This window comes from Humulus lupulus, chromosome 6, assembly GCF_963169125.1.
Source record: "Humulus lupulus chromosome 6, drHumLupu1.1, whole genome shotgun sequence".
Taxonomy (NCBI): Eukaryota; Viridiplantae; Streptophyta; class Magnoliopsida; order Rosales; family Cannabaceae; genus Humulus; species Humulus lupulus.
In genome coordinates this window covers 11211612-11283700 of record NC_084798.1, presented here as the reverse complement: position 1 = coordinate 11283700, position 72089 = coordinate 11211612, and the positions used below count along the sequence as shown (strand labels likewise).

Sequence of the window (72089 nt, the reverse complement as noted above, 5' to 3'; positions counted from 1 at the left end):
ATTGGCCTTGAATTGTGAGATATATGACACTTGTTTTGTTAAAAATGATGTTTAAATGCATGCTCATTTTATCTATGTCGTTATCATAGCCAATACGAAAGAAGAAGAAAAAATGGTAGCACATTTTAGTATAATTCTCATTTTCCATAAGAAACAGGGGCTGATATGATTAGTATAACAGAAACATTACCACTGTAAAAGGTGACAATGGAAATAAATTTAATTATAAAATTCAGAATAATATAAAAAAAACATAGAAAAATTAAAAAAAAAAACTATCATCAAAACAATGTTTTAGTAATCCATACCTGTTTTGAAGCTCAAAAACACCTTGCAATGACAAAAATCCGGTCAAAATCCGGCAAGAAACACCAAGAAACCATGAGAAATAATACCCACGACCAAATGTATTTTTTTATTAACAAAAAAAAAGATTTTGGGGCTATATTTCGGTTTATAATCAAGGAAAATGGTAAGAAATAAAGAAAAAAACAAAAAAAAATGGTAAGAAATATAAAAATGGTGTTGGCTCACGATTCATTAATGGAGGTTTTGGGGTATTTTCTACAGAAGAGAGAGAGGGTATATGACCATTCACGTTGGGGAAGAGGGTTATCAGTGGCATCCCTCGTGCACCTTCTACTTTGGTTTTTACCTAAAAATCGAAGTAGAAGGTGCACAAGGGACGCCATGGGACGCGTTTGGCTTGGCCCTTTTTTCAGATTTTTATTCTCTCTAAACAGAAGACACGGGCCTGTGCAACCAAACATGACCCTCTTTCAATTGAATTTTTAACTTCGCTTTTTTAAAAAAGCGAAGTAGTATGTAATTTTTTTGAAGCGCTAAATTTAAAAGCGAAGTAAAAGAGTTTAAAAAGGCTTTTACTTCATTTTTTTTGTATGCTCAGTATAAAAACCGAAGTAAAAGCCTATATTTCTAGTAGTGTTTGGATTTTGCAGGTAGCTGGGGAGAACACTTGTCATTGGTGGAATTCACTTATAATAATAGCTACCAAGCCAATATAGGCATGGCTCCTAATGAGGCCTTATATGGGAGACCATGCAGATCACCATTGTGTTGGGCAGAACCAGATGAGCATGTCACAATTGTACCTCAAATTATCGCTAGTACCACTGAGAAGATCAAAGACATCCAAGTGAGACTTAAGGTTGTTCAAAGTCATCAGAAGAGTTATGCTGATCTCCACCAACAAGAATTTGAGTTTGAGGTTGGTGACTATGTCTTCTTGAAAGTTACTCCTATGTGTGGTATGATAAGACTTGGAGTGAAGGGTAAGCTAGCCCCGAGGTATATTGAACCTTTCGAGGTTATCGAGAGGGTTGGGGAGGTCTCTTATCGATTGAACTTACCAGCGCAGTTGGGGCATGTTCACAATGTGTTCCATGTATCGATGCAGAGGAAGTATACTCCAGACCCATCACACATCATTGATTTAGAGGCTATCTCTCTTCAAGAGAACGTGACATATGAAGAACAACCTATCAGAATCCTGGTGAGAGAGTTAAAGGTGCTAAGGAATAGAGAAATTTCAGTATTCAAGGTCTTATAGCGGAACTATAGAGAAGACAAGGCTACTTGGGAGTTAGAGTCAGAGAGGTATGAGAAGTATCCTCATTTGTTTAATTTTCAGCTTGAGGTTGTACTTTGAAAATTTCGGGACGAAATTTTTTTAAGGTAGGAAGAATATAAAGACTCGGATAAAATAAAAAGAAAAAACAAATTTAATTTAAATAATATTTTTTAATGGGTGGGACCCACTTTAAGTCAAAAGAGTCAAATGGCCCTTCTCTTTTTTTTTCTTTCTCTTTCCCCGAATGCTCTCTCTCTCTCTATCTCTCTTCCCTCTCTCTTTCTATTCTCCTCTTTCTCTCTTCTCTCAACAGCAACACACCACCACCACAAAGACCCAACCTCCGGAAACCACAATTTTTGACACGCGGCGGCTCATTGGATTTGCCTTGCTCTATCGACCTCAACCACCAAGCGGTGCTGCCCAACTCATCGTCAATTGTTCGGAATAGTCCGTCAAAGTTTTGGTCCGTCAACTTTGACTGTGTTTTCCGGCCAACTCCGACCACCCCTCGAAGAGTGGGTGGTACCTTTAGAACCAGCTTGGAAAGAGGAACAAAACCCACTAAATCATTCCATTCAACTTGTTTTTTTTCTCCAGCGAGATTTTGGGTATCTCCGCCCCTTTGGAAGAGTTTTCTGGTGACACCGGCGGGTGTTTGGGCTAATGAGTTGCATATTTTTGATGTACTCATTGAGGGGATCATTTTGATATATGCCATGGATATATTCGTCGACGTTTCCGGTACACCGCTCACTGCCGCCACCAACCGCTACTGTGCACCGCTTGGGTGAGGTTTCAGAACTTGAAATTTTAAATATGGTCATATTATCTGTCGTTGGACATGATTTTAAATAGGGAATGAAATGATGGTAATCATTTGCTCATTTGGTGCACGTAGGAAAAGCGTGATATTAAAATTGGACTAAATCACTCTAGGATCATCGTTAAGCTTAGGAGCGTCGCTTTGGGCTCGGATTGAAAATTCTAAGGAGGTAGGGACTCAACTTGACTATTGAACTTATTTTACTTGTATTTAATTGCATTAAATATATTCTAATTTTTATATTTATAAAATGTTTGAAAAATTGAAAGCTTAATCTGCATGTTTTCTGATCTGTTCTGAGGGAACTGAGTGCCAAATATAGTTTTGTTCACTAATTTATGCAGGTTATGATTTTTGGGTTTTATTCAAATGCAGCTGTTATGTTGCCCAATTTTCTAAAATATAAAGGGAATATGTTTATTTCTTTTCATTTTTACCTGCATTTGGTTATACCGATATATAAGAGCCATAGTGATCATGATTTGTGCATATTGTTGTTTCACGACCTAGTCCCTGTGCCATCATAGGTTGATCAGGTGTCCACTCACCTATAGGTGTAAAGACCTAGCATCTATATACAGGAAATGTTCTGAGCCTCCCCCTTGTGGTGGTTATTAGGTCCGGCTACCTGATTTAGGATGTCGATTTTTCTATGGTGGGTAACGGGAACTAGGGATCAGGTGGACGGTGTGATGTGCACTTGTAGCTATGCTCTTATGATTATTTGAAGTTTATCTCTATTTTGGTTTATACATGACGATATATCTTTTGTTTTCAAAGCTAACCATGTAAAGGTTTTTATCAAACTTTTTGGGTCCTATGATATTAGTTGCTTTCCTACTGGGCTTTATAAGCTCACCCCTATATATCTCCTATTCCAGGAGCCTAGTGACGTGATTGTGGATAAGGTGAATTAATGATGGAGCCAATGTGTTTAGCCTAGTTCTATTTAGTTCCATTGTCTTATCTTTTGAACATTTCATATGTATTTGATTTGGAACCCAATGATCGGTATATCTGATTTAACTATGTAATAGTTAGGAATGAGGAATGGTGGATGCTAAGTATTATTTTGGGTGATGATGACTTATTAAATTTAACTGTTTGGTCACTACATAACAATAGGGATATTATTGTTCTATATATATTGATAAATGATCATGTTTTTATTACTAATATTTTTATATATAATTATAGGAGTTATTCTATTATTTTAACTTGTAATTATAGTACTATTTAATATAAACTAAATAATCATTTATAAAGAATATTTTCTTACAAGGATCAAAGTTTGACCTTTAACCACCCAAAATATGAATATTACAAATCTGCCACGGCCTAGTACTCGGATAGTTAGAATACTAAACTGGCCTTAATACATTTTCTTTCATTCCTGATACACAACAATTCACTTAATTACTTCAGAATAAACAAATTCTTACAAATACTAGCTAAATTCATAAATACGTCCTAACTTCTTTGGTATACATGCATACTCTTACTTTTAATAATAATAAAAAAAATCAAAAGGTTGCACCAAACCTTATTCAAGAACTCTCCAAAATTCATAATATGCGACAAATGGTTCATAGGTGGCCCCACCTCTTGTGGGATGATAGCCCAATATAAGTAGTTAATAATAATAATAATAATGTAATAGGGAATTTAACATCCATTGGATTAAAGCTTTTTTTTAATCCAATGGCTACCATTTCTACAAACAAAATGAGGAGTAACTGGCTGGTATTTTATTGCTTTTGTGCCATTATATATTGAAATAATATGGAAACCTTACTGCAAAAAAAAAAAATAATAATAAAATATGGAAACGTTGGTAAAAGTATATGTTCAGCATTTTTGCTTTTATATATGCTTTACCAGTTCATTGTTCTTCTTTTATCTGGGTTTTTTATTTATTTATATAATTTCATATCGAATTCCTCACATTGTCTGGGTTGATCTTTGCCCATTTTCTAAATATGCTAATGATTTTGTATTAAGTTAATTGAAAATGTTTTAGGATAATCTGAGCGCACAAAAAAGTATGGAAACTCCCATATCAGTATTCATTTGGGTTTTGTTTCCTTTCATTTTCTACCATTTTTTTTTCAAATAAAAAAAGTTGGGAAAAATTATGAATTGCAGCTGCTATGAACTTCGGCAACAAAAGAAAAAGGGCTCTGATCAGGCTAACCATGCACATTGATGTAGATGGTATGGACTTAAAGTTATCCAATCCATAAATCATAATCGCTTACCAGTTTTCAGTTTGTCTTATATGAGGATGTCACAGCTCATTTCATGGTCCCATGTACATGCCTTGCTGTAACTTTTGTGCAGTACATATATTCCCATCTATATAGCCCCATCACTCATTGAGTTTAACAAATCATAATAACAAAAGAGAGAAGAGAATTAATGGATAGGAAAATGAAGAAAGGAGAGCTAGTTTTCATTCCTTTTCCAGATATAGGCCACATCGTCCCATTATTGGAGATGGCAAAGATTCTTGTTGCTCGAGATCAGCGTCTCTCCATCTCAATCCTCATCATGAAATTCCCAGGATCCGAGCCCACCAGCCAATCCTACGTGCAATCTCTCATAGCCTCCATCTCCGTCGAACGCATCAAGTTCATCAAACTATCGGAAGCTCAGAACGTTGACCGCACCAGTTCTGATCCCATACAGTTGATCACTTCATTCTTTGAAAATATCAAACCCCACGTTCGAAACGCCGTCAAGATCCTCACTGAGTCTTTCCCGGGCCAACCCGACTCGCCAACGCTGGCCGGTATCGTCGTCGACATGTTCTGCACCACATTGGTTGACGTTATCTGCGAGTTTGGGATCCCAACCTACATGTTTTTCACGTGTGGGGCCGGCTATCTCCGACTCGTTTCTCATCTCGAAAACCTAAGTACCGACCAAAACAAAGATATTACCGAATATAAAGATGAGCCTGATGCAGAGCTTGTCGTTAAGGGTTTCCTAAACACGGTTCCGGTCAAGGTCTTCCCCGATGTGTTACTGGACAAGGTGTTGTGCCCCTTCGCTTTCAGTCAACACAGAAATGCGACAAAACTCAACGGTATTTTGGTAAATACGTTTATGGAGTTAGAGTACACCATCATTGATTCCTTAACTAAAGATAACTCGATCCCACCAATCTACCCAGTGGGACCCATAATAAGCCCTAACCCTAGCCAAGGCCAGAAAGAAACCGAAATCGTGACGTGGTTAGATATGCAACCTCCATCGTCAGTAGTGTTCCTGTGCTTCGGGAGCAGGGGAAACTTCAATGGGGAGCAAGTGAAAGAGATAGCCATGGGATTAGAGCTATGTGGGGTTCGGTTTCTGTGGTCCTTAAGGAAGCAAGGTGGTCAGTCAACTGAGCCAGAAGAGTACACGGATTTCAATGAAGCTCTTCCGGAGGGGTTTCTTGATCGAACGGCTGAGATTGGAAAGGTCATAGGGTGGGCTCCACAGATGACTGTGCTGGCTCACTCCTCAGTTGGAGGGTTCGTCTCCCATTGTGGTTGGAACTCAATCCTAGAGAGCTTGTGGTATGGGGTACCAATGGCGACGTGGCCTGTGTATGCCGAGCAACAACTCAACGCTTTCGAGCTAGTGAAGGAATTCAGATTAGCGGTGGAGATTAAATTGGACTACCGGAGTGGTTTGAACGTTTCTGGTGATGTTGTGATGGTGAAAGCTGAAGAAATTGAGGTTGGGATTCGAAAGGTGATGGAGTCTGACAATGATATTAGGAAGAGAGTGAAGGAAATGAGTGAGAAGGGTCGGAAAACCTTAATGGAAGGTGGGTCCTCATACTCTTCGTTGTCTCGTTTTATAGACGATGTGATTCTTAATATATCTTAAATTATTTATTTTTGTACTGTAGCTATTGAATAATAAAACACGACTTTGTATCTTTAATCAAAGTTTTATTTGTAGAAACAATTTATAGTGCAAGTTCTTTTCAATGTATGAGTTTTTGAAGAAAAAATTTTGATACTGTTTTAACATATAAAAAACTTGGCAAATTATTTAGATTTGTAATAATATTTTACTTGTTATGCAATTTTTTTAAAAGAAATATATGTGATGTGATTGATATTGGTTATATCAACATAATAAATATCAAAAAGAATACTCACTTATATCATCTCCATTCCAGCTGCACCGACAATTGTGTAGTCCCATCATCATAATAAATGATCAAAGTATATCATCTTCATCATCTCCGGCCAGTTGATACTATATATAAATATAGGAAAATTCTTTAGTCCCTCACGGGACTTAGTCCAACAAGTGGGACCCAAAATTTTTTGTCAAGTGTCATGCTATGAACAATTTTGATGTTTTTCTTTTTTAAACTTTATACCTGTTGAATCAGTTATGTAAACCGAATGTGAAAATTGTGCTGGTCTGACTGTGAAAAGTAAGGGATATAACTGTAAATGTCAGTCCCAAAAAATAATGAGTTGGGGTTGTATGGTCATTTTAGTATGAAGTTGAAACTTATTTACAATATTAGCTACGTAAATTTTTATCTGCAGCTATGTAATTAAAATGATATATTACGTAACATGAAATGAGTAAAATGTAACAAAAAATGAGTCATATGCCACGTTCGTGAAAGAGGAAGCTATCACAATGGCCGGACCGGCTGCAATTAAGGCTCCAACAACATTCCCACCAACCACCTGACCTTGTCCACCGGCCAAAAATACAGTGAGGCTGGTGGCGCCCGGTGGCGCAGGCGAGGGCAAGAACGATCCTGAAAGGGAAATTATCTCGAACCTTCCGTGGAGGGTCACCACGACTCCAGCTGCGGCGAGCTGCCGAAACGTGATGTTGGTGACGGTGCCGCTTCCGCTGAGGAGACAAATCCCACGCTGCCGCTTCCAGGCATAGGTGGCGACAAAGTCAAAGACGTTGCAGCAGCTTCCGACCTCCAAGATGTGGGCCTGGAGAGTGTTTGCGCTCTCTCGTGTGATGATCATCGATGACTTTGGCTTGTTCATCGAGCTAGGTGGTCGGCCTCTGGGGCAGCGTGAGGTCATATCATCGGAGTTTTGATGATGACCCGAGATGAGATCAAAGCCCCCACTTGAGTGGGGTTCAAAGTTGTTGTTGTCGTCGTCATCGTCATTGTCATCGACGTTGAGTGACTGTTGTGGTTGACATGAAATGGAAAACTAATACAAGGATATCAATTTTGAAAATACAATTCGAAAAAAGGGAAAAAAAAAAAAGCACGTATCTTAACCATCATTTTCTAAACAAATGGCTTCATGATAAAGCTTTGTAATGCATCAGTTATTATTTATATATATATAAAAATATATATATATAGGGACCATACAAGCTACAGCCGGAGTCAGTAACGTGGGTTACGAGCTCAGGTGCATGTTGTTTCCAACATCATTGGCAGGTCCTGCCAAAAGTTGGTTCGAAAAGTACAAGAGACACTCGATAACCTCATGGGAGCAGTTGTCCAAAGACTTTAAGAAGCAGTTCAGAGCAATGGTAGGGGTCAGACCAGAAGCGTCCACCTTAACTAACGTCCGGCAGCAACCGGGTGAAACATTGAAGAGTTACTTGACAAGATTTAATCTGGAAGTAGCCCGAGCTCAGGATGTGGATGACAGTGGACACCTCATGGCTATCCGAGCTGGCGTATTACCGGGAAGTGCCCTTTGGGAAGATATGCAAGGGAAACCGGTAAGATCGATAACCGAGTTTAACAGACGAGCGCAAAGGTTTGTCAATGAAGAGGAAGCGAGGTCGACGCTCAAAGCGACCTCCCAGTCCGAAAATAAAACGATAAACATCAACTCTGCCTTAACATCGGCGGACCCAGCGGCATCAAAGCCTGCCTCGGAGAACCCATCCAAGAGGAAAAAGAACGAAGGAAGTAATCCCGAAGCTGAGGGAGGAAAGAAAAAGAAAGGAGAGAGGTATTTCTCCGTGTATAAAGTGCACACCGAGCTCAACGAGTCTCGGGAAAACATATACCTGGCTAATGAAAACCAGGTCCCCTTCAGGCGTCCGGACCCAATGAGAAATCAAAAATCCAAGAGGGATTCCAGTAAGTATTGCCGGCTCCACAGAGAGACCGAGCACACAACTGACGAATGTCGAAAACTAAATGATGAGATCGAAGGGTTGATCTCGAGAGGTTACTTCTGGCAGTATGTCAAAAACCAAAATACTGGTCAGACGGCCGCAAACCAGAGAGTAGCCGCGCCTCTGACGACACAAAATAATAACTCTCGATCTCGGGAAGAGGATAACCCCCCCCCCCCCCCCCCGATAGATGGAGAGGACGTAATAACCATCTCGGGAGGGCCTCATCTCGCAGGAGGAGGTTGACAGGTTAAAGGCAAACCATTTCATTAGGGACACCTTTTACCCTGAATGGGTAGCCAATCCGGTGTTGGTCCCAAAGCCCAATGGGACGTGGAGAACCTGTATTGACTACTCAGATCTCAACAAAGCTTGCCCAAAAGATTGTTTTCCGTTACTAAGGATTGACCAGCTCGTGGATGCCACAGCGGGGCATGGCCTGATGTTGTTCATGGATGTCGATTCTGTATATAACCAGATTCCCATGCACGCCCCAGACCAAGAACATATGAGCTTCATCACGGATAAAGGGCTATATTGTTATAATGTCATGCCATTCGGGCTCAAGAATGCTGGAGCCACATACCAGCGGCTCGTAAACATGATGTTCTCGAAACAAATCGGGAACAACATGGAGGTTTATGTTGATGACATGCTTGTCAAGTCTCAACTTAACAAGAACCATGTTGATGACCTCGAAGAATGCTTCGGCGTGCTCAAGAAGTATAACATGAAGCTAAATCCTCAGAAGTGCACTTTTGGGGTATCTTCGGGAAAGTTTCTGGGCTTTATTGTAAACTCTCGTGGAATCGAGGCTAACCCTGACAAGATCAAGGCCATAATTGATATGCCCTCACCTCGAAGGCATAAGGATGTCCAAAGTCTGACTGGCAGGATGGCGGCCCTAAGCAGATTCATCTCGAAATCTACAGATCGTGGTCTTCCATTTTTCAACTTATTGAGAGGAGGTAAGAAGTTTGAATGGACGGAGGAATGCGAGCTGGCCTTTCAGGAGCTCAAAAAACACCTTGCGGAACCACCCATCCTGTCAAAACCTGAAACGGGAGAAATATTGTACCTATACCTTTCAACTACCGAACACGCAATAAAGCGCAGTGCTCGTCCGAGAAGAAGAGAGGGTGCAGAGACCCATTTACTACATCAGTAAAAGATTACTGGGGGCAGAGTCAAGACATCCATTGATGGAAAAACTCGCGCTCAGTCTAATTCATTCATCTCGAAAGCTCCGCCCCTATTTTCAGGCACATCCCATCCATGTGCTGACTGATCAACCACATAGACAAGTCCTATCTAAACCAGAAGCTTCAGGTCGACTTCTTAAATGGGCTGTTGAGCTCGGACAGTTCGAGATCACCTACCACCCGAGAACGACCATTAAAGCACAGGCATTGGCAGACTTTATAGTGGAATGTACGGGTATAGCCGACGACGAGGTAATAACCACGGCCCACGAGCTGTGGAAACTCTACGTCGACGGCTCGTCAAATGAAAATGGAGCAGGGGCAGGGGTCATTTTGGTTACCCCACAGGAAGCAGATTTCATTCCGCCTTAAGATTTGACTTTAAAGCATCGAATAACGAGGCCGAATACGAGGCTTTACTCGCGGGACTTTGTATAGCTAACGAGCTCAAAGCTAAAGCTATACATTGCTACAGTGATTCCCAGCTCGTGGTTAATCAAATCTTGGGAGAATATCAGGCTCGCGGCACGAGAATGAAAGCTTATTTGGAAAAGGCAAAATCTGCGTTAGAGAGTTTCGAATTCTATACAATCGAACAAGTTCCCTGCGATCAGAACTCGAATGCAGATGCCTTAGCTCGACTCGCCACGTCCCTCGAAAACGAAGAGCTGAATGTTGTGCCCATAGAACATCTATCAGCACCTAGCATTAAAGAGCCAGAAGGGAAAGATGTGTGTATGATCGAAACAGAACCGACGTGGATGACCCCCATAGTTGATTATCTCGAAAACGGAGTTCTTCCAAAAGATCGGAGCCAAGCTCGAAAGTTGATGTATCAACTTCCCCATTACACAATTATGGATGGAAGGCTATACCGAAGGGGATATTCCATGCCGTTACTCAGGTGCGTAACCCCTCTCGAAGCTAAGAAAATCATTAAAGAAATCCATGAAGGATTCTGCGGAGATCACACCGGGGGGCATAGCCTATCCAAGAAGATAATACGCCAGGGATATTTCTGGCCAACCATTAAAACGGATTCTTTCGATTATGTGAAGAAATGCGACAAATGCCAGAGATTCGCCACGATACCCCGAGCCCCACCATCCGAGCTGACCATGTTGACATCCCCATGGCCTTTTGCAGTATGGGGCATCGACCTCATCGGCTCTCTCCCGACTGGCAAAGGCGGAGTAAAATATGTTGTAGTCGCCGTGGATTACTTCACAAAATGGACGGAGGCTGAACCATTGGCGACCATAACTTCGAAAAAGATCCTTGATTTCGTGGTAAAAAACATCGTCTGCCGATACGGAGTACCGAGGAAGATCGTTTCCGATAACGGAACCCAGTTCGATTGCGATTTGTTCACCAACTTTTGTGAAAAGAACGGCATAATAAAGAGCTTTTCATCAGTGGCTCACCCTCAAGCGAATGGTCAGGTCTAAGTTGTTAACAAAACTCTCAAGAGTTCACTAAAGAAAAAGTTGGAGGAAGCAAAGGGACGATGGCCCGAGGAATTGCCTCAAGTCCTTTGGGGGTATAGGACCACAGCTCGGACATCAACAAGACATACCCCGTTCTCTCTAGCATACGGCTGCGAGGCAATGTTGCCTATCGAGGTCGAAATCCCAATGATCCGAACTCAAATTTACGATCAGAATTCAAATTACACTCAGCTTGAAGAAACCCTAGACTTGATCGAAGAAAAAAGAGAAGAGGCTCAGCTGAGAAATGCCGATTACCAGCAACGCACTATCAGATATTTCAACAAGAGGGTTCGAGATCAAAAGTTCGGAATGGGAGATCTGGTGTTGAGGCGCGTATTCTTAGCAACCCGAGATCCCGCAGCTGGAGTGCTCGGGCCGAATTGGCACTACTACAAAAACACCTTTTTAGGACACATTTTTAGGACACTCACATAAATGCGAGTCCTAAAAAAGTCTCCTGGACCTTTTAGGACTCGCATTGCGAGTCCTTATAGAATTTGTTTTAGGACTCGCGGAGCGAGTCCTAAAAACTATGTGTGTCCTAAAAATTTGAGTTTTTTTTTAAACAAACACCTCCTGGACTTTTTTACTAATATACAAGGCCAATGCGAGTCCTAAAAACTTATGTATATCATAAAATTTTGAATTTTAAAAAGCTGGAGATTTTTAGGACTCGCGTTGCGAGTCCTAAAAGAATGTTTTTAGGACTCGCATTCCGAGTCCTAAAAACATTATTCGCGAGTCCTAAAAACTTATGTGTATCATAAAATTTTGAATTTTGAAAATTTTCGAATTCCCACTAATTTTTTGAAGTGTTCTCATTTAATTAATTATTTATTAGGAAATAATTAATAAAAAATAATTATTATGTGTTGGGAAATAATATTTAACAATATATTTTTTTTTTTTACATTTCATTTTTATATTTTAAATGTTTTATCATATACATAATACCTAATCCTAATAACCTAATAGAACTCAGCCGCCTCCTTCTTTCATCTTCTTCTTCTTCAACATAAACAACTCAGCCGCCTCCTTCCTCCTCCTTCTTCTTCAACAGAAAGAACTCAGCCCTTAGCCACTCATCATCAATAGTTGCAGACGACGACCGACGGTGGCGCAAATCTTCGGGCTGGGTGGTTCTCGGCGATGGCGGCGGATTCAAGCGACGCAGGGGCATGAACTTTCGGGCTGGGTGGTTCTCGGCAACAACTACGGCTTCGAGCGACGCAGGGGCGACGACTTCAAGCTTCGGCCGACGCATGCTCGGTCTAGGTGGTTCTTCTCGCCGGCGACTTCGGCCGACGTTGGGGCTCATCGGTGCAAGGCTTCTGGCTGGGGCTCAATGTCGACTGGTGGTTCTCGGCGCCTTCGTCCACCACGGTAGTTGTTTCTGAATGTTATATATATTGATTTAATATATAAATGTTATTTTTGAATTATATATATATATATTGATTTGAATATTATTAGAGTATATATATATTGTTAGAGTATACTGTTATGTTATTAGTTGGTAATGCTGTTCAGTTAGTTACGTAAAGGTCTTAGTCTTGTATAAATACATTTTCAGTGTAACAGAGTAAGGCAATAATACAGAATAATCATTGTCATTCAACTTCTTCTTTGGACTTTACACCTACACCAACATCAAATGATAAATCAGAAGAAGAAGAAGAAGATACAGTACAGAGGGGAAGAGGTCCATAATTCAGATAGTGAGGAGATGAGGGAGAAAGATACAACTGAGGTGAGGAGGTCAAGAAAAAGGGTAAATCTGTGGAGACGTGTTGTTTCAAAAGTTTGAGCGAACATACTGTACAGACATGTTGTTTCTTTGACCGCTACAATTAGATTGACTATTATATGTACTCTAAAGTTCTAAACAACTCAATTTGATTGTTTATGTAGATTTAATTATATAAAATTGTTGTTTATCTTTAGAATTAATTAGAATGGCTGTTAATTGTTGTGTCTATTTTGTTATTTTAATTTATAAGTTTTCATAATTGTATATAAATGTTTAATTTAAAAAGTTATTTTTAATTTAAAATAAAAATAAATTATTTTTAAAAAACTAAAAATAAAATTTTTCAGGACTAGCAATGCGAGTCCTAAAAACATTAATTTAGGACTCGCAATGAGAGTCCTAAAAAATTACTTAAAGGCACTCAACCAGATTTTTTAGGACTTGCATTGTGAGTCTTAAAAGAATGTTTTTAGGACTCGCATATTCTTTTAGGACTCGCATTGCGAGTCCTAAAAATATTCTTTTAGGACTCGCAATGCAAGTCCTAAAAAACCTTAGTTTTTAAGGCTCTCAAATAGAGGACTCGCGGGGCGCGAGTCCTAAAAAACCTTTTTTGTAGTAGTGTGGGAAGGACCATACCAGATGGAGTCAGTAATCCGACCTGGCGTATACAAACTTGTGAGATTGGACGGGAGCCTAGTACCGCGAGCATGGAACGACGAACACCTTAGACCTTACTATCAGTAGTATAGGAAGTGTGCTGCCTGTAACCATGATTTTCTATATGTATTAGCTTGTCTGTTTTTGAATTCCATCAAATAAAGGATCTATTTTGTTCAATATGTAATCTCTTTTTATTTTATTTTTTATTTTTGCAATCTCTCTTAATTTAATAACCTATGGTCACACTCATAGGATATTAAGGGGGCATCATTGGTATACATACCATCAGCTTAAAAAATAAAAAATATATACAAAAGTATTTGGATATAACTAAGTACGCGAAGCTTAGATAGTTCGGACATAACATAATTATCAAAAAGTATTTGGATGAAACTAAATACGCGAGCTTAGATAGTTCGGACATAACTGAATTATTAAGAAGTATTTGCATATAACCAAGTACGCGAGCTTAGATAGTTCGGACATAACCGAATTATAAAAAAGTATTTGGATGTAACTAAATACGCGAGCTTAGATAGTTCGGACATAACCGAATTATAAAAAAGTATTTGGATGTAACTAAATACGCGAGCTTAGATAGTTCGGACATAACCGAATTATAAAAAAGTATTTGGATATAACCAAGTACGCGAGCTTAGATAGTTCGGACATAACCGAATTATCAAAAACATAAAGTATTTGGATGTAACCAAGAACGCAAGTTTAGATAGTTCGGACATAACCGAATTATCAAAAAGTATTTGGATATAACCGAGTACGCGAGCTTAGATAGTTCGGACATAACCAAATCATCAAAAACCTAAAACATTTGGAGTTAACCAGATGTGCAAACTTAACACGTTTGGAACAAACCGGCCAAAAAATTGATCGATGATAACACTACAAGAAAAAATGCTTTTAATAACACCAAAAATGTATTATCAAAACCTACGATAACACTTTCTGATGTGTTAAGACAGACTATGTTATCGTAGGTCAGGGTACTTTACATAACACTTTATCAGTGTTATTGTAACTCCCATTTTCTTTTTACAAATTATAACAATTATGAAAGATAAGAGAAGATATTTTTATTCATTTTTGAGTGCATTACAATGCTAACCGAATGTTAGAGCTATTAAGTAAAGTGGAAGAATAACTAATGAATATGCAACTATAACATTCATGGGCATTTCATTAGTATAATACCCATAGAATGATGCTAAATACAAGCAAACAATCACTAAAGTTATGAAAAATAAAGAGAAATTCATGTTTTGATGATGAATTTTATCTAGAAGGTTAAGAGATGAAGAAGTTGTGCAAATAAATGGTTGAAGGAACAAGTATTTATAGGGCAAAAACTAGCCGTCTATGACCGTTGGTGAATAGTGTTCATGACCGTTGGGGGTGTAGTTGTTTTCTATTATGGGATTTTAACAATTCTAAGTTGTTGAAGTAACCAATAGGTGGGAATAATTAATTTATGGGTGTTAGAGAAACTTTTTCAGAAAAGTTTGCGAGTCAAAAATGCTAGACTAAGTAATATAAGAAGATTGGGAAATTTTCATTTTTTACTATTCACCAGGTACTATTCATAGTGGGTCCCACAGTGGGGTCCGCAAGGGTCCCACAGTAGGGTCCACATGGGTCCCACAGCGTGGTCCACCCCATGGGTTCCACATGTTGATGCAGTAGTGACACATTGATGACTTAAGCAAATTACTATGCTTGATATTTTGAATATGTTATTATTCCACTATGCTTATTATTTTTAATATTTTATTAGAATAGTATCCCAAGTTTTTCCTATAAATAGCCCTTCCAAAACTCATCTTGAAATCACAAAAACCTCATTTCCTTTCTCTTACTCTACCCAAAAATATTCTTAACATCCTTCTAAAGTTCTAAACCTCGGAGATCTAGGCGAAGTTCTGTCCATAACGCTAGCCTTTTAGGTAAGCTCTTCCCGAGCCTTTCTTTTCAGTTATTTAGTTATTATATATGTATAGATTATTTTACTATGCCGTTATAATGCAAAAATTTATATATAGATTAATTTACTATGCCGTTATAATGCCAAAATTTATATATAGATTATTTTACTATGCCGTTATAATGCAAAAATTTATATATAGATTAATTTACTATGCCGTTATAATTTATATATAGATTATTTTACTATGCCGTTATAATGCCAAAATTTATATATAGAGTATTTTACTATGACGTTATAATGCCAAAAGTTATATGTAGATTATTTTACTATGCCGTTATAATACCAAAAATTTATATATAGATTATTTTACTATAATGCCAAATTTATATATGGATTATGTTACCATGCCATTATAATGCCAAAATTTATATAGATTACTTTACTATGCCATTAAAATGCTAAAATTTATATATGGATTATTTTACCATGTCGTCATATTTTACAAATGCCAAAATTGAAATATGAACTATTTTTTTATGTATCCTCATAATAGTAAACTTATATAGGCTATGGTCATACTTTGGACTATTATTATGGACTCTTATGACCTTATTCCCTATTATTATGGACAAGTATTATGACCTGGACTTTTCAGTATGACCATGACCACGACTTTTAGATCAGGACCTTGTCATGGACAACTATAGTATGACCATACGCCTGGACATAAAATAAGCACTAAAACAGGAAAAATGGGATAATAACAATATTAAGCTAACATTTCATAATGTAGATTTTATGTAATTTAATAGTTTGTGTTTTTATCAGGAAGCTAACAATTTCGATTGTTTTATCAAGACGCAAGGTAAGTAGAATCCTCATCTACAATACAAGTCTTTTATGTGTCTTATGTGCATTTATATGCTTTATATGTTATCCTGCCATGTTCTTATGCATAAGTTATTTTCAAGAATGTTATAATTATTATGCATAAGCATGCTTAATGTTCACAGACAAGTTACTGAAAGCGTTAAAGTAGAGGTGCTGCTTGGGAGACCTAAGTCCCAAATAAGTAAGGAGGGAGATGTACGTCCCTATATAATGAATGTTTATGAGGGAGAAATTCCCTATTATCATGTTATGTTCAGGTGGGAATGTGATTCCCTATGTAATGCCGGCAGCAGCATCCTCTAGGGCCCAAAAGAAAGGAAAGTGAAAGAAAGAAAATACATAGCATGTTGCATGTTTATTTTAATGCATATGAGGTAGTTATTCTACTTACTGAGCCTTAGCTCATCAGATAATGTTTTGTATTGTAGGTAAGAGACCCCAAATATAAATTTTTGATGAGTATACGTGGGGCCAACATGACTGTACATATGGGGCTGACCTGAAGGGAGTGGAGTTCTGCTATGCTATTTTATAAATAAACAAGAAACTTGGTTTTATTATATTTCATTAAAAGTATTTTGTGAACTTTATCATTTACTTAAAGCTTTAAAAAGTATTTCATGAACTTTGTAATTTACATAAAGCTTTTCAATTTATCAGTTGGATACATTTTCATTTCTACGTTAAGGTGTAGTAACGCCACGAAAATGATTTATAAAAGTATTAAGATTTGTATGTAAGATAAAGTTTTTATCTAGTTGTGAGTATTGTGTGGTTAAGGTTATAAACATTATTTATGTATTGTTTAATAAAGTTTTTTGTAAATTCAGAATTTCAGTATTGTCATATTTAGGTTAAAATTTGTTTTTACTCTATATATATGTATGTTAAGAAAGGAGGTCGTTACAGAGTGGTATCAGAGCGGTTCGGTTTTGAAGACAATCCCATATGTACAAGCATGATGGTAAGCGTGGTACTCATCTAGTAAGTCCTTATAAATATATATTTGCGTTAAAATTTAATCCCTTAGCAAAGTTATATCTAGCGCTACTTGACATGTAAACAAGTGATATGGTGATTTACTTTCAAGAAAGTTTTATTCATGGTAATCATCCCAACTCATGACCTTTTAGAATTGAAGAATGGAAGGACATGCAGCTGGAGAGCCTACTGCAGAGCAAACTATTCCAAATGTTGCTGAGCTAATGCGGAGATTTCAGGAAGAAAGGGAGAAAAACCAACGGTTAGAAGAGTTACTAGAACAATTCCTAAGGCAACAAAGAAATGAAGGACGACCACAGGGTAATGAAGAATCACCACATGAGAGCGCAGACCACCCACCAACAAATGGAGCACAACAACACGCACCACCTCCGACTCCTTCAATAGAAGTCAGAAATGCGACAGCCAATTACTCTCCGGAGACCTTTATGAAATTCCACCCCCCGGAATTTTATGGAAGCATTGATTCAAAAGTAACAGAGAATTGGATTCGCACGATGGAAAGACTTTTTGATCTAGCTCGAGTCCCCCAAGTTGACAAAGTACGGCTAGCAATATACTTGTTGAGGGAGGATGCTAGCTATTGGTGGGATACTATGGCGGCCATCCATGGAGTAGACACAATGACTTGGGAACATTTTCGAAACTTGTTGGAAGAAAGATACCTTACAACTGCCTTAAAAGATGAAAAAGCAAGAGAATTCACCTACCTAAGGCAGAAAAAGATGCTGATGGAAGAGTTTATTCGAAAATTTAATGAACTCTCAAGATACGCCCCCCACATGGTCTGTACGGATGAATTAAAAATCAAGCATTTCAAAAATGCTATTCATCCTGACATCCGTAAAGATCTCGAAGTAGCAGACTTGGAGGGAGCTTCTTTTTCCAAAGTAGCTGACAAAGCCTTGAAGATCGAAAGGGCAATACTGATGCAAGAACGGGAGAAAGAAGCTGAATTCAGAAGACAGGGCGCAAGGAACTTCCGAAATCGGCAAAATAACCATTTCATAAAAGGTGGTCCAAGTCAGAGAAATAGTGACAAGAAGCGGCCTAACCAGTGGAGTTTCAACAACAACAACAACAAGAGAGGAAAGGAGCAGTCCCAAGAAAAGCCAAGATTTCCTCAATGCCTCAAATGTAACAGATATCATCCTGGTGAATGTCGGGTTGGTACTAACACTTGCTACATATGCGGGAAGCCGGGACACTTTGCAAGGGAATGTTCCAACCGTAATGAACAATATAAAGGAGGAGAGGAAAAGAAAACAAATGGCAGAGTCTTTGCCTTGACTCGAGAAGAAGCGGAAGCAAGTCCATCCATAGTAATCTCAGGTCAGCTCCTTTTCAATAATGTCCCTGCATCAGTATTAGTTGATTCTGGAGCTACACACTCATTCGCATCAGTGCATTTAGTTGGTAGACTAAATGGATTACCTGTTGAGATGGATACAATTTTTAGTGTAGCACTACCCTCCGGGGAAGTGCTATACTCAACTCATTGGTATAAGACTATACCAATTACAATCAATGACAGGGAACTATATGTTAACCTGATCATTATCGACATGAAGGACTATGACGTCATTTTAGGAATGGATTTCCTAACAACGTATAACGCTAGAATCGACTGTAGTAAGAAAGAAGTCGTTTTTGCACCGGTTGGAGAAGAAGAAGTTCATTTTCAAGGGAAAGAGAAGCGAACCCCTTCACCAATGATTTCTGCAGCAAAGGCCAGGAAATTATTAGCAAACGGATGCACCGGATATCTAGCAATGATTTGTGACGTCTCGAAAGAGAAGCTTGCGCGACCTGAAGACGTTCATATTGTACGCGAATTCATGGAAGTATTTCCAGAAGATCTTCCTGGAATTCCTCCCGATCGTGAAATTGAGTTTGAGATCGAGTTGTTACCTGGTACAACTCCGATTTCAAAGGCCCCTTACCGCATGGCACCTGCCGAACTGAAGGAACTAAAGACTCAACTGGAGGAACTTTTGGAAAAGAAGTTTATAAGACCCAGTCATTCACCGTGGGGAGCCCCAGTACTATTCGTGAAGAAGAAGGATGGCACAATGAGAATGTGCATTGATTACAGGGAGCTCAACAAAGTGACGATTAAAAATAAGTACCCGCTACCAAGGATTGATGATTTATTCGACCAACTACAAGGAGCGGCAGTATTTTCAAAGATAGACCTTCGTTCGGGATACCACCAGCTCAAGGTGAAGGAACATGATATTCCCAAAACGGCGTTTCGAACTCGTTACGGACATTACGAATTTCTGGTGATGCCATTTGGACTAACCAATGCTCCTGCAGCTTTCATGGACCTCATGAATAGAGTATTTAAGGATTTCTTGGATAAATTTGTCGTTGTGTTTATCGATGATATCCTTATATACTCAAAGTCAGAAAAAGAACATGAGGAACATCTAAGACGTACGCTGGAAACTCTCAAAAAGGAACAACTGTATGCCAAATTCAAGAAGTGTGAATTTTGGCTCGACAAGATTAACTTTTTGGGACATGTTGTATCAAAAAGTGGAATTTTGGTGGATCCAGCTAAGGTGGAAGCAGTAAAAGAATGGTCCCAGCCAAGGAATGCAACTAAAATAAGAAGTTTTCTGGGCTTAGCTGGATATTATCGACGATTCATAGAAGGGTCTTCCAAAATCGCAACCCCACTTACGGCACTCACTAGAATGAATAGTCGATTCATATGGACGGAAGCTTGTGAGAAGAGTTTTATGGAATTAAAGAATCGACTAACTAATGCCCCAGTCCTCACCATCCCGAATAGTACAGACGAGTTTGAAATTTTCTGTGACGCTTCAAAGATGGGATTAGGAGCGGTGTTGATGCAAGAAGAAAGAGTAGTAGCTTACGCCTCCAGACAATTAAAGGATTACGAGCAGAACTACCCCACACATGATCTAGAGTTAGCTGCGGTAGTTTTTGCCTTGAAAATTTGGAGACATTATCTCTATGGAGTAAGATGTAAAATTTTTACCGATCACAAAAGTCTGAAGTACTTCTTTACCCAGAAAGAACTTAATATGAGACAAAGAAGGTGGTTGGAATTAGTCAAAGACTACGACTGTGAAATTTTATACCACCCTGGGAAAGCCAACAAAGTAGCGGATGCATTGAGTAGAAAGACGTCGACAAGCTTGATGTTCCTTCAAGCCTTGTCCAAACCGCTACAAGAAGAAGTAGTAAGATCGGGCATAGAAGTAGTAATCGGAGGATTGTCCAATCTGACGTTGCAGTCGACTCTGCTGGAGGAAATAAAAGAAGGTCAAGAATCAGATCCTCACCTGACCGAGGTCAAAGCAGAAGTCAAAGAAGAAAAAGTGAAGAATTTTAATGTTTCTGACGCAGGAATATTAAAATTTAATGAAAGAATTTGCGTACCTGCAAGAGAGGACATTAAGAAAAAGATTATGAATGAAGCCCATAATACTCCATACACAGTACACCCAGGCTCAACAAAGATGTACAGAAGTTTGAAGGAACACTTTTGGTGGCCTGGCATGAAGAAAGACGTAGCCCAATATGTAGCTCGATGCCTTACTTGCCAGAGGATTAAGGCAGAACATCAACGACCTGGAGGAGAACTGCAACCCTTGGAAATACCAGAATGGAAATGGGAGCAGATTGCAATGGACTTTGTTATTGGACTTCCACGAACAAGCAAAGGATATGATTCAATATGGGTCATCATCGACCGATTAACAAAGTCTGCTCATTTCCTTCCGGTAAAGGTGACGTACACAAGGGACCAGTTAGCGGAAGCTTATGTGCAAGAGATAGTACGATTGCATGGAATTCCAATTTCCATAGTGTCAGATAGAGACTCAAAATTTACCTCGAAGTTCTGGCAAAGCTTGCACAAGGCTATGGGGACAAGATTGAAATTTAGTACAGCTTTCCACCCACAAACAGATGGTCAAACAGAAAGGACTATACAGACTCTTGAAGATATGCTAAGAGCGTGTGCCCTGGACTTTGAAGGATCGTGGAGTAAATATTTACCGCTGATTGAATTTGCCTATAACAATAGTTATCAGGAAACCATAGGGATGGCACCCTATGAAGCGTTATATGGGCGGAAGTGTCGATCTCCTATCCATTGGCATGAAGTGGGTGAAAGAAAGTACATAGAGCAACAAACTGGACCAGATATGGTGACGTCGACAACGGAAGCCGTTCGAAAAATTCAACAGAGGATAGCAACAGTCCAAAGTCGACAAAAGTGCTATGCAGACAAACGAAGAAGACCATTAGAGTTCCAAGTCGGAGAAAAAGTATTTCTGCGGATAACGCCAATGAAAGGTGTTATGAGATTTGGACAAAAAGGGAAATTGAACCCAAGGTTCATTGGACCTTTTGAAATACTAGACCGAATTGGAAAAGTGGCCTATAAATTGGCACTGCCACCAGAGTTGTCGGATGTACATGATGTATTCCATGTGTCTATGTTGAAGAAATACATTCCTGATTCCAGTCACGTGTTGAAACATGAAGTTATCCAGGTGGACAAAGACCTTACTTATGAGGAAAAGCCTGTCCAAATTTTGGATCGAAAGAATAAGGTCTTAAGAAATAAAGAAATACCTTTGGTCAAAGTATTGTGGAGAAGCCAGGCAATAGAAGAGGCTACGTGGGAGCGTGAGGATGAGATGAAAGCTAAACATCCCGATTTATTCTAGATTTTCGAGGACGAAAATTTATAAGGAGGGTAGATTGTAACTCCCATTTTCTTTTTACAAATTATAACAATTATGAAAGATAAGAGAAGATATTTTTATTCATTTTTGAGTGCATTACAATGCTAACCGAATGTTAGAGCTATTAAGTAAAGTGGAAGAATAACTAATGAATATGCAACTATAACATTCATGGGCATTTCATTAGTATAATACCCATAGAATGATGCTAAATACAAGCAAACAATCACTAAAGTTATGAAAAATAAAGAGAAATTCATGTTTTGATGATGAATTTTATCTAGAAGGATAAGAGATGAAGAAGTTGTGCAAATAAATGGTTGAAGGAACAAGTATTTATAGGGCAAAAACTAGCCGTCTATGACCGTTGGTGAATAGTGTTCATGACCGTTGGGGGTGTAGTTGTTTTCTATTATGGGATTTTAACAATTCTAAGTTGTTGAAGTAACCAATAGGTGGGAATAATTAATTTATGGGTGTTAGAGAAACTTTTTCAGAAAAGTTTGCGAGTCAAAAATGCTAGACTAAGTAATATAAGAAGATTGGGAAATTTTCATTTTTTACTATTCACCAGGTACTATTCATAGTGGGTCCCACAGTGGGGTCCGCAAGGGTCTCACAGTAGGGTCCACATGGGTCCCACAGCGGGGTCCACCCCATGGGTTCCACATGTTGATGCAGTAGTGACACATTGATGACTTAAGCAAATTACTATGCTTGATATTTTGAATATGTTATTATTCCACTATGCTTATTATTTTTAATATTTTATTAGAATAGTATCCCAAGTTTTTCCTATAAATAGCCCTTCCAAAACTCATCTTGAAATCACAAAAACCTCATTTCCTTTCTCTTACTCTACCCAAAAATATTCTTAACATCCTTCTAAAGTTCTAAACCTCGGAGATCTAGGCGAAGTTCTGTCCATAACGCTAGCCTTTTAGGTAAGCTCTTCCCGAGCCTTTCTTTTCAGTTATTTAGTTATTATATATGTATAGATTATTTTACTATGCCGTTATAATGCAAAAATTTATATATAGATTAATTTACTATGCCGTTATAATGCCAAAATTTATATATAGATTATTTTACTATGCCGTTATAATGCAAAAATTTATATATAGATTAATTTACTATGCCGTTATAATTTATATATAGATTATTTTACTATGCCGTTATAATGCCAAAATTTATATATAGACTATTTTACTATGACGTTATAATGCCAAAAGTTATATGTAGATTATTTTACTATGCCGTTATAATACCAAAAATTTATATATAGATTATTTTACTATAATGCCAAATTTATATATGGATTATGTTACCATGCCATTATAATGCCAAAATTTATATAGATTACTTTACTATGCCATTAAAATGCTAAAATTTATATATGGATTATTTTACCATGTCGTCATATTTTACAAATGCCAAAATTGAAATATGAACTATTTTTTTATGTATCCTCATAATAGTAAACTTATATAGGCTATGGTCATACTTTGGACTATTATTATGGACTCTTATGACCTTATTCCCTATTATTATGGACAAGTATTATGACCTGGACTTTTCAGTATGACCATGACCACGACTTTTAGATCAGGACCTTGTCATGGACAACTATAGTATGACCATACGCCTGGACATAAAATAAGCACTAAAACAGGAAAAATGGGATAATAACAATATTAAGCTAACATTTCATAATGTAGATTTTATGTAATTTAATAGTTTGTGTTTTTATCAGGAAGCTAACAATTTCGATTGTTTTATCAAGACGCAAGGTAAGTAGAATCCTCATCTACAATACAAGTCTTTTATGTGTCTTATGTGCATTTATATGCTTTATATGTTATCCTGCCATGTTCTTATGCATAAGTTATTTTCAAGAATGTTATAATTATTATGCATAAGCATGCTTAATGTTCACAGACAAGTTACTGAAAGCGTTAAAGTAGAGGTGCTGCTTGGGAGACCTAAGTCCCAAATAAGTAAGGAGGGAGATGTACGTCCCTATATAATGAATGTTTATGAGGAAGAAATTCCCTATTATCATGTTATGTTCAGGTGGGAATGTGATTCCCTATGTAATGCCGGCAGCAGCATCCTCTAGGGCCCAAAAGAAAGGAAAGTGAAAGAAAGAAAATACATAGCATGTTGCATGTTTATTTTAATGCATATGAGGTAGTTATTCTACTTACTGAGCCTTAGCTCATCAGATAATGTTTTGTATTGTAGGTAAGAGACCCCAAATATAAATTTTTGATGAGTATACGTGGGGCCAACATGACTGTACATATGGGGCTGACCTGAAGGGAGTGGAGTTCTGCTATGCTATTTTATAAATAAACAAGAAACTTGGTTTTATTATATTTCATTAAAAGTATTTTGTGAACTTTATCATTTACTTAAAACTTTAAAAAGTATTTCATGAACTTTGTAATTTACATAAAGCTTTTCAATTTATCAGTTGGATACATTTTCATTTCTACGTTAAGGTGTAGTAACGCCACGAAAATGATTTATAAAAGTATTAAGATTTGTATGTAAGATAAAGTTTTTATCTAGTTGTGAGTATTGTGTGGTTAAGGTTATAAACATTATTTATGTATTGTTTAATAAAGTGTTTTGTAAATTCAGAATTTCAGTATTGTCATATTTAGGTTAAAATTTTTTTTTACTCTATATATATGTATGTTAAGAAAGGAGGTCGTTACAGTTATACAGATGTGTTATTGTACTGTCAACGATAACACAATTTCTGTGTTATTTTAATATATAGAAAAGTGTTGAATTATGTTATTTATAGTCGATACTATAACACTTTTTTTGTGTTATACTACACTTTAGTATAACACTTTTTTTGTGTTATACTACACTTTAATATAGCACATGTGTTATATTAGCTTAGAGAATCATAATCTTTTTTTACTTACAAAACTAGAAAAACAAATATGAAAGTTGAAACCAAATAAGGTAACATAAATAGATTTTTATTAATTACTCAAATATAATTACAATATTTAGTCTATTAGTCTAGACTTAAGAAATCATATTATAACATAATTTATGCCCAATTCAGATTCCTTTATCACTAAATACAAAACAAGAAATGTATACAAAATTTAGTGAAATACATTCTTCCATTCTAAAGGCCTCAACTACAAATGTTGTCAAGAATTGCTCCAAAGAAATCATCTCAATATACCTGCACATTGTAAAAAAAAAAAAGTCTTTATTATTAAGAACATAAGACTTAAGCTAGTTTCAACCTGTAAGCATATAAAGTTTAAATAAGCAACTTAACTCAACTCAAGCAAACATCTCTTTTATCATACATAGAATAAGCATAACAGATCAGTGAAAATAAAAGTTTATATATACATAGAATAAGCATAACAAGCATTTGTGTTAATAGTCACACCCTAATAGAAAAGAAAAAGAAAATTCTTATGTGTCACTATGTTGTAAGTTGGTTATGTACTATATATGGTTCGAAAATAAATTAGCTGGCAGCCATGGAGATGAACCATAACAGTACAACCTGGCATCATAAAGATTACTAAAGGCTCACTGCTAGTTATGAAGTTACAAAGACACCCATAAAATATGTACATTAAATTCCCTGTCAAAGCAAATTCAATAATAAAACCAAAATCAATTGAAAACCAACAGGATAGAATAAATCAAGAAAAGGAGTTCCAGAAGTAAAGAAAGGCAAATGATAGGTCCCAGTACATTAATAGAATATAGATAGTAGAGAGGTTGTTGTGCTACAAAGCAAAGCAAACAAAATGCACTTAGAATTGACAGTAAAAAGATGGAGAGACAAAATAAAACTATATTCATTAATGGTTCAAACTTAACATAAAGAAACATATTCCAACTCAAATGTCCAAAAAAATCATCATTTTCATGTGACTGAAATTAATTGTATAGTTTCATGATTCCATCCTTGAAACAAAGAGTGTAATAAATATAAAATATGTAGACTTCAGTAATTGATGATTTCAGATTTTTATAATTTTTAAGAACAGTAGACTTTTTTCTTTCTTCTTCTTTTCTTAATTGGTCTTATTGAATAAATGTAAAGTATAGACTTGGAAATGTTTATCACATTAAATAGAAATAAAAAAGAGGATTAGAATAGAGGGAATCGAAACCTGCTGGCCATTGTCTCCTTCTCTGTGGATTAGAATTTTCCCAATCTTGATTCCCTTACAACATGCTCTCAGAGCATTCTCCATACTCTCACCGCTGTAATGACAAGAATAAGTGTGCAATGAGAATATATCGAATTAGTACATTGTGAAAAATTACAGCTTTGAATCTTACTTTTTGGCCCAAGAATAGAAATCCTCTAGAGTTTGCTTCCAAATATAAAATTTATATGAAAAACTGACAAAAAAACACATGCCACAATTGCTTTGCGAAATTACCTCCTGATTATAGACACACCACATAATCTCTTACAGAAATCTACACCAATATACACGGACTCTGCGAAAGAAAGGAGATGTAAATTAGCTATCAGCAATTACAGTTTCACGAAATTGGACTCTCTTAGCGAAATCAAAATTAGAAAAAGAAAAAAAAATAATGAAGGTATCATCTATACAGTATAAACTAACTTTAGTCTTTGAACAGCAAACATGCATATGAAGCATGGGTCCTAAACTGTCATATTAGGACAGTTAATATTAGATTTTCCTTTTTAGAGATTTGCAGTACTGACAACATAATGCTTTTCTTTTCTAATATGAGTAGTGGCACTTAATTGTTGAGGCTAAACAGTTAATGCCCTCACATTCAGACAAGAAGCTAATGTTACTCATATGCTAAAAAATTTCCTGTTTAAAAAAAGAAAAAAGGAAAAGTTACAATATGATAAGTAATTTTTCACATATAAGCTAAAGGAACCCATTAAAAATGAAAACAGAAAACTGAAAGGGGCAAAGAACTAAAAAATTCCATTTGACTGTCAGCTTACCAGTTGGAGTGACCACCTGTTTTTCTGTAAATGGCAGATGTTCCAGACCATGCTCAACGACCTGGTAATAATTTCAAGATCATTACTGATTGACTAATCCCATTCTCAAAATGCAAAACCATAAATAAACCATTCTCAAAATATATGATTCCCTCTATGCACATAACAAGGTTTTGCAATCTATCACATAAATGCAAAATCAAAGCAAGGAACAAAGATAGATATAGAAGTTTGTCATGTATTCTCATTAGCTATACCAATTAAGTAATGAACATCAAAAGCTAAAATGGCTTGCTGTTTGTTAATTTATTCCAACAAAAACTGAGAAATTACCTTATAAATCATTGAGTTTGTGAGCATTTTTCTTGCTCAAATTTGACTCTTTCTCTCCATTTCCAGGCATAGCTAATTCTTTCGCAAAAATAAGTGCCTAGCAAAGAACCAACGTCAAAAACTCCCATGAAAACAAAATAAAGCTGAGAGCACATCAAATTACCCTATACTTTTTCTAGTGAAAAAGTAGAGAGAGAGAGAGAGAGAGAGAGAGAGAGAGAGAGAGAGAGAGAGAGAGAGAGACAAGGATTTTAATGCAAAACCATGAAACTGCTTCTGAAAATTAGATTTTCCATCACAGGGCAAATAAGCATGCAAAGAAAGTGAAAACTAACAAAAAAAAAATGACAATATCTTCATATTATTACATAAGGAAATAAAATATATATTTTGTAGCTGTATAAAGAGACCATTTGAATATATAAATGCCTTCAGAGATTAATGCTAGAAATTTCATGAACATTGAAAATTCATTGAGAACCAATCACATCTTCAAGGTTTAAACACCACCACTTCAACCATCACCTTTGGCATTCACCACCACCAACAGCAAACACAGATCATCATCACCATAGCCAACATGAAAAAATAGTAATAAATAATTAAATAAAATAAAATAATGGATCATGGTGAGTACCAAAGATGGTGAGAGCAGAAAAGATGGAGGCTCAAAATGAAATCAATGCACATATCAATACAAAAATAAAAGTTTTCATCATCAGGCACAAACTTTTGTGTAAAGTTTCAAGAGAAACATGTACATAAAGGTAAGCAAAACGAGACAACTTCCTTTCTCAATGGAATTCAGAAAAGCAAATAGAATCAAACTTAGTGACTGAATTAATAGAATCAATTCTCATTAAAGAAGTAATGATACAAAAGAGTATATATACAGAAAAGACAAAAACAAATTACACCAACTGTTAAAGCAGAAACTACATAAATAGGTAAACAAAAATAACAAATAAGAGCCTACCTTTTAACTGATGCAACAACATCTCCAGATGCACTGCCTTCTGGATCCAAGACCCCGCTTACCCAACTGGTAAATGCATCAAGAAAAAAAAAAAGCAAAAACAACCTCTTAGTACATGGTGAGAATGATCAAGAAACAAAAATACTGTATCATTATTTTGCAACTTCAGAAAGTTCAATCTTCCAACTTCTAGATAGCCATAAGTTATCCACCACCCAGTAAAATCCAGTAATAAAAAAGATAGAAGCAACTAGCATGAGTATCACATAAACAACCAAGTAAAGTGAACAGCAAACTGAACTAAACCAAAGACAGCAATAAGCAAAGGCATTTGACATATAAAAGTACTGAAATTAAAAAGCTCCATTCAGATTACAAATTAGAAAGTAAGAGCACCAAACCATGAATTAGTGCTCTAAACTCATCAAAACCAGTACTGAAGCTGTCTTCTAAAATAAATGGGAATAAGCAATGTTTAGTACATTTTACTCAAATGAACACTTGAACAGCTTGGTTACATTCAAACAGTCTGTTTTCATTTTAAGTTGATATAATATTATTTTTTTAGCTAGCAAAAAATGAACATACCAGCAAAACTGGCAATAGGAAGCGTGAACTTGCAGAGAAATTAGTTCTTAAACCCCGAGCAAGATTGCCAATAGCTTGAATTTCCTCGACTGCTACAGCGATATTAACATCTGTTATGAGCTGTACAGAAAATGAATTAAATGATTTTTATTCATCAACTCAAAAAGCAAGTATAAACTTATAACAGAAGTAAGAATATAAAGCATGAAGTTAAAACTTAATGGAGCAGATTGAACACTTAACTATGCAATATTAAAAAGATCCTTGGCAATAGATAGAGGTATAAATGATGCAAACGAAATACCCAAACATAAAAAGACAATGTACCTTTTTTAGTGTCCGACAGATTTCTGAGAAATCACCGGGTGCTATTCTTTTTGTTGAAGCAAGCTTCGTTAGCTCTACAACAGCCTCTTTTCGTTCTGACCACTTGGTTGCTTTCTGTGACATAAGGCACAATATGTTAATAGCAATACAGGAACATCAAAACCAAATATTCCTACCTTTACTATAAGTCCACAATCCACTTGGCTGTTTCAGAATCTTGTGTCTGTGCTGCATGTGTGTTGGTTGCATTTCATGCCTTATTGAGCTATATAACTCCATAGTCCACACACCCTTGTGACTCATACTTCCTACCTTTACTATTATTAAATACAAATATAGAAAGAAAGAAAAATAAAATTAAAAAGAAGAATTAATGAGAAAACAGTGGCGTATTGGGTGATTCTTGGTGGGTAATGGGAATACTATGCATGTCTTTTGTGACTTGAATTTATCATTTTTTATGTCTAAATGTCTTGCACTCCTATCATTTCATTAACAGAAACAATGCTCTTTAATAGCTGTTGTAGAACATAAAAGTAAAACAGTATACTAAATGCAGATGCAGAGGTTTCCTACTATAAGCAAATGCAGAGGTTTCCTACTGTAAGCATTACCAAATGCAGAGGCTATAAACTTATGTTTTTTTTTTGCCTTTCACAATTTCAGTTGCAATTGGTCTGTTATGGGGCATTCTGTACTATTTTGCTGGCACAAGACAGCAATAGTGTTTCAAAAACATTTTAAGAAAATGAAATGGTGAAAAATGTAGCCTACTTTCATCAGATTATTCTCTCATTTTCATATGATCAAGTACCGGAGACTAATAGTGAACCCTCAACCCTATCGAGTGGAGATTTTCCGAAAGGGAATGACATAAATGATTAAACAACAAGAGTTAATCAAATAATAAGAGCAAACCATCCGACACAAAGATCACTTTCAAAAACAACACTTTGACATTACTAACAAGTAACAAAACATAATTACCACCAGAGTTGCAGTTTCATCTCCTGAGGTATATTCATTGATACTTTAAACTTAATTGAGGCCCACAAATTCAAAGATATAATCTCTTGGCAATAAGAATGATTACAAAATTACATGAATAGTTGCTAACCTGATCAAGAACTGTACCAATATCCCTGTTTTTTTCTACTGTGTCACGCCTTATCCTCCTTGCTAAACGAACATCACCATCTGCACTGAAAAATTTTCAATGTGAACAGCCTCAACTTAGTAACACTATAAAGTGACATATCACGGTATCCCATAGTTAATACAGAAACTATAAAAGAAATCATTATATTAATTGAATCTCAAATGTAATGGTATAATATTGAATAAATTAGAAAAAAAAATAGTCAGATAAGCATCTCAAGACCACATATTTGTAGTAGTAACTAATGAAAAGCATCAGAAATACAGAGTAAGAACATCAAGTAGCCTAAATGATAAAAAAGAAAATAAATGACCTGTATCAACAAATATCTTCATATTCATCAACTCTCGAACACGGGGATCATGAAAAATGAGAATGCCTTCCAAAATTATCACATCTGAAGGGTTTACCTGCACAGCATATGCCGCCACATTATTGAAGTAAGGGTCCTCTAATTCAGAATTCTAATAGAGATAAGAAACATACTGATAATTGCAAGCATGCACATACTGTAGGTACTGAATAACTTTAATTCTCCTAAAACTTCTCTTTGGTAAGACAAGTATAAGAAAACAAGAGGAAATTCATTAGACCAGCATGTTAAGAAAACAAAAGTTACCCTTCTAGGCAGGAAGACATTGTTTTTGTAACTCTTGAAGTCATAGTTTGGAATATCTACTGCTTGCCCATTCCTCAACTTATCCATAGAAGCTAAAAGTTTCTCATTATCAAATGCATCTGGCAATAAAAGTAATTTTACATCAAAAGACATGAAAGAGACAACATGCACCATATAGGAGAAATACATACCATAGTTAGGCTAGTTATGGCTACAAAGCAAACCAATTCTAATGTGCCCCACTAAATGGCTAAAAATATACATATTTTTGTGAATTTTTAGCAAGATACATGTATTAGAAACTGTGTACAAATGGGCACTAAATTACATAAATTTTAATAGCACAAACCTCATTGCTTGGTTTAAATGCTTGGTTTAATAGCACAGGAACTCGTTTTCCATTAAGTTCCACCTTCACATTATTCCCAAGGCATCCAGTCATATCAAAAACTCTCTTTTTCATCAGCGCAACAACATCATCTTCTAAATGTGTCATGTTAAACTTAGCCAAATCTGGCTTAAAAGTCACCTTGGTCTAGTTGTCACTCTCCTTGCACTTTGTGATTACTGGATCAGTCTTCTTCCCCATGTTATTGGAGAAAACCTTCAAACAATCAACAAAAAATCCAATCAAATCAATATGTATGCTGAACCCAATTTCAAATTAACCATAGTAGAGTGCTTGTCTTAAATCAAAATCAAGAAATGAAATTTATAAACAAATTAGTCCCAATTTATGGAAAAACTTCAAATCGTCAACACACAAACCCAATCAAATCACCATGTCTGCCAAACTATGCTGACCAAAATTTCAAATTAACTAAAAAAGAGAGCGTGTCCGAAACCCAAATCAAGAAATGATCTTTAACTAAAAAAGAGAGCTTGTCCGAAACAAAAATCAAGAAATGATCTTTAACTTAAAAGAGAGCTTGTCCGAAACCCTAATCAATAAAACACATGAATAAACAAATTATTTCCAAATTAGGGAAAACCTTCAAATATTCAACACGAAACACCCAGTCCACTCAACAAGTATACTAAGCTCAAAATTCAAATTAACTAAAAAGATAACTTGTCCGACATCCTAATCAAGAAATGAACTTCTATATCTGCTTGTACTTCTTTAGACGCTTTCCATCAACGGTCTCGATGATAAACTCAGTGATCGGAGCATAAAAATACCCCATAAATACAAAAATGGATAATAAAAAAAAAAGCTTACTGTAATTGAGAGAGGGACACAAATTGGAGAAACATACCAGATCTTGCTTCCACCATGCATCGAGGTGATGAAGACACACACAGTGTCATCGTCCTCCTGGGCAGATCGGTCGAGAAACGAAGAGAGAGAGAGGGTGTGAACGGGGAACGAAGAGAGAGAGAGAGGGTAAACGGGGAACGAAGAGAGAGAAGAGAGAGAGAGGGGAAATGGGGACCGACTGGGACTGACTGTGAAATGGGGAAATGTTTTTTACTTTTTTTTTTTTTTTGGTCAATTGACCGTTTGAAAATTTTGGGCGGGGGGGACTGGGGAAAATTAGGCGCCAATAATTAAGTCCCGCCTATATACATATATATACTTATATATATTATAACACTTTTTGAAAATAGTTATATTTTTGTGTTATGGAAATGGGTTTTTGTTGTAGTGTAAGTAGGAACCTAAACCTACTTCGAGATAAGTCGAGATCGAGGCTGGAATATCTTAAAGAAAAAATAGTTTCGAACACTTAACCTCGGAGCAAAAACTGAGGATGAGGAAAAGTGACTAAACAGAAAAGATATAACCAAATCATATACGTTACATACCATATAAGTACTTTCGAGTTCGTGGTTAAAGTAATATCCGACCTTGATAAATAACGAGGTCGGAAGCGGATAATTCGAACAAACTGTGCATGAATGCATCGAGTTTCGAGCCTAAAATCCAAACTATGTTTGTATGAATAAATAAACATAACTGATTCATCCATAAAAAATGTGCAAAATATTTCGAACCAAGAAATGTAAAGCACATGTAAGTAATATTTAAAGAAATTGTATCAGCCCCGTGGGCATAAATTAAGATAGTTACAAAAATAGGGGGACGCATCCCCAATAAATGATTTCCCCGAGATCAGAGTTAAGGAAGAGGAGTCTCCTTGGCCTTCTCAGCATCAGTAGCACCGAACCCCCCAGGACGAATAGCATGACTATCCTTCTGAGCCGCCTCTCTAGCAGGTTCACTGGCCTCGAGACGGGCATTCCACCGCTCAACATATGTGGCCTCGAGAGGGCCCAGGAAGCTGGTATCGAGGTCAGCATTATCAGCCCAAAGCTTGTACATGGCATGGTCGACCGCTTTCTCCTTCTGCTCCTTATACTCGTCCAGGAGGCGGGCCTTCTCGCTCTCCATGAAGTCGAAGGTGACAGATTTCTCCTCTTCGAGCTTGGCATTGGCCTTCTCGAGCTCAGCATTCGACTTTTCCAGCTCCTCGAGACGGGTTTCATTTTTTCAAGTTCAGACTTCGAGTCTTTGAGCTCGTCAGCCATCTTAAGCTCGAGATCCTTCGATTTATGGGCCAGAGACATGCTCATTTGTACCTCGTTGGTCAGCTTATAGTTGAGCTGTGCCGAAACGACAAGGGCCTGAAACACAAAGAACGAATTAGATCGCGGGCTGAGGTACAAACATTTAAAGGAGAGTTACGAAGGTTACCGCAGCAGTAAGCTCGATACTCTTGTCGTAAAGAGTATTGCAATCTGAGGCCTTGTGCACGAGGTCCCAGTGGTCGGCGCCGAAGCCCGAAAAGCTTTGACCCACCCGAGAGAGGACATCCGAGCTGAGCATAGCCCCTTGAGTCCCAGCAGTATCGTCAAGCACGAACTCCTCAATATGAGTTCGGGCCTTCGGCAGCTGAACCTTGGAGGTAGAAGGTTTCTTCGGGGGCCGAACAACTGGTATTTGAGTTTCGATTGGAGGAAGCGAGATGGGCACGGTCGAGCCAGACGCATCAACCTGGACAGTCGGTTCCGTGGTTGTGCTCACAGTAGTCTGGCCCGTGGGGGTCGTCTCGCGGCGTCTGGGTACCTTGGACGATCGGTCGGACCTCCCTGGTATTCTCGGACGTTTGCTCCTCTAGGCGCCAGCTCCCCCATCGCTAAAGAGCACAGCGTCGAGGTCGGGATTCATGGCACCTGCACAGTTACAATGAGTTAGACAATAATAATAACTTTGAAAAGAGAGGGAAACCAGGTAAAGAAAAAACCTAACTGGAACTCTCCCCCGAGCTCGAACTTGGGGACCAAGAAATTCCCCCGTCTTCAGAGGAGGCGGGGGGAGTGCCTTCCCTATATGTGGGTGATAACCTCGAGAGGTCCCTATAATTATTGGTCCCATACTGAACGGCTATCCCGTTCCACATCTCGTCCGTGGTGTACATGGTGTCGTATTTCCCGAGCCCACTATCAAACCTATGGACGCAGTCATCTACCCAACTCCATATGTAGAAGTGGTATCTATCCTGTGGGCACGAGACTAGCCTATTGGGCCTGTGTTTTAGTAAGGTCGGGGACCACATTCTCGAGGTAGGAAGGACTTTACCTTCATCCGAATCCAAGCTCGAGGCTTCATCATTAGCCTCATTCCCAGACAGCGGGCTCCTTGGGCGAACTGGAAGTGGCGGCCTCATTTCTCTCCTCGAAGGAAGGGCGCCTGTGGGCAGTGGCACCTCCTCCCAGTGTTCATATTTTTATTGGACCAGTCATAGGTTGACTGGCCCTCTCCCAAGAGCCCACAAGCTTGGAGCTTGCCCTCATGTAATAGGTACGAGAGAGACCTCCTGCCATAAGGGAGTTGGAGCAAGGCCTCTCTGTGCCCCTTCATTGCTTCATCAGGGGTGGGACGCTGAAAATTAGTTGAAAGGCGAAACACATTTCAACTAAATATGGATTTAAGAACTAAAGTCTCGAGCATAGAAATAAAGGTAACGAGAATACTTACGAATCCGCCTGAACGAATAATGTCGAGACGGGGACAGACCATCTGTCCAGAAGAAGGCTCTTTTGAAATCAGGCGGGTGGTTGGGAAGATCCCCAAAAACCTTCGTCTCCTTGGGGTAGCTCGAGAAGTAGTAAAAGCCATCCCCTCCCCGAGCTCGGGAGGGGTTACTTTTTAAACAAAAGAGATATAAAATCTCTTGAGGTGAAGGTCCTTCCCACCCCAGCTCGTGGTACAAGGACCTCAGGGCAAACAGCACCCTGTACGAATTGGTGTTGAGTTGGAACGGAGCCAACCCAACGAAATCAGTAAAGTCTTTGAAAAAAGACTTCAAGGGCAGCAGTGCTCCTGCCCTCATATGTTCTTGGCTCCATGCCGCATATTTCACTGTGGTCTCGTGGCCACCAGGGGTGAAGTAGCTCCGTTCTTGACCAGTCGGAGCTCGACACTTCAAGGTGCCCGACAAACCAAGGCCATGGAAAGCCAGGATTTTCAGTTATTTGACTGGTTGTGGTAACCGTGCTCCAGTAGAGCTCGGCCTCGAACATCTCTCTCCTCGGCTGTGAGGAGGAAGGTTCCCCCATTAATGAAAATTTGAGCTCTCCGGGGGGGTATGCGACAGTAACCTTTAAAGCAGGATCGAGAGGAATCGGCCTAGGGCCTGAATTAGATTCCGGATAGATGGCCTCCTGAAGAACTCTCCTCTTCCCCTCGATGACTTCGTCTATCTGACGGCGGTAATGAGCTCAAATGTCCTCTTGCTCGCGCGCAAGCTCGTATTCTCTTATCCAACGTTGATTCCGGGCGAACAGCGATTCTGGGCTCGGAGATTTTGGCTCGTAAGGGATTGCCAGCGATGACCCCCACCGTCTTTTCAGATTCTGTGACATCTCACGAGAAAGAAAAAATGGTGAGGGCCATGCATGCAAGAATCACGAGCTCGATGGAATGAGCTCGGAGATTTAGGAACAAGACAAACTAAATATTAAGACCCTTATTAAGGAGTCAGGGCATGTGTTCCAAGAAAAAGAAAAGGAGCGTGGATAATTTTTTGAAAGTCCCGAAATTCAAGGGAAAGAAGAGTGGCGGTTAACCAGGAAAGGCGTCTTTGGGTTTCATGCATTTATCAAGGCCCATGTTTTTATCCGAAAACTTAGTGTACAAGAAACGTTGCCTAAAAATTTCAAAACCCAGAAAAATTGGAACCTCACTCAAATATGAAAACTGGGTATAAGCCAGTGATGTAAGTCCAATACGGGAGTCTAAAAAGCATCTGAGCCTATCGGATCAAAACCTCCTATTGCATTATGCTTAGGATGTAAACTAGTATATAAACATACACAGGAAGAACAATTTGAATAAAAACTGACAAAATAGGAAACAGAGATTGCTTACTTACACAATAATGGCGACTGCAGGGAGATTGTTGATTGAAGAAGAGGTTGCAAATAGGAACTCACTGACTCGAACAGACCAGGATTCCTTTGTTTCTTTGGCCGAGAAAACATGCACAGATTGGAAACTTTTTATGAGGAGGTCTCTGGTTTCTTTTTTCCTCTTTTCTTGCTCTTGGTAAACGAAGGTAAAAATGAAGACGAAGAGTAGGGTCTTGTATATATAGGTGGGAAAAAGGCATTAATCTGGAACGTTGAAAAAAAATCCTTGCAAAATCCAACGGTCAGGGATCAATGACAAGATGGCGCCGAAAAGGTGTCAGACGGACGATCGTGGGCGTGTTTCCAAGGCACTCAAGTACCAACAATGAGCAATGCCCAATTGACGCGTGTTCATTTTCAAAAGTGTATGACGGTACAGTTCTCAAAGAAAGTAGTTCAAAAGTTTCCTTCTCTTAAGATTCGAACAAATACTTTTGAGGGGGCAAGATGTTATACCCAGATTTCGAGCTATGTTAATTATGACCTCGAAAGTTGGATTCGCAAATCAGTGGACCCATAAGTCTGGAAACATGCTCCAGGATTGTATGTCGAGCTTGTAGGATATAGACAACCTCGAGTATGGTGACCTCGAAGTATTCATGATCTCGGAAGATAGCTCCAGGAACACACTCATCTTCAGGGACGACTTCGGATTAGGGGTCCCGAGCTCGATGATACTTATGATCTCGAAAGTCGTGTGGCCTCGGGAGATATTCCTAAGCTCGATAGATGACGGGAAACCTGGGAGGCTAAAGCCTTAGAGATACGCGATAACCATCTTGAATATCTACAAGTGTTATAAATATGGGATGTAATCCTCATTTATTATTGTAAATCCCCTAGAATCGTGAGATATTATTTGGTATTATACGTCTCCTGGTCTTCAGGGGACGTTTCCTTTTATATCTGATTATAGACATTTAAAGCCATTTATTTTATTTATACAAAAAGAGTAACTACCCAAAATATGTGGGATAGTATTCTTTAGCCTTCTCTATAAATAGAGAAGCCATGCACCATTGTAAAGGACCGAAATTCTGATCCTTGAGAGAAAACTCTGGAAAATTCATTCTTGAAGAATTCCTAGAGATAATCTTGAGTTTAATAACAAAGACTCGTGGACTAGGCAGATTTAACTGTTAAACCACGTAAAAATCGTGTGTTTACATTGTTTTATGTCAATTGGCCATTTTCAGTTATTGTTTACGTGCTCTTTTTTCACTGTTTGACGAAAAACTGCGTCAACAGTTACAAGACTCAAAAATCTCAACATCATTTTCTATTCAAACTAGAAAATTTCAATAAATGCCCAAATGAAATAACCATATGCATATCAAACACAGACAAGTTTATAATATGAAAACAATCAACCAGGGCCGTCTCTACCTTAAGGGCGAGATGGTGGACCGAGAGCTGCGTGAGGACTGAGGAGCACCGTGAGACTGTGCGAAGGCAGGAGAAGAGAACAGATGCGAAGAAGAGAGGTGCGGTGCAATATGTAACCTCTACATAAGCATTAGCGGCGGTTACCGCCGCTATTAAATGAGATACTCCGTCGCTAATACTATTAGCGGTGGATACCCGCCTCTAAAAAAAGGTGATTATCCGCCGCTAATAACACTTTAAAAAATAAACCGTTTGTTTCCCGGGTATTTTCCTCTGTTGTATTAGCGGCGGACTGCCCGTCGCTAATAATGGGAATTCCGCCGCTTATACATATTATTATATATTTTTAAATAACCACATATAATTAGCGGCGGACCTCCTAGTCCGCCACTAATACCCTGTATAGTAGTGGCGGACTGTACCCGCCGCTAATAGCTACGGCACAACTAACATTAATTGTTGTAGTGACTCTCTCTCACTTCCCATACAATTCACTCAAAAGTGTTTCCCAGAGCTTCTTTCTCTAAACCCAGAGTTTTTCTCTCTAATTCTTCAAGTCTGATTATTTCTCATATTTCTTATATCATTAACATTGAACAATTATTATATATATAATCAAATTGCTGAGGTTCCACTATAGAAATTATTATGTTACACATTGATTTTCTTATTATGTTAAACTCAAATTCAAGAACTAAAACTCTCTCTCACTTCCCATACAATTCACTCAAAAGTGTTTCCCAGAGTTTCTCTCTAAACCCAGAGTTTTATTTAGATATATTTTTTTTTTTTAAAAAACTCAGTAATATTCCAAGAATTTAGAAAATTATAATGTCACCAAAAAAGTGTCACCTTCGAATTCATTACATTATTAATTGTGAATAAAATCTCTCATGTGTAAAACAATTTGGTAATAACAAAAGTATAATTGGTACAATTAATTTCATAAATATATATTAGTGAAAATTTGTGAATAAAATATTCTCATTAAAACTTACTTTAGCGGTATAAGGCATGTTGTTCACTTCAGCCCAAGTGAGACTTGTGTCAGTCTCTCTCTTTGCTTGAATTTGTAAGTGTTCCTCCTAAAATTGAAGAAAAAAACATACATATGAGTCCAATTTTTAATATTTTTCTTGAAACTTTATATGTTAATTGGACATCGTAATCTAATGTAGCCCGTGGCTAGTTTTGCACAATAATCTTGAACTGTTGATTCATAAATGATTTTTTTCTTAACAAGCTAATCAAAACTCAAGTGTTGATTGGCTTTTGTGGGAATTACATTTCCACACATACAAAAATGCTTTAGTCGTGATTGAATTTCATTGGGGACCTGAGTTGATGAGTTGTCATTTGGAGAGTGATTGCTCAGCTGAGATCACATGTCCCCAACACTACAAGAAAAATTGGTTTTAGAGGCGACTCTATTAGGGGCAACTATATGTCGCCCCTAATATTCTAAAAATCAGGGGTGACACATCATTAGTCGCCCCTGATGTTGAGAGATTTTCGCCATTTGTGAAAATTATTAGGGGCGACACGTCGCCCCTAATATTATAGTATCAGGGGCGACACATCATTAGTCGCCCCTGATATTGGTATGAGTCGCCCCTGATGTTTTGAGATTTGTGAAAATTATTAGGGGCGACTATATGTCGCCCCTAATATTCAAGAATCAGGGGCGACACATCATTTGTCGCCCCTGATATTGGTAAGAGTCGCCCCTGATGTTTTGAAATTTTTGTTACATGTAAAAATTATTAGGGGCGACTATATGTCGCCCCTGATTCTAGAATATTAGGGGCGACACATCATTAGTCGCCCCTGATATTGGTAAGAGTCGCCCCTAATGTTTTGAAATTTTTGCTACTTCTGAAAATTATTAGGGGCGACTACATGTCGCCCCTGATTCTAGAATATTAGGGGCGACACATCATTAGTCGCGCCCTGATATTGGTCTGAGTCGCCCCTGATATTTTGAAATTTTTCCCAATTGTGAAAATTATTAGGGGCGACTATATGTCGCCCCTAATAGTCTATAATCAGGGGCGACACATCATTAGTCGCCCCTGATATTGGTATGAATCGCCCCTGATGTTTTGAAATTGTGAAAATTATTAGGGGTGACTATATGTCGCCCCTAATACTCTAGAATCAGGGGCGACGCATCATTAGTCGCCCCTGATATTGATCTCAGTCGCCCCTGATATTTTAAAATTTTTGCCACTTGTTAAAATTATTATAGAATATCGCCCCTGATACATTTTATCATTCTCCTCCACTGCATAAAACCTAATTACACAGCCATAGACCCTCATTTTCCTCTTTGCCTTATAGTTTCGATTTATTTATTGTCGCAGACCTCACCCTCACTCTCACTCTTGATCTCAGCCGCCGCACCGCCGCTGCACCCTCACCCTCACTCTCGATCTCAGCCTCATCGCCACCGTCGCCGCTGCACCCTCACTCTCGATCTCAGCCTCACCGCCACCGTCGCTGCACCCTTACCCTCACTCTCGATCTCAGCCAGCTGATTGTAGCCGCACCGCCACTTTCCCCGCACCCTCACTCTCACTCACTACTACAAAACTGGGCTTTCCCGACACCCAACCATGACAGTCAACTTTGTTGACTGTCGTAGTTGCTTAGTGTGACTCTACGCCGACAGTTAAAAACTGTAGGCATAGAGACCAACGCCGACAGCTAATAACTGTCACCGTTGCTTTTGACTGTCGCTATTGACCCCAACGCCGACAGTTAATTCGAGACCAATGCCGACAGTTAAAATGTGTCGCTATTGACTCCAACGCCAACAGTTAATTCTAGACCAATGCTAATACTAGATTAAAATTAAAAAGGGGTTTTAGTTTTAATAGCTAAAAACATAAAATGAAATAAATATCAATGATTGAATAACTAAGGATATAACGATATTAAAGAAATAGTCAAGAATTACTCTCCACCTTCAACAATCAATCTATCAACAATGATGAATAATATTCCCTATTCCCAATTAAACTATTAACCCCGCAGATAACACTTAAGCAGTCAATTATCACAATTTGCCTAATATAATTAATTAAAGCTAAGTGCTCTTAATTAACCCTTTTTACCCAGCAATAAACTCATTACACTTTGTGGAAACAGGTTAATCTAGGCAACAAATTCATTAAGCATGCAATTCATTTAACCTAGGTTCTATTTCTTATCACAATTTGAATACTCGTCACAATACCTTAATTGCAATTTATCACTTTACTTAGAATCCTAAACTATTAGGTGAATAGAAATCCTAAGATGATAGTAGAACAATGCAAAACCTTAATTAGTGGCCATCTAAATAAGATTTTACAAGATCCATGACATTCAAATAGAAAAATAGAAGCAATTTAATATAAGGGTATAAAAAAAATAAAATTCATCAATGCATTCAAGATATCATGTCTATGGTTTTGAAATAATCCTTAACTATAAAGAAAACTATTCCATAATCATATTTCATATTCATAAACATAAATATTCAATGAAAATAAAAGTGTTTTGAGAAGAATGAAAAACTAGATTGAAGAATATAGATGATGATGTTTTTTCCTCCTCCTCTGCTGCTCTAGCCTCTAAAAATCGCAATCCAAAGTTATGATAAAAGTTAACCCTAATCCCTTTTATAGCCTCCAATAATTACATTTAAAATTTAAATTTTAAAGAAAAATTTGTCGCACGGCCGCGGCCACGGGTCATATTCTGGGTCATGTTCGCGCGGAGGTCGCGGCCAAGAGATCATGTTGGCCGCGACCAATCACTACTACAATCTAGACATCAGGCATCGGTCATGGTAGGTCAGTTTTGCAGAAACCGACTTAATATATATTCATAAGTCGGTATTCAGGGAACCGACCTATCATGTTAGTCAAAGAGAAGCATGGCAGGTCGGTTTTTAAGGAACCGACCTGCCATGCATAACATAAATTATCATTGATGATTTCTTGTCATAACATAAAATTTTTATGACTATATGTCGTTTTTAATCTTAACAAATAATTATTTGTGACTGAAAGTATTATACAGTAACAATTTGTCCTTGAGCAAAAATATATGTAGTCACAATAAATTATTATTTTTGTTGCTAATACTTTTAGCTACGGACTTTTAAATATATTTTTAGTCACAATTTTTATTGTAATTATGGAAACAATATTATTTATAGTGAAACTTACATATATGCCATCTTAAAATTTTAATTAAAGAGATAATTAATGTAATAATATAATTTCATATGTCATTCTACCTCGATCACTATCTTTTTCTACCAAAAAATTTACAGGATTTATACTCTTATTTGTTGGCAATTAAGTTTCAAAATTTTTCACATTCCCACATATTGTAAACTTTCATTCACAATTTCGATTGATTTTATGCTACTCAAGATCAATATTAGTCGATCTACAATTCTATTAAAAAAATTGAGACCAACAATTGATTTATGAGTTGAGAATTTGAATATGAAATTGTCCTTTTTTTCAAAATTTTATTCAGGTAACCAGCAATGAGATAAATTATAACCGGTTACAACTTTTTCAAGTATAAAACTTGTAACAGGTTACAAGTTTAAAACTGGTAACAGTTACAAGTTTAAAACTGGTAACAGTTACAAGTTTAAAACTGGTAACAGTTACAAGTTTAAAACTGGTAACAGTTTACAAGTTTAAAACTGGTAACAGTTACAAGTTTAAAACTGGTAACAGGTTACAAGTTTGGGAAAACTTTTTTCTTTTGGTTTCAAAATCGTAACCAGCTACTACTCTTGAACTAAGAAAAAGTTGTAACTAATTACTACTTTTATCGTTGTAATAAAGTAATTGTGATAGGATCTTACATATTTTGGAAGAAAAAAATTCAGATCCAAGATTTAACTATAAATAATATTGTTTCCATGATTACAATAAAATTTGTGACTAAAAATATATTTAAAAGTCCGTAGCTAAAAGTATTAGCAACAAAAATAATAATTTATTGTGACTAAATATATTTTTGCTCAAGGAAAAATTGTTACTGTATAATACTTTCAGTCACAAATAATTATTTGTTAAGATTAAAAACGACATATAGTCATAAAAAATTTATGTTATGACAAGAAATCATCAATGATAGAACCGACCTATTATGCAACTTAGTAGGTACTTAGTAGGTCGGTTTTATAAACGGACCTACCATGCTATTTTCTTGATATGTTTTTTTTAAGTATACTAATTATTATTTATTAATTACCTTATATTGTATTTTTTTTAAAATATAATATTATTTACAATTCGAAAAAAAAAACTTAAGAAAAAAAAAATCAAATCTAAAAAAAATAACCAATTGCTATGGTACCTGGTTGCTTAGTCAAGTGTGAAAACAAAATCAAATCTAAACAAAAGAATCTAAATTAATCGCTATTGTAACTGGTTACACCTAGGTCTAAAAAAAATCTGATATGAATAAAATGAATCAGGCGTCATGGTACCTGGTCATTAAGCATGCAATCTATTTAACCTAGTAAAAGCATTACACTTTGTTGAAACAGGTTAATCTAGGCAACAAATTCATTAAGTATGCAATTCATTTAACCTAGGTTCTATTTCTCATCACAATTAGAATACCCGTCACAATACCTTAATTGCAATTTATCACTTTACTTAGAATCCTAAACTATTAGGTGAATAGAAATCCTAAGATGATAGTAGAACAATGCAAAACCTTAATTAGTGGCCATCTAAACAAGATTTTACAAGATCCATGACATTCAAATAGAAAGATAGAAGCAATTTAATATCAGGGAATAAAAAAAAATAAAATTCATCAATGCATTCAAGATATCATGTCTAGGGTTTTGAAATAACCCTTAACTATAAAGAAAACTACTCCATAATCTTAAAATTTTAATTAAAGAGATAATTAATGTAATAATATAATTTCATATGCCATTCTACCTCGATCACTATCTTTTTCTACCAAAAAATTTACAGGATTTATACTCTTATTTGTTGGCAATTAAGTTTCAAAATTTTCCACATTCCCACATATTGTAAACTTTCATTCACAATTTCGATTGATTTTATGCTACTCAAGATCAATATTAGTCGATCTACAATTCTATTAAAAAAATTGAGACCAACAATTAATTTATTAGTTGAGAATTTGAATATGAAATTGTCCTTTTTTTCAAAATTTTATTCAGGTAACCAGCAATGAGATAAATTATAACCGGTTACAACCTTTTCAAGTTTAAAACTTGTAGCAGGTTACAAGTTTTAAAACTGGTAACAGGTTACAAGTTTGGGAAAACTTTTTTCTTTTGTTTTCAAAATCGTAACCAGCTACTACTCTTGAACTAAGAAAAAGTTGTGCTCGCTCCAAGTGGTTTCTTTCCGAAATATTCTTGGCGAATGTGATGGGAGCCTTGACTGTTTCAAGGCCCCTGACTGACTGAGCGTATCCAGGTTCATGTTCGGGTATTGTTTTGGGCGTTTGGATGATACATTGTATACGCGAGCCCACTTACATGAGTTTGGGCCTTGTTGGCTAATTAGGCTAGCTCATTGGGCTGAGTGATTGCTTGTTGGATTCTTTTTTATTAAGGTCACTGATTTTTCCCACTACAGTTTGTCCCTCACTCTTTGGTATGGAATTCATTCTTTATCAAAGAGTAAAAAATAAATTAATTCTATCGTGTTTATCCAACTTCCCCATGGTTAGAGAAAATTATTAGAGTATGCCTTGACTCTATTTACCCCTTTCAGTAATTATTCACAGGGGTCTCGCTGATGCACCGTAATATAAAATAAATGGAAAATGGTTGTAGGGATATTTTTTCCATTTCATTGTTATTATTATATTTCAGTATTTAATAAAAAAGAAATAAAACCCTAAATCGTTAATCTCCTCCACTCTCCTCGTTTCGTTTTTTGCATTTTTCAGTTTGAGATCTCTGCATCTTCGTTCCAAAATCGAAGAGGAGATTATTTCCCCAGCTTCTCTTCGCTCTCTGCATCGTCTCCAGTCCGCCAGCCTCCGACTTCGACGATCTTGGCGTTCTTAGTAGGCGTTCTCAGTTCGCCAGCCATCGACTTCGACAACAGTCGGCGTTCTCAGGTTGCCAGCCTCGTACTTTGACGATCTTGGCCATTCTCAGCTTCACCTTCGATCACCGACGGGTCTGCTCACTCTCGGGTCTCTCTCCCTAACGCCGACGGTCTGCGACTCCCTCTCGACTCTCTCTCCAAACGGTCGACGACACCCTCTTGGCTACGAGTTGCTCTCTCTGCCGAAACACAGGTAACCCGAAACCCACCCAAGTTTTTGTTTGAGTTATGAGTTTTGAGGTTTTGGTTTTGAGAAGAGAGGAAAAGAATACACATGGAAATGCAAGTAACGGTTTTGGTTTCTCTAGCTATTATAAACATTTGAGCTTTCTCTGTGATCATTTTTTTGGTTTGTTTTCTTTATTTTCTTATATATATGTATATATTTGTTTATTTGGAAGATTGATTGTCTTCTGTTTGGCTGCTGAGAGAATTGAGGGAAAGTCAAGGAATGATTTTTCTGGGTTTTATGCTTCTTTCGGTTTGGGGTCTGGTATTTCAATCATTCAGCCTGAAGATCTTTTTTATTCTTCCCCTTTTAATCTAGTCTTCAAGTCTTTAGATATTTGAGCTACCGTGTACATATTCTGTTCTAAGAATTTTTTGAATCATCGGCTATATGCATATTGAAGAAGGAAAGTTCATCGCTGCCTTCCTTTGTGTTTGTCTAGTCTGTCAGAGAATGGGTCTGGATTATTTGTTGAGACTTGCTATATATACTAAAGGGCCTTTGATATTTGCATTTATCTCTGATTTATTTTGCTGGACTATTGAGTTGAAAGATTCAAATATGCCTTAATTTTAGCTATTCCTAATTTTGGAATTTTTCTTGTTTTAGCATTTGATACTTTTTTTTTTTTTTTTTTGATCAAAGAAAAGATACTTTTACTCAGTCAAGGTTTTGTGAATTTTATACTGAGCATAAATTACAGATGTCTAGTAGTGAGTTTTTGTAGCTTTGTTGAAGGGTCTGATTCTTTTATTGGTCTTTTCTGTTGATTGCCTTTTGTGATATATCATTGAAAAATGAACCTGAGGTAAAACCAATTCCTTCCATTGATAGTGAATCAAAATAGAGTAAAGTATATACATTGCTAAAGCTCTTCTAAAAGTCCTTGAATCAAAATATATTCCTTCAATTGCTTTAATATGGTTTAGTAGTATTCCCATATTACTTTTGTGAGCTTTAGCAATTGAATCAAAATAGAGAAAATTCCAAGTAAAGAGAATCCAGCTGATATGGGAACCAAAGTTCTAACACTTAGTAAGTTTCAACATCCTGAAATTACTAAGTATCGATTGAAAAAGGATGATTGTAGAGTAAAGTTTGAGCAAGGATCTTTGAGAAGCTTTTCTTCTTCTTCTAGTTTATATGAATTGTCAAGTGGAATTTGTTGTTGAGTCAGACCTCATATAAACCAATTAGATGGCACAAACACAAGTCACGTAGTGGATCACTCAAGATTCCAAGACCATTATATTAGTTATTTAGGTTCTTTATATATATATATATATATATATATACTAATACTTACTAAAATGTGCACTAACTTTTTTTAGAAAGTATTTTTCTGTAACACATGTATTGACAGTTGCTGAGTTGTAAGGTGAGAGAGAAGAGAGGTCAAGGTGAGAAGGGGTTTTATTTGCTAAGGGACTTCAAAGATTACTCTACTTTTGAAGTGTTGATACGAAAACTTATAACAGAGGAATGTTGGTGTACCGACAATTATTAGTGATTGTAACTTGTGCCATTGATAGTGAAACAAATCTGTTGTGTTCCTTTTCATTATTTTTCAATTATCTGTTGGCTTATAATTGTGTATTTATATATAAATATATATATATATACTCAATCAAGGTTTTGTGTATTTTATACTGAGCATAAATTATAGATGTCTATTAGTTTAATTTTGTACTTTTACTCAGTCAAGGTTTATGTTTGTTTAAATTTAATTTTTTGGGTTGATTTTGTGTAGAAATTGAAGGAGTATCTATTGGAAATTTGGTCACTAGAGTATTGATAAATTTGTGGCATCAAGGTATTTATTTTTTAATTATGTTATTATTTTAATTAATATGTGAATGTGTGTACAAAGTAAGATGTGTTTAGTGATATATTTATATATGTGTATAAAATTGTAGCATGTTTTAGTATTTAAATTTGATTAATAATATGTATATTGTGAATGTTCTGGGAATTTTTTGAGTGTTTTTTGTAGGGTTTTAAATTTTTGGGATATGTTATAATAGAAATGTTATGCTGCCGAAATTTTGGTAGAGTTAGAGTACTAAATAAATAATAATATAATAAATAAAACATTGAATACTTAGAATTAACAAAATAAATTAAAACATTAGATAAATAATTTAATTTAATATTAATAATTTAAAAATAAAGTGAAAAATTATAATTTAATATTAACAAATTTAGTAATTTAAAAATAAATTAAAAGTCAGATAAATAATTTCAAAATAAATTACAAATTTATAATTTAATTTAATATTAACAAATTTAGTAATTAAAAAATAAATTTAAAAATTAGATAAATAATTTCAAAATAAATTAAAATTTTAGATAAATGAATTAAAAAATTATAATTTTATTTAATAGTAACAAATTTAGTAATTTAAAAATAAATTAAATAATTAGATAAATAATTTAAAAATAATTTAACAGTTAGATAAATAATTTCAAAATAAATTACAAAATTTTAATTTAATTTAATATTAACAAATTTAGTAATTAAAAAATTAGATAAATAATTTCAAAGCTGAGTGGTTCATATTGGATAATTCTCCAGAAACTGAAGTGTATTTAGAGTAAGTACATAATTAATATTCATTTTATTCTTTGTTCAATGTACTCCTTAATTAACAATATTGACATTGTTAATTAATTAACAGGGAACACCTAACTGAGGTGCAACAAAGAGATATGGCTGCCAATCATAAATTGATACATAAGAAAGAGTTTCGTTCATGGTTTCATAAGAAGGTAACTTGTACTTAGCAAATTGCATACTACAAATTACATTCTCATTCTAATATATTTCTTTATTATTAGATATATGACTTGCACCAACTTGGGTCATTAGAGCATGCTGATGAATTACTAGCTTTAGCATCTGGGTCAGATCTATTGGCTTACTCCTACTAAGCATGTATAGTGAACGGAGTTCGATTTGTCTCATACAATCGAGATCAGAATCGAATTACACAAAACAGTGGAGTGTGTGTTGCTGGAACAGAAGGTTTTAACTATTACGGGCAACTTGAAGAAATACTCCAGTTGTCTTTTACTGGTTCTTATTCGGTGGTATTATTTCGATGTAAATGGTTCAATACAGATCCGAAAAAAAAGAAAACCATCACTGTAAATAATATTACTAGTATCAATGTTAGCGGTGAATGGTATAAAGATGAACCGTTCATACTAGCTAGTCAAGCAAAACAAGTATTCTACATCGATGATCTCGTTAGAGGACGAGATTGGAAAGTTGTCCAAGAAGTGAATCATCGGCAAGTTTGGGACTTTCCAGATGCTTCAGATATGATTGCTGATGTTGATGTTGTACATGACACCAACTCATCGAATTTTGTTTTGACTGTGGATCTCGGAGAGTTGGTTGTTCAGCAATCTGATGTACCAGCGACTCAAGTCAACACGGCCCATCGACCTTCTTTAGTTGTTCAAGAAGATGATGGATTTATTAATGACAATGAAGATGATATGGCAGACAGTGTAGAAGAAGCAGAAGATGAGGATGAATTAATTGTCGACCTTAGTGATGATAATACTGATGATGTGTGCCCGATAGATGTTGATGTAATTAGTGAGGATAGTGACTATTCTACTTAGTTTTGTATCTAGTGTTCAATGTATTATACATATTGAGAAATAAAAAGTTCGTTTCCAAATAGCATGTTTCAAATTACCTAATCAATTGAAATAATACTCAATAAATTAATTATAAATAATAATTAAATATTAAAATAGATAGGTTAAATTACTGTCGTGTTAGTAGATGTCAGCAGATGTGGCTAGAGCTCACGGTGGAGACGCTGGCGGTGATCCTCCACCGGATCCTACTAGGATCCCGACTACATGCGACTCAGGTAATTTTTTTGTTATTTTATTTACACATATGTTTATCATGTATATACTAATATTCTATGTATTATTAATAAAAAAAAATACAGGAATCCCAATTAAGAGAAAGGGTCATGGCGCAGCTATTGGAAAAGATCTAGAGGAGAGGCGGCGTAAAAATGGAAAACCACTGGAAGTAACGTTTTGCCCACGAACGTACAAGGTTGTTGGGAGCGAGCACGCTGCTTTTGTCCGCCTTGTGGGAACCCAAATTAAAACGAAAGTTCCCGAACATTACGGTTCATGGGAATTAGTGCCTCAACAATACAAGGATCAGGTCCTTGCCATAATTCAGGTAAAAATAGTATTAAATATATTTTTTTAAAATTTGTCTTTAATATAGTACATATATTATTAATATGTTTAATTTTCAATTTAGTACTATTATCAAATAGCGGGCCGCGAGGATTTCTTAAAGTGTTTAAATGGTATCGATCGAGAGATGAAAGACCGATACCGCAATAGGAAAACACTAAGACACGAACACTTTGAGAAATACTACAATGGACCGGAGGATTGGGATAAGGTTCTAAACAACCCAACCAATGATGTTAACAAGGAGGAGTGGAAGCAGATTTGTCAGTTATTTACAAGTCCACAATTTATTGCGCGCTCCATAAAGAATAAGGAAAATCGGAAGAAACAAAAGTATTCTACAACACAGGGTACAAAATCGCTGGCAGCCGTCCGTTTTGAAAAAGTAAGTAAAAGATAAAATATTATCAAAATTATGTTATTTTAAATTATATGTTCTCTAACATTTTGGTTATATTTTTTAGACGAACCCGGACCTCATTGAGTCATGGAAGGATTATCATTGGAAGAAATCAAAAAATGATTTCGTGAACGATGATGCTCGCCAAGATTATGTAAGTTTGAATTATATTTTTTAATATTAATAGAGTTATATTTAATGTTAGTGTCTAACATTTTTTGAAAACAGGAAAAACTGAAGGCTGATTTTGAGTTACGAACTCAGCAAACATCCACTGATGCTTCTAATAATGATAGTCCGTCATCAGTTGACCAGGAGGAGGTGCTACAAAAAGTATTAGGTCAAAGGCGTGGACATGAGCGAGGAGTGGGCCGCAAATTGAAGGGGTCGGGGTCGGGGTCGGGGTCGGGGTCGGGGTCGGGGTCGAGGTCATCATCTACCCAACACTCTCACTTCAGCGAGTCTCAAGTTCCTCCTCATCATTCAAGAGAATATATAGAAAATCTGGAGAATAATTTACAGAAATTGACTGATCAAGTTAATTTCTTAACTCAATATTTTGTACCTTCATTTCGTCCACCAAACGTTCAGATGCCGCATGTGCCTGATAGTTACAATACTTCTAGGGCTTCGTCTTCTCATCCTCCAGCTCCAACTCTTCCTTCTATGTACGGGGCAGCGCCGTCTTATCATATGGTACCTCCATATATGTACGGAACAACACCTTATCCGTGTCCGATTCCACCGTCCTCCCAGCCATCGTATCCCTACATGTATGGAGCTGGATCGTCCACATTACCTCCCCAATATCCTTGGCCGATGCCGCCACCGCCACCGTAGCAATCACAACCACCGCAACAACAACAACAAGAAGATAATAGGGAGGAGGACGAGGCAACTGACTTAGGAGACTAAGTTTATATTTTTATTAATTATTGTTTAATTTTATAAATATTTGTTATGTTAATGTATTATGAATATTTACAATTGTTATTTTAATATACTAATTTGAATATTTAATATAATATTTTTATATTTAATTAATTAAATTTTAAATAAATAATTCGATAAATAATTATTTAAAATTTTATTTAATTAATTTTATTATTTTTTTATATAAATAGAGTAGTATTAGGGGCGACATTGTCGCCTCTGGTAATATGCTACGTGTACAATCTGGGGCGACAGAATATAGTATTAGGGGCGACATTGTCGCCCCTGATAATATGCCACGTGTACTATTTGAGGCGACATAGTAAACTATTAGGGGCGACATGTCGCCCCTAATAATATACCACGTGCAAACATCTGGGGCGACATATTATAGTATTAGGAGCGACGTGTCGCCCCTAATACTTAATTATTAGGGGCGACTAATTGAGTATTAGGGGCGACATATCGAAAAAATATTTCAAAATTTTTAAATTTTTGTGGCGAAATTTCAACTTTTAGGGGCGACTATGTCGCCCTAATATTTGAATATCAGGGGCGACCCTATAGTCGCCCCTAATGTACCCTTCAGGGACATTTTTCTACGGGCGACCAATCAGGGGCGACAAGTCGCCCCTGATACGTATTAGGGGCGACTTTTTTGGTTATTAGGGGCGACATGCATCGCCCCTAAAAGTCATTTTTGTTGTAGTGGCAAAAGAGAAATGCTATATAACCCGATGGAATTTTCTCCCGAGCGTATGTGGCAATACACTTGGCTTCAGTTGAATATTTTTTTAATAATAATCAAGTATACAGCTGTATTACGCTTACTTAATTAATACCCTACTTTTCAATTTCTTTATTATTTGACTTTGATTTAAAAGAAAAATAGAAAAACAATAATATATCTATTCTATATAAAAAATGTGTAGATAACTGTAATTTTTTTGTTTTAACGGTTTTTTAATTTTTTCCAGTTAATTTTAACGGAATATTCTTATATTTAACAGTAGATAATAAATATGACTTAAACTTAAATAAATAAATAATTAAACAAATTAAAATAAGATATTTTTGAGATATTTTACAATGATAATTATTTAAAAATAATAAAACCATATATTTTATAACTTAAATAAAATATAATATTATATTAAATATATAATATATAATCATTTATTATTACTGCCAAATTCAAAAATTAGAACAAACATAAACTTAAACAAAAATTAATTAATTAATTAAAATAAGATATTTTAAAGATATTTTATGATAATTTAAATAATTAAATCATATTTATTTAAAACCATATATTTTATAACTTAAATAAAATTTAAATCAAACTTAATATTATATTAAATATATAATATATAATCATTTGCTGTCACTGCCAAATTAAAAAACTAGAACAAACATAAACTTAAACAAAAATAAATTAATTAATTAATTAAAATAAGATATTTTAAATATATTTTATCATAATTTAAATTATTAAATCATATTTATTTAAAAATAATAAAGACATGCATATTATTTTTTTATCTTATAAATTTGTGGGATAGTTTGTTTTTATCAAGTGATTGGAGCTTTTTTTCTTCATCAAATGACATTGCGAGATATATTAGAATGTAAAAATAGTTGATGCATATATACTACTGTCTACACTATGACTTTTTCTATTATTATTTTATTTCTATTATCAATTTCTTTTTAAATATTATTCTATTTTATATATATGTCATGTAATCATGTAAATATATATCTACGTCAACGTTATGTTTAGATGTCATATATGTAAAGATTATTAATATAAATATTTATATATAATATAGAACTATAATTCATTTGATTATAAAAATATATATATTTTTAAAAAGATAGTGAATCGGTTTTTATTAAAATTATATACAATATTTACAACTTTAAAATTAAATAAACATGTTGCTTTAGCTAGTATATATATATATATATATATATGAAGATAAAAGAAGAAATATGAGTCAAACCATATATACACATATATAGACTGAGAATTATATGAACTTGTAGAAATAGAGGATAACAATCAATCACCAAGCCTCTTTCTACTATTTCCACATTTTCTTCCTTTTAGCTACAATCCCAGAAAAAAAAAAAGAGGGTTTTCGTTGAAAATCCTTAAATTCAGTTGTTTTTTTCTTTCTCTTTTAACTTGAAAAATGAGAGAATTTGTAGATGATTATAACATAGGAAGGTTTTGGAATATAGAATTAGAGCTGAAGGGAGACGGTAAATGTAGAGAAGAAGAAGACGAAGTAAGAAAATAAATTTTTGTTTTCCTATTTTTCTTTTAAATCAAAGTCAAATAATAAATTAATTAAAAAGTAGGGTATTAAGTAAGCGTAATACAGCTGTATACTTGTTTATTATTAAAAAAATATTCAACTGAAGCCAAGTGTACTGACACACACGCTCGGTTGGGAGAAAATTCCATCGGGTTATATAGCATTTCTCGTCCCGAAAATCAAATTCTACAGCCTAATAATAATAAAAAGTTGTCAAGCCATGTGTGCTGGTGCTGCTATTCGTCCTAGTGCTCTAGCTCATATTATTGCACTACTCACTCAAAGGTACAAAGACTGGTTATGCCAACCAAGCTAGACTTATTATTCATCTCTCTTTCAAACTTTTTCCTTGGAATATTCAAAACTTATAATGTTTGATATGGTGGAAAAAAAATAGAAAGATAGAAAAAATAAGAGAGAGACCACATGGAAAATGTGTTTGAAGTAAAGAAAATAAGATATATAGTAAATTATATAAATCATTTTGAATTATAAATAAAAGTAAATAAGTAATTTTATTTAGATATTTATTTTTAAAAAATTCTAATTTAGGAAGAATACAAATTGATGAACCCCACTAATTTTTCTACCCATCCATTTTTATCAACCCTTTTCTCTATACAAACCAAACAATTTTTTTTTACTTTCCACTTTCTCTCTCCATTCTCCAAACTATTATCTCCTCCCTCTTTCCTCCTTTATAAAACAAAGGGTAAAGAGCACTCATGACTCATCACTTATAATAATAAAAGTAGGAAATTCAGATTTGCACGTGATGAAGTACGCACTTGAAGTTTTCATGGTCCCCATGCATGGACTTTGTCTCACTGTACTCCATTGAGTTTATATACTTATGTATACACGAGTAATGTTAGAAACGTATTCTCTCAATCTCTCTCTCTCTATATATATAGATTTATATAGCCTCACTCCCATTTGTAAAATAATTATAATTACAAAAGAGAAAAAATGAAGAAAGGAGAACTAGTTTTCATTCCTTTCCCAGGAGTAGGCCACATCGTCTCATCGTTAGAAATGGCAAAGCATCTTGTTGCTCAAGATCATCGTCTTTCCATCTCAATCCTTATCATAAAAATGCCAGGCTTCGATCCTCCGAACAAATCCCACATGCAATCTCTCCTTGGCTCCATCACCGCCAACAGCATCAAGTTCATCGAACTATCGGAAGCTCATACTGTTGACAGCACTAGTTCTACTCCCATTCAGTTCATCGATTCATTCTTAGAAAATCTCAAACCCCACGTTAGAAACGCCGTCAAGAACCTCACCGACTCCTTTTCGAGCAAGCCCAACCAAGGGCTTTTTAGTAAATACATTCGTGGAGTTAGAGTCCGCCATGATTGATTCCTTAACTAAAGATAACTTGATCCCGCCAATCTACCCAGTGGGACCCATAATAAACCCTAATTGTAACCAAGGTCAGAAAGAAACCAACATCGTGACATGGCTAGACAGCCAGCCTCCATCGTCGGTAGTGTTCCTGTGCTTCGGGAGCAGGGGAAGCTTCAGTGGGGAGCAAGTGAAAGAGATAGCCATGGGTTTAGAGCGGAGTGGGGTTCGGTTTCTGTGGTCCTTAAGAAAACAACCACAGAAAGGTCAGTCAACTAAGCCAGAAGATTACGCGGATTTCAATGAAGTTCTTCCGGAGGGGTTTCTTGATCGAACGACTGAGATTGGAAAGGTCATAGGGTGGGCTCCACAGGTGACTGTGCTGGCTCACTCCTCAGTTGGAGGGTTCGTCTCCCATTGTGGTTGGAACTCAATCCTAGAGAGCTTGTGGTATGGGGTACCAATGGCGACGTGGCCTTTGTACGCTGAGCAACAAATCAACGCTTTCAAGCTAGTGAAGGAGTTCAGAGTAGCAGTGGAGATTAAGTTGGACTACCGGAGGGGTTTCAACATTTCTGGTGATGTTGTTGTCGTAAAAGCTGAAGAAATAGAGGTTGGGATTCGAAAGGTGATGGAGCCTAATAATGATATTAGGAAGAGAGTAAAAGAAATGAGTGAGAAGGCCCGGAAAACCTTAATGGAAGGTGGGTCCTCATACTCTTCCTTGTGTCGTTTTATAAACGATGTGATTCATAACATACCTTAAATATCTATGAAGTTGTCTGTGTTGTTTATGGTTGTGGTGTTAGATGAAATTTAATTTATATATGACTTATGAGGTTGCAATATTAATAATGTGCAAAAAGTAAATGATTACCTTGTACGGAAAAAAAGACTTTTTATTTCATTGTAATTCGAGTAAATTTATCATCTTCATTCCAGCTGCACTCAATCACATGATTTCATAACAATAGAAAATGATGGAAGTATAAGGTGTGGATACAATTCTCTTCTTTGTTACTTTTTGGGCCAAGTTCATACATTTCTGCTAAGATTGAAACTCCGATAAAAGATGTGTGTAACAATTTTTTAGTCAAATGATACCCAAAATGCAGTAAAGATTATTTTTCTAGTAAAATGATAGCCCTCATTATATATATATATATATATATATATATTAGTAGAAAATAAAATGAATAAAGAGCTCGGTATTTGAATATTAAGTGCAGTTCTGATACATCCACGTGATGACGTACGTACGTAATTAAATTTTCATGGGTCCCATGCATGCATTTTGATTAACATTTGTTTTTTCTTTCTCCAGCCACTAAAGGCAAAACACAAGTGTAGAGAACGACTACTCTCTCCACCGGTTCTCCGAAGGTGAGAAATTGTCCCTTGAAGCATCCCACGTACGCCAAGCCCCAAAGTGGCCCTAAAGTTCTGCCGCAACACGCAAGGGCCTCGCCATATGAGGCCAGGCCCGCAGGGCAGACCTTACTATGCAAGGCAAGATGCAAGACACCCTTCACCAGAAGGCCTCACTAAGCCTCCTCCTCGCGCGCCCAAGTCCCAAATGCACGGGTCTCGCCACACAAGGCCTAACGTGTGTAGATGCGGCTTATGTCCCCGCGACCGCATGTCGCATACCCCGAAGGTAATAAAGAGGCCCAAATTGCTCAAGTGTTGATGTTAGAAACACTCGCATGCCCAAATTGTTGAGACACTACACCCCCGGACGTGCTAAGGAAGGCCTTGTAGCTGCACCCCTAGACGGGTGTTGGGAGGCCTCACAGCTGCACCCTCGGAAGCGTGTTGGGAGGCCTCGCTATGCAAGGCTCTATGAGCCATGTGGCGCCTTGTCTCACCAAGTGACACGGTGCCTCATCTCGCGAGATACTACCCTACGTCTCATCTCGCGAGGCCACACGATGCAACGCCTCAGTCGTCTCCCAACCTCGCGAGGCCAAGCACCTCATATCGCGAGGCCACAAGATGCAATGCCTCGACCATCTTCCCACTCGTGAGGCCATGAGCGCGACACCTCACATCTCGCTCTTTCAGACCAACTTGCAAAGCCTTTATCTCCCATGCCTCTTTGTTATAAGAATACGCCTCGCTAATGAGGCCCTTCTCTATTTTCTAAGGAAGGTGTCACTAGCAGGGTGCAACTCACATATGCATGTATCTCAATCAAGGCTACAAGTAGTCTTATACTTAGCAAAATATAATGGGACTTGGTGACCTTGGATTTATGAGAGCAACCATCAGGTACGAGGTACGCATATGGGTATAGGTTGTAAGACCCTAAGGAGCACAGATGCGTGAGTTTGACATCCATATCAGGCAGGTAGTGACAGTACGAGTTAGTACAAAGAGTGGAGGCACTACCAGCACATCTCTGACCATGTACCATGGCCGACACCACAACCTCCTGCACCACTACGTCCTATACTAATACACTGACAATGTACCTATGTAAAGTCGTGTCCCTTGGGACTACAATCGTGAGCCATTAGAGTTCCACTACAAATAGATCTTCACCCTTCCAACAAAGGAGTTGGAAAATTTCATTGTATACACAAGCTATTAAGCAATTCCCAAGTCTTTTCTCCATTGTCACTGTTCTACACTTTTCTTCTTCAAGTTTTTCCTAAGTTCTATCTATGTTATTTTCATAATAAGATTTGAGTTTTCCAACCTTATATCGTTGATGAGTTTTCACCGTCAACAGTTTCGTGCCGTCTGTGGGGAAACCACCGTCCCCATGGAAGATGGGAGAACCCAGTTTTCCGCTAGCAACAATCCTCGGTCAAAGCATCACAAATGGCCTACGCCAACAAGGCACCCCCAAGAGAAGAGGCAGAGGGACGATGCTGGTTATAGGAACAAAGCTAAAGTCACATCTAAGGAAGTGCCCTCTGATCTAAGAGAGAAGCTTAATAAGAGAAGTTCATATGTGAGGACAACACCCCCTATGGCTCCTTCGAAGGACATGGGAAAAGGGAAGGCCAACCTTTCTGACCTAAGAGACTCCTTGAATAGAATGAGACACATTTCACAAGAACAATTCAGGTTGAGTGACTCCCAGCTAACTTCAAATAGTCTCACATGACCCTTTATGAGGGCACTACGGACCCTAAGTACCATCTTTATGCCTTCGACGATTTAATGAAATTGAGAGGGGTCAATAGTAGAGAAAGATGTCACTGTTTCGTTGTTACGCTAAAAGAAGTTGCATACAAGTGGTACAAGAGGCTAAGGTTGGGAACCATCAGGTCATGGCAACAATTTTTTGACGAATTTCTCCAGTAGCACCATGTAGTGCGCGATTACACCATGCCAGAAACCAACCTCGCTAACGTAAATCAAGGTGAAGGCGAAAGCCTAAAAAGCTATATCCATAGGTTCAACATGGAATCGGCTAAGGTAAAGCCTGAGTCGAGGGGAACTTAAGATGGAAATCAAGGCCGGAGTGCGCCTAAGCAGCAAGGTATGGGATAATATGCTCAAAAGAGAGGTTGTTGGCGTAGATGACTTCTATGAAAGAGCATAAAAGTACATCTAGGTCGAGGATGGTCATGAGAACCTTAAGGCGGGAAAAATTGAGCCCCTATCCAAACCCTTTGCCCATGAGGGCTTGAATAGTGCAAAGAAGAAGAGAGTGTACGAAGGGATAAGAGACGACTAACAGAGAAAACACAAATGTAGATGTGAACCCAGGCAAGCGCCATACACCTTCTATACAGACTTGACAAAAACCAGGGAACACATCTTCCTCAAGAACGAAAATCAGGTCTTCTTCAAGAGGCCCCCGGCGATGAAGAGAGACTAATCCAAAAAGGACCCCAACAAGTGTTACCAATACCATAAGGATATAGGACACACCATGGCGGAGTGTACACATTTGAAAGTTGAAATTGGGGAGCTAATACGCAGAGGGAACTTGGGCAGGTATGTCAGAAGGGAGAAGTCGAGAACAGAGGTTATGCTAGCCTCACCAAGAGCTCAAGAACAAGCTTCAGAGGTGCAGGGGGAAGGAAAATCGATCTTCGGGGGTCCAGGATTCGAAGGAGAGTTGAGAAAGGGAAGAGATAGGTATGCCAACACTACACCAAATACCCATTTCCTTAACACACGAATATAATACTAATAAAAAAGTGTTATGCTAGAGTAATATATTGGGCCACTTTATCAAAAAGGCGGTAATAATTCCACCATCCCGCCACACTTAGCTTTTTTTTTTTTTTTTCATTTGTGAGACCCGAGAGACCCAATTCATTCCCTTCAATTATTTCTCCCTTTTCCTCATCATTCTCTCTCCTCTCTCTCAGATCTCTTTCTCCCACCAGACTTGTCGAAGCTTCGACCACGCGGGCCCAAGCTCTCACATGACACCAGAGGCGAACGACGACACCAGAGGCCAGCTCTTCTTCTCCTCTTCCCTGTGTGCAGCCAAGCCTTCTTCTTCCCTGCGTGAGACCAGCTAGCTCTAGCCGGTTCAACAACGATGGTTTCGTTCTAAGAACATTGGAAGGGTTCGATTACGAATCTATTTTGGGGCAGTGCTGCGAAATGCCTGTTGGGTACGTCCAGATTCCGGTGGGGATCGCGGGTCCGTTGTTGCTCGATGGGTTCGAGTATTCGGTGCCGATGGAGACTACAGAGGGTTGTTTGATTGCGAGTACAAACAGAGGTTGCAAGGCTATCCATTTGTCTGGTGGGGCTACCAGCGTGTTGTTGAGGGACGACATGACTAGAGCACCGGTTGTGAGGTTTAATTCCGCCAAGAGAGCTTCCGAGTTGAAGTTCTTCTTGGAGGACCCTGAAAATTTTGAGACACTTTCCATCATCTTTAACAGGTTAGTCTATGCTTCATAAATATCATATGTATATATGTAAAGTTTTATCTATTGTTTGTGGTTTTGGTGATTGAAATTTTAACACAGAGATCGATATCATGTTTTTTTTTTCTCTTTCTCTAATTTAATATAAATTTGAGTAATAAAGCATGAAGCTGAATATGAGGATCCGAAAGTATTAAAAGTAAATAAATAAAGAAAGAAAGAATAGAAAAATCACGTAAAGGCTGAATCTTTAGTCAATATACAGCCGTGAAGTTTCTTTCAAATGTCATGTAAGTCTTTTGGTCGACCAAACTACTAGATTGTGGGATTCTTTTGCCAATTTAAATGACCGAAACCATATGAAAGTACTTGGTCAATGTATTTGGAGGACTTTGTCTTTGTTGCAAACCATGTGTTCGACAAAATGCCTTGAAGAGTGTTGAAAGCTTGTTAAAATGCCTTAAAGTGTTAAATTAGAATGTTGGATTCTTGCATTATGTGTTTGATAAATTAGCATACTTGTTATTCTTTCTTTTTTCCAAGTTTACTGTAGTTATTATTTTCTTATTTTTTCTGTATAATCTTTGTAATTTCAGAAAATTGAGAAGGAGAATCTTGCACAAGAACTTATGACTAATCTATGGCTTACAATTAACTTGTGTATTTTCATTGTTATTATTTAATTCTGTCAGCATGTTCCATATAAAAGAAAAATTAGGACAATCATCATTTGTTCACTGAGAAAGTATATCATGCCATTTCACAATTGGATGGTTCAAATATAGGCAATAAACTTTGGTAGTTGCTGAATGGAGAAAGAAAGTAAAATGTTTTTTCTACTTGTTTTCGAAGTTGAGAGAACATTTAGTCTATTCTGTCTAGACTTCTGGAGGAACTATTTCTAGTGCTTATAGATGTTTCGGAATCAAACCTTGAACATTTGACATTCTCCTTTTCTAGAATTTAAATGGAATATGTTAGTGAAAATTATTCTTTTGACTCTAATAAAAGGTCAATTTTCTTTCGTTTGTTGTATTACTAACTTTTTTGTTTGCTATTCTGAGAAGTCGTTATGCTTTTGTTTTGAAACAGTGGTTATGCATGGCTTGAGGTCCTTACAGGTGAGTGTTCGTCACTTGAGTGATTATTGTTTTGGTTAACCACAAAATGAGTGATTATTGTTTTGGTTTTTTTTTATTAATTTGCTTAGGAAACAAACAGAGGTATTGTTTGTGGTTTAAGGCCTTGTTTGTTTGTTGAGAAACTGGGGGAGAATTCTTCACTTGTTCAAAGATTCTGCAACCAAAGCAACATGATTTGATTCTTTTGCTATTCTTATGTTGTTATATATACATGTTCTTACAAATAATTTTTTAATATATATATACACTGATAGATTCAATAATATGTGTATATACAAAGGTTGGAGCACCGCCCGAGGTGATTGCTAGACTGGAAGAAGCTTGCTCATCAGCAGCCGCAATGGGCCACATGAGCACCGGCTGCCTCGGCGAAGATCCGGCTTTGGATCAGTTCATGGAGGCATACTGCGAGATGTTGACCAAGTACGAGCAAGAGCTCTCAAAACCCTTTAAGGAAGCCATGTTTTTTCTTCAAAGGGTCGAGTGACAATTCAAAGCTCCGTCGCTTTCTTTGGATTCTGGTGATCATATATATAACTTCCCATCTCTTTGATTTGGTTAATTATTAGCATTTTGTTTTTGGTAGATTTCCAACTTTTGACTGACTTTGATACATTTACTTGGTTCATATAAAATAATATTTTTGAATGGTTAGCCAGTAGCCATTTAGGTATGTCTGTTTCCAAGAACCACATATATATATTTATAGGTTTAATTTAATAATATATGTGGAAAAGATTGTTCTGTGAAGCTTGTGCTTGACTGCCTTGTTCCTTTTTTTTTTTTTCTATTTCTAGTCTCTCTCCTTGGGGTCAGGAAGCCCATGGTAAGATTTGTGATGCTCATAACATTGGTTTCACAATCTATGATGTTGTTGTTGTCCTCATTGTTACTTTATCTTGGTTCTGGGACCATACAGATTGGATGCCAATTGATTCAGTTATTGACAGAAACAACTTATATACAACCTCCAGTTGATCAATTAGGTGATACTCCACCGGATATACGCCCTGCATTTGTTCGCAGCCTTAAAACTATCACTAAAGAAGCACAGTAAGAAAATTTTCATTTCTGGTGAACTTAATCTCATTCCCATTGTGTTTATTATGTAACGTATGCATTTCTTTTCTTTGATTAGGAAGACCAGTTGGAGATATGGTGTAATTGAATGTGACCCACTTGTTCGAAGAGGCCTGGAAAAAACTGTAAGTATAATTGAAATTATGGGGGGTGTCAAATTATCCTCCTTATAATTTTTCTTTCTTTTTTGTAGATTTAATGTGCTATTGTGATTGTTTATATAACTTCAAACTTAAGTATGATTCATAGGGAGTAGTAGGCTAATCACAAAACTTTTATTGGTGTTCCTACAGGCCAGGCACATGGTCATCCCTTATATGCCGATGCTAGTCCCCCCTAATAATTGGCCAGGGTATGGAATTTAAGCGTCTTTGAATATTTAGATTCAATAATTTCCAATTGGTTTATTTTTTCAAAATATTTTATTTTATATATATTTATAGTTTTTTGGAGTTCAGGTTACTGTTCGTATAGAAAATAGTAATATCACATTTTTCTTTGAAACTAAATAACCTTTGTATTAAAACAAATGTTACCTTATATGGCAGGTATGACAAAGGAGCCTATTTGTTCTTGTCATCATATGTATGCGGACACATGGAGCAAAACAACAACGTGAAGCAGTTAAAAGGACTTCTAGGAAGCAACTGGAACCTGTTTTAGAGGTCTGAATGCCTTGTTGGAGTTTGTTACGTTAGTTCCTTGGTGAATATGCTTCAATGCTTTGCCTTAGTTTCTTCACAAACAGGCCTTCACAAATTGATCTTTCTTTATATGTTCGCTACTCCATGTGGCCTCTTGTTTGGCATTTTATTGTTATAGACTAATGCTGATATTGTTCTCTGTATTAGGCCCTGGATACACTTGGAAATACCAAATGGAGGGTGAACAAAAGGGTGCTTAGTGTGATAGAGGATCCTTTCAGTGTTTGACAACATGTATTAGTCTTGCAGAAGCATTGAGAAGCCCCTCTTCGAAGACAACTCTTTCACATATGCCTGTCCACCAGGTATTTTTCTCATTCCTTATAGTTTGCATTTTATGGTTAATCTACAACAGAATAGGCTTACTACAACACTAGAATATAATACTATTAAAAAAGTATTATGTTATGTGGGAATGAAATTATGGGTGGGACACTATAATTTTGGGAGTTGGTACTTTTTTTTTTTCTATTTTTCCCTCTTTACGCTACTGATAAGCTTTACTTTTTTTTCTTTACCCAACTTTATGTCTCTCTAAAAATTTCCAATCTCTCTCTGAAGCCCTAGAAATCTTGTATGCCTTCGTTCTCTCACCACTACCCCTTAACAAAAATAGATTCTCCATTTCTAGTACTGGTAAACATAGATTCCAGGAAGGGTGATGAGATGACGATAAAGGGACCAAACCCAAACAAATATCTTGTTTCATGAGATTATTTGTGTACTGCCCAGTTTGTCTATATATCACACCTTAATACCAGTTCAGCCACGTAGACCCTTTTCTTCTCCTCTCCTTCCCTAAGCCTTGCACCGATCCCCTCCCAGGGAAGACCTTTGCTTGCCTTATATCTATTGTCCTTTGCTTCTTTGAAAAAGTTCAGGGTTATTAGATTTTGGAATGTTTGTTTGTATTGAGGTTCAAGGTAGTGTAAGGTAACTGTGGGCTATGTTACTCTTGAACTAATGGTCAATGCCCCACAAGTGTATGACAAAATGATCCAAAGAAACTGTATATACATTATGAGCTTGGACAGATAGAATATGTTGTATGAGCCCTTTGGTTTAATGAAGTATTCAAGATAGTTTTAGAGGGTGAGCTATATATTTCTAGTATAATAATATAAGTCTTGAGACAGAGAAAAGGTAGAGGAGATAGAAAAGATGCATAGTCTCAGTGAACAATATACGTTTTAAAATAGTAGTTAACAATGTTGCTTTGTTTAATTTTTATTTCGTAGAAAAAAATTAAAGCTCCCATGATCAAGGATATGATTCAAATCCTTTTGTCTCTTAGTCTAATTGCTCTGTTTTTATGGTAATCAATTAGTTCCTAAAATACACATTATCTAAAACATACCTCTGTTATTTGGAATAGAGTAAAGGAGATTCATTATTTTGAGCTTTTCTTTTCAAGTCTACTTGATTTAGTAATGGGTGAACATGATTTAGCTCTGAGCCTTCTATTGCTAATCCCACAGTTTTCTTCTCATCTTCAAGTTCCGTTAATATTAAAAAAAAAACTCCTACATTTGGTCTTGCAATTCTGTTGAGATTTAGGAATTTTCCTTGTCTTTAACAAGTCCTGGTTGATTTGGTTAGGTGCACAGACAAAAGCAGTATGGGTGTTCTTTTCCTAGAGCTCTTTTTTTTTTTCTTTTTTCTTTTTTGAGAGAGAGAGATGAAGACAGATTTGAAAATGAAGAAGGAAAAAAATGAGAGCAGTGAAAATTTTGTGGGATTTCAGATAATTTTTAAACAAAATAAACATAAATGCCCAAAGCTTTTTTAATCCAAAGTGTTTTTTTTTTTAATCCAAAAGCATGTTTGTGAGTATGCTAAAAAAAGTGGTATTTTCTGGTTCAGTGGATTGGGACAATAATAACGTCAATGATTACAATGCTTAGTCTATTCTGGTAGCAGTTGTTTCTCTGTCATTTCCTGTGTTTTTTAGTTTATGAATTGTAGTTTGTGTTGTTGGTTTCTAGTGCAGGTGTTCTAGTAATTTGCAAGTTGTCTGTAGCTATTTAATTTGCATATAATATATATTTTTTGTTGATTCAATTATTCTCTGTAGTTAATTTTTATAAAGTCTCACCACATTAATTAAAAAGTTGATTAATTATGTACTCAATTATTACAATTGTCCTGCTGCTCTAATTATGTACTCAATTGTTTGAGCATCAAGTAATTAAATTTTGACATCATCTTTGATTTGCATCCATATGAATGCAAATAATCTCCATATTGTTTTCTTGTGTAAAATTATTCCTCCCAGTCTCATTTATTGGACCAAGTGTGTGGAGCTATTTATTGATTCCTAGTCCAATTCATTAAGAATAAGTAAACAAACGAATTGAAACAATGATGGTGTTAAAGGTATTTTCTCAGTTTTTCTTTCATGGCCATCATATTGATCTATTTATTGATTACTTTTTTCAGGTTGGAGAGAAAGACAGTTAAGAGGAAAAGAGTTTTTGCTCGAACATATTGTTCACCTTCTTGCCAATGAGCAATCACAACTTCGTGTTCTTGAAGAAGCTGAACCCGTAAGTTTAATCTCTTTAATGTTCATTAATGTTTGATATATTTTGCTATGCGAGTATGTCCTTGTATTGTCTTTAGATTGCCATTAATCATTATGTGGTGCACCTAAATATTTTATACTAAGTTGTCTTATTCTGAAATTCTGAAGTGAGATTTGTGAAATGTATTTGAGATTATGTTGATTTGGTTTCACAACTAGCTATGTAGAGTTTTTCTTTTTCCTTTTAAAGCTGTTGCTTAGTTTATTATTTGCATAAACTTGTGAGGATGAGTTCTATGTAGAGGTAGAATTACGTATTTTATGGAAATTTTATGTAATGTTCATGTAATTTGTTGGTAATAGTGTAAACTATTAAACACTTGACATAAGGTAGAGTAGATTATATATATATATTTAAAGTGACTAGTAGATTATATATATTTAATGTTCATGATCATGATTATACGTTTAATAGGCCCTCTCTTATGCATTTCAGAAATAGTGACTTTTGGCAGTCTAAACTGTTGCTTTGAATATCAAACTTCTTCTGATGTGGCCCCCAGGTTAGAAAGAACAAGTATTTTTAGTCATGATATATTATTTCTTCACTTTAATACAGTGCATTTGTCACAAATTGAAGCAGGGCAGGAGCAAAAACAATACATTGCAAGAGTTATTGGGGCATTTCCCGAGCATGAGGTATGTAAAGCTGTGTAATCTATGCATGAACACATATATCTGTGTAAATATTGTCTTGTTTGTAACTGGCTGCAAGGCAGGGCTGGTTTACCTTTGCTTGTCAATTTGTTGGTTATCTTGAAGACTTAATTTTAAAATTACCAAAGTTGAGAACTCATTGTTATTAACTTTTTATTGTTGTTGTATTACCACAATCTAAACCTCCTTATCGAGGGGTTTCCTTTTGAAAAACAAAAGTAAATGCATTGAGCTTCAAATTCACGATTCATAAGTCAGAAAAGTTATTTTTTACAACACATATTTATATCTAAGTGCATGCTTATTTTGAATTCTGATATCATCATTTAATTAATTTGTTTTTTTCCTTCTCAGAAAGTTGTAGATGCCAATATAAATTATAATGCCCGGGAAGGAAAGAGCACAGCAGAGGATAGGTTGATGCTACATTTTCTATAGCTTTCATATGATAATAGTCCGTTATTAGTTTGTTTTGATGTCTGCTGAGAGGTATTCCAGTGTCCCTCATTTTCTGCATTTGAGGCCATTGTCCTTGGGCATGTGCCTGAGAATAGTAGGATATCTTTTGTAAATCCTACCTCTTTGTTATGCAGGTGCTCAACTCCTCTAGTGGCACTGCAGTAAAAGGGAAGGTTGCTTGTACCAACTTCACTAGAATTAGTACCAATGGAATTCATAGCATTGTCTCATGCCATCCAATCACTGGAAGAACTCATCAAGTAAGTTCACCAAGTTAAGAAAATGCCATGAACACGTTTTATTCACTGACCATACTACAAAACCCGTGTTGCATAATAAATTTGGTGGTTAATTATTTGATGTGCGCGCTTTCTTTAATTTATTTTCTAGGGCTCACATGCGTAATACTCTAGTGAACTAAATATTTCAATGTTAAAAGTTAAGCTTGCACTGATAATTTGGACATAAATTCTTGAGGTAGTGATCCTACTATGCATATTTTTCCGTTGTTTTAGCTTGAAAAAGCTAAGTAAATAAAAGTTTAATGACTTTATGTTACTCACTCATTCTATTTCTTTTATGTAGAAACGTGTTCATATGTGTTCCTCTATATATGAAGGTTTATATAATTAAAGTCGTGTGTATTGAAGTTGTTAACATTATATATATACATTTTTTGGAGTAAAGCATTTGATGTAAGTTTTTAAAGTATTTATTGGACTTTATTAGAGTGTTCTACTATATGAGTTCAACATAGCCATTAGTTTTGTTTTAACTGTCATTAGTGATACATCTTTTGCTGTTGGTTAATACATGTGACAGTGAGAATCCATTTCTTACTGCTTTGGCTTCTCTTTTGTGATTTCTTGCTATATATAATGAAACTTATAGGGTAACTCTTGATGGTATATTCTGTTGCGCTATGTGTTTTATTTCTGCTGTAATTGTTGTAGTAGTTATAACATATATATCATAGGAAAAGTAGTGTTCTAAAGGGTGTATACACTCCCACTACAATAGGGGCTGGGCATTTTCTCAGTCCATTCCCTCTCTCAGTCACTCAGGTATGGAGATTGCTTTTTTATTTTATATTTTAATTTCTTTTCTGTTTTTTTCTTTCTTTCTTTTGTTTTGGTGAGTTTTGTGCAATAACTATTTCAGGTTATATAATGAGCGGTTAGGTATGAGATATGGGCGAAATCCATACTGGAGCTTTCCGTGGACTTCTCATATTACAGGTTTTAATTTTCAGTTTGTTAATTATATATGTATATTTATTTATGCTTACCATTCATTATTTGAAAATTATTCTCAAGTGATGATGATGTGTTTACTTGTTCCGTCATTGTGCGAGATTGACCACAAAGATGTACCATTTGTTACTTTAATGGATGTTCTTACCTATCGAGAGGTATCATATTTTATTATTTTATTTGGTAGCTCTTAAGTTTTCTGGTCCCACTATCTGATTCTATGTGCACATTCTAGAATTTCCTATATAAAATATCAAGTAATAAACCATAGATCAATTTTTTTGAACATTTTAATTGAATGTGACATTGGAATTAAACCTCCTTACTGATGCAGAACCAAGAAAGAAAAAAGAATGAGCAATAGAAGATGATAATTTAGGGAGAGAAATAGACATGGACAGAAATGACAAAGAACTAGAGAGAGATAACAGTTTTATTGAGAGACAATCTTATTTTTTTTATTCTATCCTTTTACAAATAATTCACATGGCCAAGAGCCTATTTTATAGATAAACAAAATAACAAGCTCTGACTTAATTAGGAAACTATTCTAGGAAATGAAAACTTTATAATTTTTTTGCGAAGAGAAACCATGGCTACTGCATCTGGTTCGTTTCAATTCCCTTTCTCATCTTAATTTAAAATTTCTATTCTCACAGTTCAATTTTTCAATATAAAGTTTCCTTTTTTGTAATTGTTATTACTTTTTATAAAGAAAATGCAGAATAGAGGTTGTATGTATAATGTGTTAAATCAACTTCCTTCGTGTTGATGCAGGGGGATTCCCGAGACATTTTGCATCTTAGAAAAGGCCTCCTGAAAGTAGTTTTGGGTCATCTTGAGTGGCAGGTCTGTTTCTTGTTTTGTTATGCCCGGGATGGTTTTGAAGGGGTTGAGACACACACACAATAATTTTTTTTATACATAACTAGAGAAATATATGACAAGCAGTCCTTTCCAAAAGAAAATAAAAATGCTATTATAAGTCTTTTAAATCCAGCAATGTAAAGATTAGATGAAACACTGTGAGTTCCATTAATAAAGAAATTGTAGTTTGGAGTTTTGATTGTTTAATGGTAGTTTATGCTGGTCATTCTGATTTACATATTGGTAAATGTAGAGGATGAGCTGGAAAAACTTCTTTGCTTATCTGGGTCCTAGATTTCTTGTTTCTATTGCATATAGTCTAGTAAAGCATGCCATCCTGTATGCACCAATTTTTTCTGGCTGCATACTTGATATTTCTTTCTGTATGTAATGAATTAGATGCTACTATGAATGACATTGATCGAAGGTATTTGTATGAGGTCCGAGTTTATTTTTTCATAGTCTTAAGAGATAAAAAAATATTGAATTTTTTAAATTAATGGCATATTTGTGAAGACTTGACATGTGTTCATGTTTTGAGGTTTTCTATCAATTTTTTGCATTTTTAGTTACTGTTTGGATAGCCTCATTTAAAAAACTTATCAAATTACAAAATGTTTGAATTTTTAATTTGTACAATTTAAAAGTTCCTATTGTTAGAATATGCCAAAGTAATGGAGGAATGGACATAGATTTCATCTTTCATTAAATATTTCGTACTTGTATTGATGGTGTACTCATTGCTTGCTGTGTAGGAATGGGCATCTGAGCATTGTTCAGCACCTTTTCGAGCTCCTGAGTTGTGGGATTGTCCAAGTAATGCAGATATTGATGAGAGAACTGATATTTGGTCATTAGGATGCACTTTATATGCGATAATGTGATAATGTTTTTTACCATGTGATTTAAGATTTATTGGTTTAAGTTTTCGGGTCTTTGTCTCCTGAGAGCTATAATATAATTTGATGACAGTGTTGAATGTTTTGAACTAATTTGTGGATTGTTAATACAATGTTGAATGCTTTTTACTTTTTTTTATTTGAAAATCAAGTTCATTTGATGATGCTAGTATATATTAGAAAGCTAATTTTTATTATATAAATAAAAAATAAAAATATAATAGAATAAATTAGTGTTATATAAATGAATATATAATGAGAATTTAAACTTATCTAAATATTCAAATAATACGAAAAATGTGTTATAATATCTATTACAATAACACTTTTTATAAGTAAAGAATTTTGTTATGCAAACTTCATTATATAACACAAAAAATGTGTTATACTAAAATGTAGTATAATACAAAAAAAAAGTGTTATACTAAAGTGTAGTATAACACAAATTTATAATAAGTATTGAAATGTGTTATATAATCGACTTTAAATAACATAATTAAACACTTATCTATATATTAAAATAACACAGAAAGTGTGTTATCGTTGACAGTACAATAACACATCTGTATAACACTGATAAAGTGTTATGTAAAGTACCCTGACCTACGATAACATAGTCTGTCTTAAGACATCAGAAAGTGTTATCGTATGTTTTGATAACACATTTTCGGTGTAATTAAAAGCATTTTTTTCTTGTAGTGCAGAGAAGCTAGGCGAAGCCCACCCATGCACCATCAGCTTTGAGCAACAACCCCGAAAGAATTTTAAAGGGGAAATGATTGGATAATATTCACGGAGAAAGATGCATGTGGGTGCATTTCCCCCACAGAGACCCCCTGGTGTTGCCCGTCCAACTGGCCAATATGAGAGTGCACCGGGTCCTCATGGACAATGGTAGTTTTGTAGATATCATATATCGCCTCGCATTAGAGAAGATGGGCTAGGGCATTAGGAACTTGAAACCCTACCACACCTCCTCATATGGATTCCATGGGGGAGCAACCCAGACAAATCACTGTCATGTCAAACTTTGTTATAGTAGAATGCGCTTCAGCTTTCAATGCGATATTAAGGAGACCCTCCTTGAGAGAATCGAAAGCAATGACCTCGATCTATCACATGTTTGTTAAATTTCCAACTCTTGGGGGAATAGCAAGCATGAAGGATGAACAAAAGGAAGCAAGGGAGGGTTATAATACATCTCTTCGCACGACTGCCCAGCCACGGGAACCTATGGTGATGGTGATACATGGAGGAAAAATTCGACAGGAATTAGACCCCCGAGGAGCTCAGGGCCGAACTTGTGGAGGAGTTAAAAGAGATTGTTGTGATGGAAGAACCATTAAGGAAGTTGAAGGTTGTAAGGAACCTTCGAGAGGACATAAAGGATAGGCTAGTGAAGTTTTTAAAAGATAACATCGACGTATTCACCTGGAGTCATGAAGACATGATAGGGATAGATTCCTCCATCATGTATCACCACCTAAACTTCGACCCCAAGGCAAGGCCTGTGAGACAGAAAAGTCGAGCACTTGATCTAGAGAGATACACAACCCTGAAAGAGGAAGTCGATAAATTGAAAATGAATGGATTCATTTGCAAGGCATTCTACCCGATATCGGTATCGAACCCCGTGCTAGTCCCAAAGCCAAATGGGAAGCGGAGAACTTGAGGAAGTCATTTCTTGATTCTTTCTTTTCAAACAGCGTCATTTCTGGTCTCTTCTGTTGAATTTTATTTATTAACCCTGGTAATATCATTTCCCTATAACATTGGAAATCGATCCTGGGAGTGTCTCTTTCTAATAAATAAAATTAAATACGTAAATCATTATTTTTTTATATTTAAATATAAATATGAAAAAATAAAGACATAAGGAAAGAAGTGCACAAGCTCAGATTTTCTCTAAACTCAAAAACCAGACTTGGAAGAATATTTAGACCAACCCCGCAAATTCTCTAGCTTTGCTTCTCATTTCTCCCCTTAGTTTTCCGAGAAAATCATCACTACCAAACACCATTGTCCACTGTAGATATAAAAATATGTGATATAAAGTTTTGCCATTTCACCACACTTGTAGTTGTTTGCTTCCTGTGAAAACCTTATAAAAAACATAATATTTCCTTGTCTTTCATTCCCATCTTCTGTTACTTAGCTCTTTAGTGGAAACCCAACCTTGAAAATGACATTCTCGCTCATTTGAGTTCAATACGTCACCTGGGTTTTTTGTTTTTTACTCTCCCTTATAGGCTTATTTTTTTCTCTTTCTTTCTGGGAGCATTTTTATGGGTTAGGAACCGTGGTGGAGGTTTGATTTTCTACAATGGCAGACCCAGCTAAGGTACGATTGGTTTGGTGCACGAAGTATGATAATCTTCTTCCAGAGCTAGCTAATTATTCTATCTATTACTGTGGTGGTTGTGGAACTGTTCTTCGAGGTAATATTTTGGTTCTATTTTCCTTTTTACAGTCTTTACATTGATGACAAAGAAATTCGGTATCTGAGAAAGAGTGTTTTTTTGTTGTGGGTATCATATGATTCATCTCTTACCATGTTCTATTTCCTGGCCAAAAAGTTTTATTTGTTTAACGAACTGGGAGTATTGCAATTGAGCTCAAATTTTGTTACAATGGTTTTGATTCTTGTTGTGTTATTGTGTTGATTATTTGTTTGATTTGGAAAATACATACTGGGAGGCCTCGACTCTGAATATGAAGCTGTGGTCATCAACCTTACCTTATGTGACTCTATCACATTGTCTGAAGCTTAGTTTCTTCTTTAGAATCAAGAAATGCGTTTAGAGAAACTTCACTCCGTTTTTGGCATTGATCTGAAAAATCTGTCAGCTAACTACGCCTCAACCACCAAGAAGCAGTCCTCTAGTAACAACTCCTCTGTTCCTCTAGCCAATTGCGGTCGTGGTCCGAGTCATCGAGGAAGTATGTGGTCGCCTAGGTCATACGACACTCAAATGCTATCATC

The 72089-nt window shown here is 36.3% G+C and overlaps 5 protein-coding genes, 2 long non-coding RNA genes and 1 pseudogene across 8 annotated transcripts; 5 read left to right on the top strand and 3 right to left on the bottom strand.

Moving 5' to 3' along the window:
* The first annotated feature begins 4683 nt into the window (after nt 1-4683).
* Nucleotides 4684-6377, top strand: LOC133781653 (putative UDP-glucose flavonoid 3-O-glucosyltransferase 3). Its single transcript, XM_062220708.1, has one exon. It carries the CDS (start codon nt 4836-4838, stop codon nt 6294-6296), a length of 1461 nt encoding a protein of 486 aa, XP_062076692.1. The 5' UTR covers nt 4684-4835; the 3' UTR covers nt 6297-6377.
* Nucleotides 6378-6997: 620 nt separating this feature from the next.
* On the bottom strand, nt 6998-7695 carry LOC133784694 (AT-hook motif nuclear-localized protein 23-like). Its single transcript, XM_062223981.1, has 2 exons — nt 7690-7695; nt 6998-7591 (listed from the first exon to the last, which is right to left on the bottom strand). The coding sequence occupies exons 1-2, from the start codon at nt 7693-7695 to the stop codon at nt 6998-7000; spliced, it is 600 nt and encodes a 199-aa protein (XP_062079965.1).
* Nucleotides 7696-15489: 7794 nt separating this feature from the next.
* On the top strand, nt 15490-24229 carry LOC133783792 (uncharacterized). Its single transcript, XR_009870963.1, has 3 exons — nt 15490-15612; nt 16422-16858; nt 24007-24229. It is a non-coding gene; the product is annotated as an uncharacterized LOC133783792 (long non-coding RNA).
* Nucleotides 24230-25227: 998 nt separating this feature from the next.
* On the bottom strand, nt 25228-27256 carry LOC133783791 (uncharacterized). The gene is made up of 3 exons (XR_009870962.1): nt 27213-27256; nt 26662-26722; nt 25228-25430 (listed from the first exon to the last, which is right to left on the bottom strand). It is a non-coding gene; the product is annotated as an uncharacterized LOC133783791 (long non-coding RNA).
* A 3139-nt stretch (nt 27257-30395) lies between these two features.
* On the bottom strand, nt 30396-31743 carry LOC133783790 (uridine kinase-like protein 3). The gene is made up of 4 exons (XM_062223415.1): nt 31564-31743; nt 31215-31333; nt 30909-31005; nt 30396-30633 (listed from the first exon to the last, which is right to left on the bottom strand). Exons 2-4 carry the CDS (start codon nt 31299-31301, stop codon nt 30494-30496), a joined length of 324 nt encoding a protein of 107 aa, XP_062079399.1. The 5' UTR covers nt 31302-31333; nt 31564-31743; the 3' UTR covers nt 30396-30493.
* Nucleotides 31744-46378: 14635 nt separating this feature from the next.
* LOC133784693 (uncharacterized) lies at nt 46379-51263 on the top strand. Its single transcript, XM_062223980.1, has 7 exons — nt 46379-46523; nt 47119-47181; nt 49343-49587; nt 49672-49992; nt 50072-50161; nt 50236-50703; nt 51132-51263. The coding sequence occupies exons 1-7, from the start codon at nt 46379-46381 to the stop codon at nt 51261-51263; spliced, it is 1464 nt and encodes a 487-aa protein (XP_062079964.1).
* A 2747-nt stretch (nt 51264-54010) lies between these two features.
* LOC133781652 (UDP-glycosyltransferase 71A15-like) lies at nt 54011-55555 on the top strand (annotated as a pseudogene).
* Nucleotides 55556-58878: 3323 nt separating this feature from the next.
* On the top strand, nt 58879-69240 carry LOC133781651 (3-hydroxy-3-methylglutaryl-coenzyme A reductase 2-like). Of its 2 annotated transcripts, XR_009870183.1 has the most exons (13): nt 59433-59476; nt 60884-61656; nt 61742-61808; nt 61977-62035; nt 62232-62348; nt 62535-62692; nt 64827-64933; nt 65408-65474; nt 65555-65610; nt 65983-66117; nt 66222-67498; nt 68118-68189; nt 68963-69240. XR_009870183.1 is itself a non-coding variant. In XM_062220707.1 (3 exons), exons 1-3 carry the CDS (start codon nt 59190-59192, stop codon nt 60910-60912), a joined length of 345 nt encoding a protein of 114 aa, XP_062076691.1. In that variant the 5' UTR covers nt 58879-59189; the 3' UTR covers nt 60913-61715. The 2 variants fall into 2 exon arrangements, 1 of the variants encoding a protein (XP_062076691.1); XM_062220707.1 differs by lacking the exons at nt 61742-61808; nt 61977-62035; nt 62232-62348; ... (6 more) ...; nt 68118-68189; nt 68963-69240 and adding an exon at nt 60554-60582 and having other exon boundaries at nt 58879-59476; nt 60884-61715.
* Nucleotides 69241-72089: the final 2849 nt, after the last annotated feature.

Bases quoted from the DNA above. Each gene is read 5' to 3' on its own strand.
- LOC133783790 (XM_062223415.1), bottom strand. From the start codon at position 31,301: ATGGATAAGTTGAGGAATGGGCAAGCAGTAGATATTCCAAACTATGAC. The intron at 31,006-31,214 runs GTAACTTTTGTT...TATGCTGTGCAG, and splicing joins ATGTCTTCCTGCCTAGAAGG to GTAAACCCTTCAGATGTGAT. The intron at 30,634-30,908 runs GTCATTTATTTT...TTTTCAGTGCAG, and splicing joins GAAGATATTTGTTGATACAG to ATGGTGATGTTCGTTTAGCA.
- LOC133784693 (XM_062223980.1), top strand. From the start codon at position 46,379: ATGGGAACCAAAGTTCTAACACTTAGTAAGTTTCAACATCCTGAAATT. The intron at 49,588-49,671 runs GTAAAAATAGTA...TTTTCAATTTAG, and splicing joins AGGTCCTTGCCATAATTCAG to TACTATTATCAAATAGCGGG. The intron at 50,162-50,235 runs GTAAGTTTGAAT...TTTTGAAAACAG, and splicing joins ATGATGCTCGCCAAGATTAT to GAAAAACTGAAGGCTGATTT.
- LOC133781651 (XM_062220707.1), top strand. From the start codon at position 59,190: ATGCCTGTTGGGTACGTCCAGATTCCGGTGGGGATCGCGGGTCCGTTG. The intron at 59,477-60,553 runs GTTAGTCTATGC...GTTTTGAAACAG, and splicing joins CTTTCCATCATCTTTAACAG to TGGTTATGCATGGCTTGAGG. The intron at 60,583-60,883 runs GTGAGTGTTCGT...GTATATACAAAG, and splicing joins ATGGCTTGAGGTCCTTACAG to GTTGGAGCACCGCCCGAGGT.
- LOC133781653 (XM_062220708.1), top strand. From the start codon at position 4,836: ATGGATAGGAAAATGAAGAAAGGAGAGCTAGTTTTCATTCCTTTTCCA.